This window comes from Lasioglossum baleicum, unplaced genomic scaffold (assembly GCF_051020765.1).
Source record: "Lasioglossum baleicum unplaced genomic scaffold, iyLasBale1 scaffold0057, whole genome shotgun sequence".
Lineage (NCBI taxonomy): Eukaryota > Metazoa > Arthropoda > Insecta > Hymenoptera > Halictidae > Lasioglossum > Lasioglossum baleicum.
In genome coordinates this window covers 423,168-493,704 of record NW_027469117.1, presented here as the reverse complement: position 1 = coordinate 493,704, position 70,537 = coordinate 423,168, and the positions used below count along the sequence as shown (strand labels likewise).

General features: G+C 49.5%; 5 protein-coding genes across 5 annotated transcripts in view; all 5 read left to right on the top strand.

Annotated features, from left to right (window-relative positions):
• Window positions 1–1,198, top strand: part of LOC143219644 (uncharacterized) — a 1,245-nt gene extending 47 nt beyond the window's left edge. The window contains exon 1 of the mRNA XM_076445547.1: window positions 1–1,198. This exon is cut by the window's left edge and continues 47 nt beyond it. Within this exon, the coding sequence (XP_076301662.1) occupies window positions 1–1,198 (1,198 nt within the window).
• A 2,789-nt stretch (window positions 1,199–3,987) lies between these two features.
• Window positions 3,988–9,362, top strand: LOC143219643 (uncharacterized). The gene is made up of 5 exons (XM_076445546.1): window positions 3,988–7,293; window positions 7,372–7,627; window positions 7,919–8,161; window positions 8,330–9,101; window positions 9,272–9,362. Exons 1-5 carry the CDS (start codon window positions 3,988–3,990, stop codon window positions 9,360–9,362), a joined length of 4,668 nt encoding a protein of 1,555 aa, XP_076301661.1.
• A 22,297-nt stretch (window positions 9,363–31,659) lies between these two features.
• On the top strand, window positions 31,660–36,335 carry LOC143219642 (uncharacterized). Its single transcript, XM_076445544.1, has 10 exons — window positions 31,660–32,293; window positions 32,506–32,935; window positions 33,013–33,185; window positions 33,276–33,425; window positions 33,507–33,685; window positions 33,744–34,106; window positions 34,149–35,364; window positions 35,475–35,585; window positions 35,688–36,182; window positions 36,295–36,335. The coding sequence occupies exons 1-10, from the start codon at window positions 31,660–31,662 to the stop codon at window positions 36,333–36,335; spliced, it is 3,792 nt and encodes a 1,263-aa protein (XP_076301659.1).
• A 12,230-nt stretch (window positions 36,336–48,565) lies between these two features.
• On the top strand, window positions 48,566–54,133 carry LOC143219640 (uncharacterized). Its single transcript, XM_076445543.1, has 6 exons — window positions 48,566–49,615; window positions 49,757–50,341; window positions 50,451–50,711; window positions 50,762–52,241; window positions 53,885–53,961; window positions 54,089–54,133. Exons 1-6 carry the CDS (start codon window positions 48,566–48,568, stop codon window positions 54,131–54,133), a joined length of 3,498 nt encoding a protein of 1,165 aa, XP_076301658.1.
• A 4,472-nt stretch (window positions 54,134–58,605) lies between these two features.
• On the top strand, window positions 58,606–59,620 carry LOC143219639 (uncharacterized). Its single transcript, XM_076445542.1, has 2 exons — window positions 58,606–59,037; window positions 59,246–59,620. The coding sequence occupies exons 1-2, from the start codon at window positions 58,606–58,608 to the stop codon at window positions 59,618–59,620; spliced, it is 807 nt and encodes a 268-aa protein (XP_076301657.1).
• Window positions 59,621–70,537: the final 10,917 nt, after the last annotated feature.

Here is a 70,537-nt window from a genome sequence, read left to right as displayed (position 1 = left end):
TCGAATAACGAAGATCGAGCTGCACACATACAATCCATATGCCAACACAACGTTTGAAAACAACGATGAGATACGCATACCAATTCAACAGCAAGACTTGTACACGCTCCCGTGCAGAAGCTTCCTATACGTCGAGGGAAAACTTAGTTTGCCTGGGAAACTTGAATTACCAGCGGGATCAACAATCGAATCGGCGGCTCTCGATAACAATGCCGTTGCGTTTATGTTCGAGGAAATACGCTACGAATTGAACGGCGTTGAAATCGATCGGTCCAGAAATCCTGGTACTACAACGACTCTGAAGAACTACGTGAGCCTGTCCACGACGAGAAGCAGCGCGTTATCCAACGCGGGCTGGACGCATAACACCGAGGCGCAGAGGAAAACCGCGACAACCACAGCGGCGATAAACTTCAACTTTTGCATACCTATGAGCATGTTATTGGGCTTCTGCGAAGACTACAAACGCGTTGTAATAAACGCCCGCCACGAATTGATTTTAATTCGCTCGCGTACCAACACAAACGCGTTGTACAGTTCTTCCGAAAATGCGAAACCCGTTCTGGATCTATACAAAATTCAATGGCGAATGCCACACGTCACGTTGGATGAAATAAATAAGCTGTCGATGTTACGTATTCTGGGCAACGACAAGCCGATCGATATGAGCTTTCGATCATGGGAACTGTACGAGTATCCTCTGCTCCAGGCGACTACGAAGCACACATGGGCCATAAAAACAGCTCCGCAAATGGAAAAACCGCGATACGTGATATTCGCTTTACAAACCGCGCGAAAGAATAATTTAACGAAAACAGCTACGCATTTCGATCATTGCGCATTAGCCAATATTCGGCTCTACTTGAATTCGGAAACCTATCCGTACGATGATCTAAATGTTGATTTCGAAAAAGACAAATACGCGCTGCTCTACGATATGTATACAAAATTCCAAGAATCATACTATGGAAACGCCGAGGCGCTACTCAACGTCATAGATTTCCTGAAATACGGTCCATTCATCGTTCTCGATTGTTCTCGGCAAAACGAAGCGCTGAAAAATGCCACGATCGACGTGCGAATCGAATTCGAATGTCGAGCCAACATTGCCCCCTCGACAACCGCATACTGCTTGATGATACACGACTGCATCGTGGAGTACAATCCATTGACGAACATTGTGCGAAAAATTATTTAAACTACCGTTAACAATATTTTAATCGAATAAATGTGAAAATGAATCTTTTAATAAATAAACAATGGAAAAACATCTTTTTATTAATCGAATAAACAAAAAATCTCCTCCATATTTATTTTCACACCGATAAGTATAGTGGTGGGGGTATTATATATACTATAGATGACTCTCTCCCACAGTCGTCGTTATTCAGCGAACGTGTGATCTTCGCTCCATTTCACGGTAAGTACAATTTTTATTTTATACAGAAATCAATCATTGGTTAGAAAACATTTTTTATTTAGATGGCTCAAATCACCCAAATCATTGACATGGATGGATTCATTGTCGAGAGAAAATTTTTATGCAAAGAATTAGCCATTATCAATGTTTACGACGGCTCGTTCGAACTCGCTGAATTTCGTTTGGGAATAAACTTTCATCGTTTATCAGATGCTGACAAAAAGTCGACACGGTACGTAAGCAATTTTGTACACGGGATTCCATTTATCGATTTCGGCTATGAAAAATATCAACAGAACGACGTGTTCGATGTTATACGCAATTTTGTGCGCGATCACGCGAATCCCGTCGTAGCGTACAAAGGTGGGTGTTTCGAGAGAGACATCCTTCGAAAATTAGAAATAAACTCGATAAATTTGGAAAATTTAGGATGTCCAAAATACGATGTATTAGTCCACGATCCCATGTACCGAACTGCTCACGTACCGTGTAAACTTCACTGTTGGACAAAACGCTCTTCAAAACCGTACCATTGCTGTCTGCGCGAAGTGCAAACATTTCGAGCATGGCTAAACAATTATATAAAAAAAACGTAACTCACTTCTTTCACCCAGCGTTTAAAAAAAAAATGATTGAGATACCGGACCCCACACCTGATTTGCGTCTCGAGCGCGACAGACTCCAAACTTTCCGTTCATGGCGTTATTCACACATCGTCAAACCTGAAGACCTCGCAGCCGCAGGATTTTTCTCCTTGTGCGACGAAGATCTCGTCAAATGCTTCGAATGTGGTATAATGCTGCATCGATGGAAAGATGGCGACGTTCCCATGAATGAGCACCGCATCTGGTCCAGATGCTGCGGATACGTTCACGGGGCGAACTGTGGTAACGTACCGATCGGAGCTAACCCTAGCGCAATAACGCCACAACCGAGAGGGATAGACGTGTGCGGATACCAGGTAAAAAAAAATTTTTTTTAAAAGAAAATTAATTAAGAAATGTTTTTATAAATTAAAAAAATATTTATTTAGGAAGACACCCAGAAACCACGTATGCACAGATTTTTGAGAGAAATGCAGCAGCAAACTAGCAGTCCGGACCACTGAAAGAAAAAAACATTATTTTTAATATTTAATCTTGTATTGTAAAAAAATAAATAATACTTGCCACTCAAATAACGTTGCAATTGATGTAACGAACTCCCCATCCCACTCCTCCACCTCCTCGCGACAGCGACGCATATTTAATCGCCAACCGCGAATAAACACGCACCGTTCGTAGTTTGTATCAAATGTCTGTAAGATAAACGTACAGTGTAAATTTTGTTTGAAAAATATATTTCACGATAACACAGTGATGAACACACGATACTTACCAGCACGCTCAACAGCTCGTTTAATGACAGATTTTTGTCAACGACCACGAAACGTGGCTCTCCTGGCACCATTATACTCAACATGATTGCAAACTGAAAATGCATTTGACCGTCGCCTCCTTTTAAACACCGGTAGAAAACGCGAGATTAAATGAGGAAGGAAATGCAAAACCATAAGAGAAAGATCGTTACAATAGGACCTTTCTCACTGTTTTATGAAACAGCGCGATAACTACGTCTTGCAGCTGCACAAAACAGCGGTTTAGATTTTAAGCATAATTAAAAACGCAAGATTAAATGCTGAAGTAAAACCATGAGAGAGATCGCTACAATAAAACCTCTCTCTGTTTTTTGATAAAACAGAGCTATAATTGCATCGAATCTCTCTCTTACAGTTTTTAACTTGGTAGAAAATAATCAGAGGATACCTCTTCTACAATCATATACTCCTAAGAGAAAAAAGTCTATACCAATTCTGGACCAGGGTGGTTCCCCCGGCTTTATTATTCTCACAATAGAAATACCTCTTCTACAATCATATGCTCCTAAGAGAAATAAAAGTCTCTCTCTCTTTCCCGTAAAGACATGATATAATCCTCACCGAACATGATAAGGAAATTGCTTCACATAATATTGCAACTAATTAGGTCCGGAAAAGATAAGGAAAACCACAAGGACGATGACCCCATCAATCGATCCTTGCAAGACACGATGTGTTCCCCCACCCAAAAGATTGACCTACATAATATTTACAGAATAATAAAACGCGGAAAAAGATAAGGAAACAAAGACGGCACGCGCCGACACCGGAAATGATAACGATAAGGAAAACCGCAAGGTAGCAAGCAAGGCGCGTCGGAAATCATAAGGAAATGATAATGATAAGGAAAACCGCAAGAAATCAAGATGGCGCCACGCGTCAGAGCCGAACGCTATTTCACGACAACGGAAATTCACTTCCTGAGTTAGAATCCCCATAGATACACTACTCCCTTCTATTCCTTTACATAAATTAGTGGTCCTTCGAGCCGGATTTTGGTGCTAAAAGTCTAAAAACGTGTCGTGGAAGTGCTACCTTTTGAATTTAACGGTCGCTAGTTCGGTTCGTGTTATTCGACCTCGTCCGAAAACAGTCGTGACTTTCAACGGTTTTCGCTAGACGTTTTCAAGTTGCTACCCGACAACTAAATATGGATGCCGTCCTAAAAAAGCAAGAAACGTTGGCGACACGAATCTCGCGTATGATCGAGAACCTGAAAAAAAAGGGAGCCGACAAAATTACTCGGGATACCGTCGAAGCAAGATTGGAACTCCTAGAGACATACTGGCTGGAGTTTACCTCTAACGATGATAAACTTCGCGCTAAAGAAGACGCTGCGCTTCTGAAATCCACCTATTTTGCTAATAACCTCTACGACGAGACGGAGGAAGCCTACATCAATGAGAAGGCTGGGTTAAAGCAGCTGCTGGGACCAGCTACAGTTCAACTTGGAACAGTTGCCGCCCCTCAGCAACCTAAAAGGCAATCTATGCCCAAAATTGCTCTCGTCCCTTTCGACGGCAATTTTACGCAATGGACCAGCTTCCGAGACCTCTTCCGATCGTTGGTGATCAATAACCCGATCTTTACCGATGTCGAACGGCTACACTACTTAAAGACGAACGTTACTGGGGAGCCTGCTGAACTACTAAACCACATTCCCGTCACCGATGAGGACTTCTCGCGGGCTTGGAAGTTGCTCGAGAAGGAATATGATAGCCTTGCAATTCTCGTAAATGCACAACTGGGCGTGCTTTTGTCGCTACCTTCGATGAAAACGGAGTCTGCTGCAGAGCTAAAAACGTTGCTGAACGGAACGAGAAACGCCGTTGAAGCGTTAGCTGCTCTCAAACGTCCTGTCGAGCATTGGAGCGATTGGCTCAATTTCATCACTGTCCAACGACTAGATGGAGAGACGAGATTGAGCTGGGAGACAACTCTGGAGGGAAAGGAGGAGATGCCGACCTTTTCCCAACTGTCCGAATTTCTGAGGGCACGCTTGCGGTCGTTGACTGTTTCTTCGCTGCCCTCTTGCAACTTGCTTGCTACCGCTGCTTCGTCACACCTCGCTGTTCCATCTACTTCTACGGCGAGAAGGCCCCCCACTCCATCTGCTGAGAGACGGGCCCCCACTCCATCTGCTACTCCTCGCGGGACAAACCGCCGACCGACGGTGCACGCCGTCACGGGAACACCCGGAGCTTCGCGATGTCGCCTTTGCCAAAAGGATCATTTTGTACTGTTTTGCCCTGCGTTTAAGAGTCTTACGCCCCCGGAGAGGAGAAAAGTGGTAATAGAAAACAATCTCTGTTTCAATTGTTTGTCAAACCACCATGTACGCGATTGCAAGTCAAGTAAGCGCTGTCAAACCTGCGTAGGCAAGCATCATACTGCCCTTCATATTCCTCACGAAAGTCCTCACTCGGGAGATAATTTCGATGCTTCATCCTCCGTATCTAAGCCTGTCACTAAAACAGTGAACTGCACGCGAATGAGCCAAACTCTAATTTTAGCTACTGCTATCGTGGGAATAGAGGTTTGTCCGGGCGAAAGAATTTTTGTCCGCGCTTTAATAGACCCGTGTTCCGAAGTCTCTTTGATTGGGGAAAGCATCGTGCAACGATTTAAACTACCGCGTAAACCGTTTAACATACCGTTGGAAGGGGTAGATTCGATGCGAAGTCGACCTCGAGGCAGGGTGAATTTGACCGTGTCATCGAGACTCGACCCCACTGTTTCATATGCTGTAGACGCTGTTATTCTTCCTCGACTTTCGTCTTACGAGCCACCTATAACCGCTGGTTCGAGCACGTGGCCGCATCTCAATGATCTAGAACTTGCTGATCCGGAAATCACTTCGCGACAACCCATCGAGCTTTTGCTTGGAGCCGATATTTACGCGCTGATTATTCGCGAAGGTCTGCGTCAGGGAGCGGCGGGTTCCCCCGTCGCCCAAGCTACCACACTTGGTTGGATTGTTACCGGATCGCCGGGAGAATCCAACATTTCTCCTTCAAACCCTCGTCGTATTATACTACATTGCTCGGTCGACGATGATATCAGCACTCTGCTGCAAAGATTTTGGTCATTAGAGGAAGTAGCTGCTCCTCCCCCCTCTGCTGAGCTTACCGCGGATGAAGACGAGTGCGAGAATCATTTTGTTCGTACTCACACGCGTGACCAGACGGGCCGATACATCGTCCGACTACCGTTCAAGAGAGCTTTCACGGTGCTAGGTGATTCTCGAAAAACAGCTGCTATAATGCTCTCAAAACTAGAGAGACGCTTCTTAAATTCCGGAGACTTTGCTGCAAGGTACCGCTCTTTTCTCGATGAATATCTCCATCTCAATCATATGGAACTTGCTACGGGTATTAGAGAAAATACAAAAAATTACTATCTGCCGCATCACGGCGTTTGGCGAGAGTCAAGCTCTACGACTAAACTACGCGTCGTTTTTAATGGCTCTAGTAAAACTACAACCGGCATTTCTCTAAACGATATTCTCCATTCTGGACCCAACTTGTTGCCTGAGATTCCTGATCTCCTGCTCCGTTGGCGTTGCCATGCTATAGTTTTTGCCGCCGATATGGAAAAGATGTATCGGCAAATCTGGCTTGCTGACGAGGATCGCCACGCCCAGAGCATCTTGTGGCGACGCGATTCTGACGGTGAGGTGGACGAGTATCGGCTACGTACGGTCACTTACGGTCTAGCTTGCACTCCCTATCTTGCTATGCGTACAATCCGACAGCTCAGTTCTGACGAGGAGAGTCGCTTCCCGCTGGCCGCCTCCTGTTTAAGGTCAGATGTTTACATGGACGATGTGCTTTCCGGAGCCTCGACTATTGATGAGGCTTTAGAAGTCCAAAAACAATTAATTGCCGCTCTCAAGGCGGGCGGTTTCACCCTGAGGAAGTGGACTTCCAATGAACCAAGGTTGCTTGACCATCTGTCAGCTGAACACATCGCTTCATCAGGTGACCGCCCAATTGAAAACCTCTTCACCTTACTGGGACTACGGTGGCAGTCCGCGGGGGACTTCTTCCTTTTCGATTTAAAACCTCGCGAGCCTCAGGTCACTATAACTAAACGACAGGTTTTGAAGGAGATGGCCTCTGTCTACGATCCTCTAGGTTTTTTGGCGCCGGTTACTGTTACTGCCAAAATATTCTTGCAGACGCTCTGGCTTTTAAAACTCGATTGGGACGATCCCCTGCCCCCCGCGCAGACGAAATACTGGTCTACTTACTCGCACAGTCTTGCTGGGATTTCGGCTGTCAGGATGCCTCGCTGGGTGGGGATCAGTGGTAAACACGTGCTCGAACTACATGGATTTGCGGATGCCTCGGAGAAAGCGTATGCCGGTGTTGTTTACGTCCGATCATTTCAAACCGACTCGAGACCTCTCATAAGATTAGTCATTGCAAAAACTAAGGTGGCCCCCCTTCAACAGGTATCCCTACCGCGGCTGGAATTGTGCGCCGCGGTACTTCTTTCGCGACTAGTTAAACGCGTACGAAATGTTTTGCAGTTGCACGACGCTCAAATATATCTCTGGTCAGATTCGACAATCGTTCTTAGTTGGCTGCAAGGTCGACCTTCCCAATGGAAAACTTTTGTCGCTAATAGAGTTGCGGAAATCCAAAACCTCTATTCTCCTGATGTTTGGCATCACATTCGCTCTAAAGACAACCCTGCCGATCCCGCTTCTCGGGGTTTAAGCGGGGATGCGCTTGCTACTAATTCACTCTGGTGGCAGGGGCCTTCCTTCCTCTCCACCTCTACTCGTGAGTTCAAGGAATATTATGCTACAGTCATGGACACGGAGGAGGAAAGGCGCTCTGAGAAAACTGTACTTAGTACTACTGTCGCTGCCGCCTCTTCCTCCTAAACGACAGAACTATTCTCTCGTTATTCGTCCTTCATGCGCCTCTTGCGGTCAGTTGCTTGGTGCTTGCGTTTCATCAACTGCGCTCGAAGAACTTCTACAGTGAAGGATACCTGCCTACGTACCGACGAACTTGATAACGCTCGACTTACGATAGTTCGGTGCGAGCAACGGCGTTTTTTCTCTACAGAGATTGCTTGCTTAGAAGGATCCCGTTCCCCTCTCCGGGGACCCCTCGTCCGTCTCAGTCCATTCCTGGATGATCGTGGACTATTACGCGTTGGCGGTCGATTGAAACACTCTCTCCTAGATTATGATGAGAAACACCCGATCATTATGCCGGAAAAAAGCAAAGTAACTTCGCTGATTATCTTCTACTTCCACGAGAGATTGTTGCATGGCGGAACACAGCTTACTTTGTCCAATTTACGCCGTATGTATTGGATCCCTCGCGGCCGCCGAGCGGTTCGAAAACACATTCACGGGTGTTTAAAATGTTGGCGATGGCGAGCTAAAACTTCCGAGCAACTAATGAGCGATCTCCCCTACTCGCGCGTTACACCTACGCGCCCCTTCTATCATACTGGAGTCGATTATGCAGGACCCTTCAACACGAAGTTTTCGCCTGGACGCGGTGCACGGACACGCAAGTCTTACGTCTCGGTTTTTGTATGCCTCGCTACCCGTGCTGTACACCTTGAGTTAGTCTGCGACTACTCTTCCGAAGCTTTCCTCGCTGCTTATCGTCGCTTTGTTTCTCGTCGCGGTCTCTGCGCCTCTATTCGAAGCGATTGCGGAACAACGTTTGTAGGTGCCGATAAAGAATTGCGGCGAATGCTTAACACTTCCAATGAGGAAATGCTGAAAACTCGCCAAGCTTTAGCTGTAGCCGGGACTGATTGGGTGTTCAACCCTCCTTCTGCACCTCATTTTGGAGGTATCTGGGAGGCTGCGGTCAAGTCGGTGAAGTACCACCTCCGGCGCGTTATCGGTGAGACTCTCCTCACCTTTGAGGAGATGTCTACATTGTTGACACAGATCGAGGCTTGCTTAAATTCTCGTCCAATTACTCCGCTAACCGACGAACCTACCGATCTCACCGCCTTGACCCCAGCCCACTTTCTGATAGGTTCTCCCCTAACTGCTATTCCCGAACCTTCCTTGTCGGATGTCCGCGCTTCCCGACTAACTCGTTGGCAAATGATCCAGCAGCAACGCGACCATTTCTGGGATCGCTGGTCCGTCGAATATTTGCAGACTTTGCAGCAAAGGGCCAAATGGACTAAGGAGAAGCCTAATCTAAAGCCTGGAGACTTGTGCCTCATCCTCAACGAAGCTACTCCACCCACACGATGGCCGTTGGGAAGAATCGAGCAAGTTCACGCTGGTTCTGACGGACTTGTTCGCGTTGTAACCGTTCGTACTGCTACTTCCGTCCTTACGCGGCCTATTGCTAAAATTTGCCTCTTCCCCCCCAGCGCCGCTACCGATAGTCAATAAAATTTTATGTAAATTTGTTGATTCGTTGTGCCGATCAACAAAGGCGGGCGGCATGTTGCGGATCGGGCGAGCTCAGCGGCGGCACGCGAGTTAGCATGGGACAGGGGAAAGAAGGCCGAGACGGGTTTGCCTAAATGACAACAATGTCTCGAGACAATACCGGCCCGCTTCACCTCTCCTCTCGACCGTCCTAGCTCGTAGTTCCCCGCTGATTACCGTTATTCAGTTGCTTTTCGAACTCCCGATTCGCTTGAGCGGTTAACACTTTCGCTACTGTAAAACAATCGCTTTGCTTGAGCTATTAATGTACTAAGGCCTTTGCGCTTCTCTGGTCTTCTAGTTTCCAGCCTACACTGGATTCTAGCTTCTCTTGTTTAAAGTTCTTTACGTTCTAGTTTAAGTTAGTTCTAAGTGGTGACGGTTCCTTTGATTTCAATTTAAATAAACTGGACAATGACTTGTGCTTTATACACTTAACCAACAGTGCTAGTGACATTGATTTTCATATCCTTCCACGACCCTTCTATTCCTTTACAGAGGGGAAAATGAATTACGCACGTCGTGAGGGACTCAGTTCTTATACCCCCTAAAAACCCCTCCCCCTCTAATCCTACTAGCTTAACCTGGAAAAAAAGGGGTCCATCATAACGCGGAAACCGCCTATAAGCATTACTGCACGCAGAGAGAGATACAATTCCGCCCTATAAAATTTTGACTATATATACATCCTCTGTCCTCTTCGGGCCTACCTATTTCAATATATACAATATAAATAAATAAATAAATAAATAGTTACATATGTATGTCGCGGCAGAAACATTTTGGCGCGACCCGTGCGCCCCGGCGTTAATACGTTTCATCGTCGCGTGTCGGCTGTCGAGTATTCTGACCGTTTGACTCTGCGGAGACACTGATCTCGATCGTTCGAGCGCTAAACAAAAATCTGCCGGCCGGTCTCGGGCCATCAAGGGCCTTGCCTCGCATTCTCCCCACTCCGCAGAGTCACTCCGTCCACGTGCACGCATTCTAAAAGGGAGCCGATTTTGTTTGTCGCAGGCGCTCAAACGTTTCGGCTGCGCGTAAGAGAAACCGATCCCGACTCTTGCGGCCGATCAAACGTCTCGGCCGCGCTACAATGTAAATGCACGCGCGAGCACTCAGCAGCCGACTCCTGCAACTTCCAACGGCCAATCCTTAACCAATGCTTATTCTAAAAACGCGCTTAAATCTACGACATGTACATAATAATCATCTCTGTCTCTAAAGACCAACCTATTTCAGAAGTTGCAATATATAAATAGATAAATAAATACATACATACATACATACATGAATAGATAGAAGTCTATCTTCTTCTTTGAGCTCTGTATTCTTGTCTACTTGTTCCTTGTTCACGTCTCCGGATGCGTTCTTCCTGTTGGATTTGACGTTCCTTTTCTTCTTTGGTTTTCATTATGTTATTTATATATGTCCTTATTAAGGGCATCTTTGTATTGTCTTTTAGGGCCCGAATCAGGTCCTTCCAATGTAGTGGGCCAATCGCGTTTATTAAGCTGGTCCTTGGGTTTTCCCACGCTGGACACTCTAGTAGTGTGTGTTCTGGGCTGTCCACCGCGTCGTTGCACGCGATGCATTTATCATCTTTCCGTTTCCCTATCCTGGCTAGATAATTTGAGAAACATCCATGTCCCGTAAGAAACTGGGTCAAATGAAAGTCCAGTATCTGTGGACCCTAGTCTGTCCATTCCAATATATTTGGGATGAGAGCATGTGTTTTACGCCCGTGGCAAGCACTATCCCACCGTATTTGCCAGAGTCTTATCGTTTCCTTTCTTTCCTCTTCTTTGATTTCCTTCAGTTTTATCTGGTAGTAGTCTTCGTGTGTTCTATCGATGTCCACGGTTCTCTGGAAGATTCGACGCCTCTCTTCTGCCATTAGGGTGAGCGGGGGGATACCCGATAAAACACATAGTGCGTCCAGTGAGGTGGTTCGGTACGCCCGTACCACTCTTGCTAATGATAGCTTTTGTAGCCTATTAATTATTTTTGCCTTGGTTATGCGATTAGCAACTATCGCCCATATCGGAGCTGCATAAAGCACCACCGATTCAACCACTCTATAATAAAGTATCCGCGAATAGTAGGAGGATCCGCCGATGTTGAGCATGACTCTGTTGAGCGCACCTGCTATCTTGGCTGCCTTGTTAACTACAGTGTTTAGGTGGTTGCTGTAGTATTGGTTGCCTTCCAGCAACAGTCCTAGATACCTTACCTCCTTTTGAGGTGCCAGAGTTAGGTCGTCGAGCTTGATGTTGATACCTCGAGGAGATTTCCGTCCTGCCAGTAGTAACAGCTCAGTCTTCTCGGGTGCCAGAGACAGCTGGTTCAGCTCGAACCACCGGCTAATTTTCGTCAGGGCCATGGTGGCTCTCGTGGACAAGTCTTCTGCCTCAGACGCTGTGATGATAAGAGCCACGTCATCAGAAAAACTGTAAAGGTAAGCGCCTCGAGGGAGGGCAGTTTTTAGTAGTTCGTCATACTGCAGATTCCAAAGTAGGGGTGCCAGAACCGAACCCTTACGAAGAGTTGTTCCGCTTTATTATACTCTTTCTTTCTCAAAGTCTAATTTTTAGCAATAATATTCGCGCTATACTAACAATCTTGCCTCTGTATCTCTCTCTCTCTCTAGCTTTGTATAGAATTACAGACGGTCTATCGCTCGCACCTGTCACCTATAATTTTTTACTAGCCTTTCTAACTCGCTTATAACAAAGGTCCGTTAATTGGGTATGTACACTATCTATTTTTTCACTTATTTGAGTTCTTCTAGTGTTGCGTTTTCAAACGAGACCCCGCTCGGGGGGTCTAGGTCGCGAAATAAATTTTTTAGTTATTAACCTCTATTTTTTTGAGCTTATCTTATTCCCCCGGCGATTTCCTCTCCTTCGAGTACCCACTCGAGGTATTTTCCGCGAACTAATAAACTTTTTGTAAATAACCTATATTTTTTTTCGATAGGAGTACTCGTATTTTTGCCCTCATTCATCTGACTACCCACATGGGGGGGGGGGGTCAGAGAAGAAATAAGAATTCCGAGCACGCTATATTGTTTGGAAACCTTTTTCAGATTTATAAAAAAAAAAAAAATTCGGAATAAAATAAAATTTGTCCACTGTCCGCTTAGCCCTCTCACTTTCACTCGCGGTTTTCGCTATCGCTCTGTCTCGCTCTCACTCACGGTTTTTGGAAAAATTCACTTTCCTTGAAACTTTTGTTAAACTAACCGAGCCCTTAATTGGGCAATTCTAGCCCGATTTCTTTAAAAAAATGCGGGGGTCGGCTCCTTAGAGCCCCCTCTTGCCCTTAGCCTGTCTACTTTTGCTATTTTACTAATCTTTTTTTTCTTTTTTCTGTTTCAGGTACTACTGTAGCCGCACTCTTCACTACGAACAACTTGGTCTTGCCACGTGCTTCGAAGACGGAAGACCACAAAATGGCGGACCGCTGTACACTAATTTTCGGAAATTACCGAACACTTCTCCGTAGCTATTCTAACCGACTTTACTAATGTTTCTTTTTTTTCTGTTTCAGATTCTACTGTAGTCGCACTCTTCACTCCGAACAAATTGGCCTTGCCACGTGCTCCGAAGGACGGAGAGCCGCGAAATGGCGGACCGCCGAACACGTGTATTCGGAAATTGCCGAACACTTTTCCGTATCTACTCTAACCTACACTCTAATAAACAACGCACGCACTTAATTAATAACCCGACACCATGCTTAAGATATTCTACTGCAAAAACTATAAAACTGTAACTAATTTTAGTAATAAAACTATTCTATTCTTCGAGATTAGTCAATTCTATTAACTCTCTCTGCATTCGTCAAGATGGCCGAATATCGAGGTATGTCGTTAATAAAACCCAACTGCTTCTGCGAAGATCACCTAGCCGACTGCCAGAACCGAACCCCGAGGTACTCCCGCGTAGATGTTGACTACCTGCTGTTGTCCCGAGCTGTCGGTATAGACTACTGCTCTGTCCTCTAGGTAGCTTTTAAGGATGTCAAATAGCTTGTTGGGTAGCTTTCTAGCTGCCAGTGCCTTTATCAGGTTGTGCCATTTCACGGTGTTGAACGCGTTACGCACGTCGAGTGCGACCATAGCACAGTGGTGGTTTTTCGCCTTGGCCGCATCCCACCGCTTTATCACCTCGGAGATAGCATGTATAGTGCTTCGTCCGCGGCAGAAGCCGTACTGGTTGTGTTCGAATTTAACTGTACACAACAGCCTTGCTTTAAGGCAGTGTTCAAGGACCTTAGCGACGTTAGACAGTATGGTGAGTGGTCTACACCCAACACTACCATCTGGTCCCGGCTTTTTTGGTATCAGGACCAATCTTCCTTTTTTCCAAGGTCTGGGGAAATAGCCCAGATTGTAACATACATTTATAACGTGTGTAAGGTGAGGTGCTGCAATCGTCCCCAGTAGCTTGACAACCTCCGTGGGTAGACCATCTAGCCCTGGAGCCTTCTTTTTTACGGCCTTGATAGCCTCCTGGACTTCATTTGATGTGAAAGGGCTGTCGTCGCAGAGTCCTTGGACGGTGCAATTTTTCGGGACAATTTTTCCCGGGTCTGGTATTGTTTGAAAAAGAGCGTCGATGACTTTCCTGGTTTCGTTGTCGGATAGTACCGTAGGTGGAGGTCTACCTGTCACCGTGCCCATCACCCATTTATAGGGCTTGCCCCAAATATCCGCATCTATTCCGTCTATGAGGTCAGTCCAAGCATTTTTCTTTGCCTTACTTATCGCGATTTTGAGTGCTTTCTTTTTTTCTCTATGTTTCTCGCAGCATGTTTCTATTGTTTCAGTGGGTTTGCCCTTAGCCCGTGCTCTCTGCAGTTCGCGCCGTGTTGGTATGTCTTCTTTCCTAAGTGCGGCTATGTCAGGGTTCCACCACCAAACCTCTTTTCTCTTCGCTGCTACCTGTGGGTGGTAGCAGGTGGCTTCAAGAATTTCCTCCAGGATTTGTATATACGAGTCGATGTCTTCGGTCGTGGCAATGGTGAGTGGGTCCGCTATTTTTGTTAGTTGTATATATAGATTGCTGAAGCCCTTGATGTTTAGCTTCTTACTTGTTTTTTGTGTTCTGTTCTTCATTGCTTCATTTAGATGGATTTCGTGAAGAAGATAGCGATGGTCGGAAGCTGTGTATTCGTCAAGAATGCGGCTGTTGACGATGTGTTCAGCTATAGTTCTTCCGCATAGCATAAAATCTATTAAAGATCTTCGGCCATTTTTCTCGAACGTAAATGTCCCCTGGCTGAGCGTGGGTGTCAGGTCGCAGCTGTTGGTAAGCTCCATAATTACTCCTCCGCGTTCATCCAGTACTGTGGAGCCCCACGCGGGGGATTTTGCGTTGAAATCGCCTGCAACAATACACTTGCTTGTGTCGACCGAGTTCAGAAAATTTTCCAGCTCAGCGATTCTGTCCTTATAAACCTCGATGGGTATATTCGGGGAGAAGTAGCAAGCCACGATGGTTAGCGGCTCCAGCTGTACTGCCACAATGCCCTTGCCATTGTATATACCCCGGATGCTATTAAGTGTACCAGCCTGTGGGATCCAGATTGAGGAGTCCTTGTGGCCGTCGTTATACCAGTAGGTGGGTGGAGACCATGGATCGGATATAATCACTATATCCGCCTCGTATTGGGCAGCGGCTTGAGTAATAAGCTCCTGGGCCACCTGACAATGATTCAGGTTAATCTGGAGAATCTTCATGTGTTTTCTTTCCCTCCTAGGACCCGGAGTAGCGGTTGGAGGTACCATTCTTATTTGTTTAGATAAATAAATAAATATATATAAATATAAATAAATAAATATATAAATATAAATAAATAAATATAAATAAATAAATATAAATAAATAAATATAAATAAATAAATATAAATAAATAAATATAAATAAATAAATATAAATAAATAAATATAAATAAATAAATATAAATAAATAAATATAAATAAATAAATATAAATAAATAAATATAAATAAATAAATATAAATAAATAAATATAAATAAATAAATATAAATAAATAAATAAATAGAGGTAAGTATGTACAATTAAATATGTACAAATAGAGGTAGGTATGTAGATAAGTGTGTAGTTTAAGTTTGGCTTATAGAAGGTCGCTTGTCTCCAGTTGGAGATTTAGTCAGAGTTTTCCGGTCTTTGTCTTTTTCTTTGGCGGTTTTTGCAGTCCTGGCGTCGTCCAATGCCTTACGATAGGCCGGGCATTTTAGATTGCCGTCCCTGTGTCCCTCTATCTGGCACAGCATGCATTTCTCAGGATTCTGACATTGGGCTGCTTGGTGGTCGTCACTTCCGCAGCGGCGGCACAATTTAGACCTGTCAGTCCCCTTGCATGTCTTTGAGGTATGGCCGAATTCCCTGCACTTGAAGCACTGCAGGATGTCCTCGCGTTCAATTATGCGGCATTGGCCCCACCCCACGCGGAGGGATTGACTGGCTAGCAGTTTGTCTGCAACAGCTGTCGGAGCGATGACTGTTGCATTTTGGCTGCCGGCGAAAGCGGGGCGTAGAGCCTTGATCGTAATGCTTTCTGCGGTCGTGCCCGGTAGGTGGTTTAAGATGGCCTTTCCTATGTCTTCCGTGGTGACATCGCCATCTAGCTGTTTAAGGTGGAGTACCTTTTTCTGGGTGGATATGCCTCCCACCGATGCCTTAGCCCCCGATAATCTATTATTTATCAGGGAGCTGAAACAGGATGCCTTGGCGGTGTCTCCTTTAATTTTAACTACGACTTCGCCTTTTCTACTTGACTTTATCCCAGCAATGGTAAAGCCTTCCTTATCAACGTTTATGTTGCTTTTTAGGGCTTTCAGAGTTTCTGCATAAGATCTCGCACCGTTGTTCATTAGGACCGTTTCCACTCCGCTATGGGGCTTTTTGGTCTCCTCCTTGAATGTATTGCCATGGATGTTAACATCTACGTTTGTGTTATAGAAGATGACTTCTACCATCTTCCTCATCGCAGTCGGATCTAGCTTATCGTGGCAGCTGATTGATAAGTTTTTCCTGTTATAGTCCGTGGAGATGTCCCGAAGTTCCTTCAGGGCTTGAAAAATGGCTTCCGGATCCACGTGGCTTTCTTCGTTGGCTCTGTCTACCAGGCAGTGAACGTACTTTTCTTTAAGGATGCCTGGGACGGGTCCTGGTTTCCTGGCTGGTAGGCAAGTGGCCACTACCAGGTATAGTACTGAGCCTGGCACAGGGTTCTGTGCCTTCAATTCTTCCAGTCCATAATGCCCATCCATTATAGCCTTGCTGGGGCCTTTGTCGACCTTGAAGTCGGCCGGGACGAAGCAGGCTATGTCTGAGTCTTTTGCACTTAGTATATTCGTGCTGGTTGTCGTGGTTCTTTGGTAGCATCTATCGTTCCATCTTCTGTCTTTTACGGTGAGGTAATTAGCATAATTTATTTCTTTTTCTTTCCAGGTTTCCATCTCTATAGAATCTAGTTCTTCCGGGTTTCCGGTTTGGGTGCCGATGCTACGGGTCTCTGGAATCCTTTTAGGTAGTACGGTGTTTTCTGTTTGCGTGTTTGCTTCTGTCGTATTTGTATTTTTCAGGGGCTGGGCGGGTTTCCTGCAGCTACTTAGCGAGCGATCTCTGACTCGTTGGATATTGGCACTCTTTACTGCCCGTTGCATATCGTTGAAGGATTTAATAGTCTTTGTGATCGCTGTTTTTATTTCCAGCCTCACATCGTCTCGGCCTTTGGTTAATTTAGACAGGTGTTTGATGGCTTCTGAGAGCAGCTTGACATTTTCATTAAGATCTATGTTTGAGGTGATCTCTGCTCTGGGAAGTCTCTTCCTCTTCCTTTGTTGTTCCGGAGAGTCCTCTTCAAAGTCAAAGAATAGGGTTTCCTGTTCTTCTACTTTTCCGGCGCCTGAGGCCGAATGGGATCGGGGTCTAACTTCGCTCTTCGTTGCAGCTAGCTTGTGCACGTTCCATTCCATCTCCATATTGGTGGACTTGGATTGGTTTGGGCTTCTGTTGAGCGTCTTTCGGGGTGTAAAAATAGACGCGAGATCTTCGCTCTTCAGCTTGTATGGCGTAGAGGTACTGGGAATTGCTATGTCCCTTGTTTGTGTGCCTATATCCATTTCCATTTCCTATTCTTCCATAGAGTCCGATGTCTCGTAGATGCTGCCTTCAACTTGGTCTACTGTATCCTTCTTCTTGTCTTCCTTCTCCTCCTTGTCATTACTTTTTTTTTTGTTTTTTGAGTTTTCTTTATTGTTATTGTTGTTTTTAATTTGAGAATCCATATAAATCCCACGAGCGTGGTCGGAACTAAAAGTCACCTTAGGCAGAGCCGCCTTGCCTAGGGAAGCCCAAGATACTCCGAGGGGCGGGCTGGTGCCCCGGAGGTAGCATGCTATTGGTCCGGTGCACCCACCAGACCCACTCCCGGCGCTCCGCGTTCCCGAGAGTGCTCCTTCGCCGCATGCCGAAAACTTGGAGTTAAGGACTTTTTATAGGGGTTTATCCTCCTCGCAGGGCCGGCCGGTAAAGGCAAGCCCCCCCGCTCCGGAACCTTCCGGTTTGCGGTCTACGGACCTGAGCCGACATCTTGCGACCCAGTTCCGACCACTCGCTCCGTTAGCACACACCGCAGTGTGCCCCAGGGTCCACCACGAGGAGGTGGAGTGAGAGGGTTTTAGGATAAGGACCACCGCCACTGCAGTCATATCCTTCAATGATTCCGAGTCATCATTGAAGAACCCCGTATCCCTCAGACCCCAACCTTTTTTTTTTTTTTATCTTGTGGAAATGCGTTACGCATACACCGACCCCCCTGGGGGGGAGCCGGGGTTATGTGGGGCTCCCTCGAGGAGGGGGTCGCCGAGCCAACAAGGCTCGCCGATCCCCTCCCCCAGAGTACCCACTAAAACCACACGCCCGCCCTAAGCTACATGGGAAGTGCCTGGATCACGCGAGTATTCAACAGGACACTTCCCAGCTCACATGCGTCCCGAGGGGAGGGGTTAGCTCCCCCCATGCCTGCTCTAACCGGACCCTGGGCGGAGGGACCCGCCCGGTGTCCCCATCCCTGGAGCCTTCGGATTGGGCTTCCCCAGCCCCAGCTCGGTCCACCCACAGCTCCCGGAGCCTTTCTGCCCTGCTCGAGCGATGGACCCGAGGGTCCTCGCCCGACCAAGGCAGGAAGGCGCCGACACCGGTAAGAAAGGGTCGTCGGAGGCGCATCCGGACGCCCCGACCCTCCCCACCCCACCCCCCACGAGCCCTCCCCCGGAACTAGCGTCCGGGGGGTGGCCGGCACCCCTCCACTATCGTCTCGGGGTGCCGGGCCACCTCGGGGGGAGATTTACTCCCCCCCGGGGACCGGGGTCAGCTCACGCCCCCGACCCCTCCATCCACCGCTCCCCAGCGCGGGGGCACACGACGGCGCGGGGCGCGAACACCCCGCACCGCTAACGCATAAGTTGACGAGGGGAGGGGAACACCCCCCGCGCCTTCCCCCCTGTCCCCGTCCCCCCACTCGGGGGACCCGCTGCGTCGCGGGGAGACGTCCCCCGCGCCGCTACAACTGACCCCGACGCCCTCCCACCTCTCCCTGAGGGGGCGGACGTCGCACGACGGCGCGGGGGACGTCCCCGCGCCATCCTCCTCCTCGCGGAGCCCGGATCTCTTTCCCGGGCCCGCTCGGCCTCCTCCTTCTGGGACATTACTGTCTCGCAGAAGGAGGCGACCCCTTTCCACGACCTCTGGCTCCCGGTCAAGTGGTCGAACAAGACCGGGAGCGTGAGGTCCCACCCTTCCACCACGGCTCTGAGGACACGGCGCGGTCCGGCCCAAGCCGGGCACTCCTCGAGTGTATGTTGCGCCGTGTCCACCTCCTCGCCGCAGTGGTGGCACTGCGCCGCTGGCTCCCGCCCCATCCTTTCCAGATACTCACCGAAACAGCCGTGTCCGGTGAGCACCTGCGTGAGGCGGAAGGTCAACCCCACTCGCCTCCCGCACCATGTATCGAACATGGGCAGGAGGGCCCGAACTGTCGGACGCGTCGAGGACGCAAGCAGGCGTCTCCATCGCTCGAACACGTCCGCACGGGCCTGGCGTCTCCGCACTTCGAACTGCTCCTCCTCCGCGGCCGTCAGCTCCTCCCCAGGGGGGCGGCGGGATTCGCAGGCGATCCGGTATACGATCGCCCGCTCCGCCGCCACCAGATGGAAGGGAGGAACCACGGCCAGGAGGCCCGCCACCTCTGTCGAGACGGTGCGGTATCCCCGTATGGCCCGCAGGGACAGCCGACGCCGCACTCTCTCCAAGTGCGCGACGCTGCGTCGGCTGGCCTCAAGCGAGCGGTGCCACACGGGTGCCCCATACAGGGCAATGCTCCGCACCACTCCTATGTAGAGGCGGCGTACACTCAACTGCGGCCCCCCGATATTGGGCAGCAACCGCGAAAGCGCGGTCGCTGTCTTTTCGAGTCGGGGGGCCAGGAGTTCGAAATGCTCTTCGAAACGCCAGCGACCGTCGATGGTCAGGCCCAGATACTTCATGGTGGGCCCGACCTCGACGAGGGTATCCACGACCCGTATCCGGTATCCTTGGGGCGGCCGCCGCGTCCGAGATGGTTGGTACAACCATATGGCCTCGGTCTTTGCGGCGGCCACGACAAGCCCCATCCCCCGGATCCGTCCAACCACGCAGTCCAGGGCGGACTCGATGAGGCGTCCCGCCTCCTCCCAGGTCCTCCCCTCGGCGTAGGGCAGAGTGTCGTCCGCATAGCATATGACACCCGTGCCGGGGGGGAGGGAGACCCGCAGAACCGCGTCGAATGCTAGGATCCACAGGAGCGGTCCGAGGATCGACCCCTGTGGAACCCCGCGGCATATCTCCCTCAGGTACGCCCCATACCGGCCGGCAATATACACCTCCCTCTCGCGGAGGTAGTCCCGGAGATAGAGGGGAACCCGGAAATGCTCTAGGGCGTCCTCTATCTCCTTCCAGGGCAGGGTGTTGAACGCATTGGAGATGTCCAATGACACGGCGATCAACACCCTGTCCCGAGCGACGGCACTTTCCCGGAGGAGACGCAGATGCTCCGACGCATCTATCGTTGAGCGCCCCCTCCGGAACCCAAACTGTCCGTCGCTCAACCCGCAATCACTCCGCGAAAGGTGCTCTCGGAGGCGGGCGGCAATTATTCTTTCGAACAGCTTGCCCGCCTCGTCGAGTAAACATATCGGCCGGTAAGCAGAGGGAGACTCTGCGGGCTTACCATCCTTGTGGAGGAGGACGAGGATCGCCTCCTTCCAACACTTGGGGAAGACTCCCCGACTCAGGCACGCATCCAAGATGCTCCTGTAAGCCGGGGCGAGGGCCTTTAGCGCCGAGGCCATTATACCGCCTGGAACGCCATCGGGGCCGGGGGCTTTCTTGCCCCTAGCCCGGCGCTCCTGGATGGCCTGGTCGAGCTCCCAATCGGAGACCCGGAGTTCGTCCGACCAATCATTGGCCGGCACCGGGGCGCGCTCACCACTCTCTTCACCACCATTATTATTGGGGGGGGAAGAGGGTGTCAACGACGCGCCCCAAGAACTCCGGTTCCATCGTCTCCGCGACAGGGGGCGCCCTGGGACGGAGCTTCCCAAGCACCATTCTATATGGGCGCCCCCACGGATCGTCGCGGAGCGTAAGCAAGAGCTCGCTCCAGGCCTTGGCCTTGGCCGCGGTAATCGCGTGCTTGAGGGCCTCGGCGGACGATCTGTACTCCCTGTACAGCCCGTCCACCGTCGACTCCGAGTCGCCGCCGAGGAAATGGCGGCGCCGAGCACGGACGTACCGGCGGCGGGCTTGATCGGCTAAGCTGCGAAGCTCGGCCAACTCGCCCGACCACCAGTACACGGACTTTCGCGGGGGGGGGGCCCATCTCTAACCTAACCTAACCTAACCTAACCTAACCTTTTTTTTTAACGAGGAGGGGAAAATACTTTGCGTACGTTGTGAGGGACTCCGTTGTTGTTTACCCCCTAAAAACCCCTCCTCCTCTATAATACTACTAGACTACAGACTAAAAATAAGGAAACCCCTCCCTCCGCGGATACCGCCTATTCGGCATTACTGCACGAAGTTACTGGTTACCTTATACCTGCTATTCGGACTTACTTAATTCACTGTATATACAATTGTACCGGTTCTCGAAATTTGTTAAATACATAAATACATATCTAAATAAATAAATAAATAGTTAAGTTAATAAATATATACAATTTAAGTGCATACTCCTTAAGGTATAACATCTTTCATCTAACTTGTCTTGTTCTTCTGTTGTTTCTTTCTTCTTGTTGAAGCCTGCGTTCATGTTCCTCTTTGCGGAGCATAATATCGTTTATGAAACTTCTTATTTTTAGTAGTTTTTTTGCATCCTTAAGATTACCCGTCAGGTCATTCCATTCTAACGGGCCGATCTCGTGTATAAGTGTGTTTCTGGATTCCTCCCAGGCTGGGCATTCCAGAAGGGTATGCCGGGGGCTGTTCGCAGTATTTGTGCACGCTATGCATATGTCGTCTTCCCTTTTTCCTATCCTCTTTAGATAGTCTGAAAAACAGCCATGGCCAGTGAGGATCTGGGTCAGGTGATAGTCCAGAGTTTGAGGTCCCCAGCCTATCCAGTCTGTTATTATAGGGATATGAGCGTATGTCTTTCGTCCGTGTTCTGTTTTATCCCAGCGTTCCTGCCAACGCCTCAAGGTTAGGATTCTCTCCTCCTTTTTTATCTCCTTTAATTTTATTTTGTAGAGGTCATCTGTTGTCCTAACTAACTTTGATTTAAGAAAGATACGTCGTCTTTCATCTGCCATTAATGTTAATGGAGGAATTCCAGTCAAGACACATAGGGCGTCTAAGGACGTGGTTCTATATGCCTTGATAACCCTTGCCAAAGACATTTTCTGTACTCTATTGATTATTTTCGCTTTAGTTATTTTGTTTGCGGCTATTGCCCAAATAGGAGCTGCATATAGAACCACAGATTCCACTACCCTATAGTAAAGTATACGGGAGTGATAGGAGCCACCTCCGATATTTGGCATGATCCAGTTTAGGGTTCCCGCTATTTTGGCTGCCTTGTTTGTTGCGTAGTTTAGGTGTCCTGTGTAGAATTGGTTGCCTTCCATTATCATTCCAAGGTATTTTGTCGTTTTCTGTGGAATAAGGGTTGTGTCTTTGATTCTGATGTTAATCCCGCGTGTTGACTTCCTGCCTGCGAGCAGGAGCAATTCAGTTTTTTCTTCCGCCACAGTTAGTTGGTTCTTTTGGAACCATTGGGAGATCTTTGTCAAGGCTTCAGTGGCTATCCTTGATAAGTCTTCTGCCTCCTTGGCGATTGCAATCAGTGCCACGTCGTCGGCAAAACCGTATAGATATGTGCCTTTGGGAAGGGTTAGCTTTAGGAGCTCGTCATAGTAGATGTTCCATAGAATGGGGGCTAGCACAGAGCCCTGTGGGACACCAGCGTATATCTTTATTTCTTTTTCTTTTCCTTGGTTGTCCATGTACACCACCGATCTATCTTTTAAGTAGTTTTTCAAGATGTAGAATAGTTTCTTTGGTAAGTTTCTAGCTGCCAGTGACTTGATCAAATTTTGCCATTTGATTGTGTTAAAGGCATTACGCACGTCAAGTGCGACCATGGCACAATGTCGGAGCTTGGATTTTGCCATGTCCCAGCGTTCGACCACCTCAGCGATCGCGTGTATTGTGCTCTTTCCCTTGCGGAATCCAAATTGATTCGGTTCAAATTCAATTTTGGCCGACAGTCTGTTCTTCAAGCAATATTCCAAAACTTTTGCCACATTTGAAAGTATGGTCAGGGGTCTCCACCCAACCTTTCCATCTGGTCCCGGTTTTTTTGGGGATCAACACTAATCTTCCCTTTTTCCAGGGCTTAGGAAAGTACCCCAGATTGTAGCACACATTAACCAGGTGGGTTAAATGTGGTGACGCAATTTCGCCCAGTAATTTTGTCACGTCAGATGTTACGTCGTCTAACCCTGGGGCCTTTTTCTTGATGGATTTAATTGCTTCTGTTATTTCCGTTATTGTGAACGGGTTGTCATCTGTGTGGCTTTCCTGTCTAATGTTAACCTCTCCCGGATTTGGTGTCGTTTGAAAAAGGGAGTCTATTGTTTTCGTCATTTCTTCATCTGAGAGCACCACTGGAGGAGGTCTACCCGCCAGTGTGCCCATTACCCACTTATATGGTTTTCCCCAGGTATCGGATTCTATGCCATCTATGAGAGTCGTCCAGGATTCTTTTTTAGAGTTAATGATCGCATGTTTTAGTATTTTTTGTCGTATTTGTGTTTATTGAGGCATTCTGTTATTATTTCCAATGGTTTGCATCTTGTTCTCGCTCTCTGTAGTGCTCGACGAGAGGCTATGGCTGCTTTCCTAAGTTTGGATATTTCGTTGTTCCACCACCATACCTCTTTCCTATTTCCCATGGCTGGCTTTGTTACGTAACTGGTGGATTCAAAAATTTCCTCTAGTATTTGAATATATGAGTCGATGTCCTCGATGGTGGAGATGGTAAGTGGATCAGCTATTTTTGACATATTGACATACATTTCAGTGAAAGCCTTGACATTTAGTATCTTTTTATTCCTAAATTATCTTTTCTTTTTGGGTTCGTTCATTATGAATTCGTGTATCAGATAGCGGTGATCAGAGGCAGTAAATTCTCCAAGGATATGACTGGACTTTATGGCTGCAGACATGTGGGCACCACATATCATGAAATCTATTAACGTTTGGTGTCCATTTCTTTCGTAGGTATGTGTGTGTTCCGGCCGATCTAGACCCGGCTGATCCGCTCCAACCGACATCGCGTAGTCGAGCGGATGACGTCACGTCAGCCGCTCGACCCCCCACTTCGCGATACGCCGAACGCGTGATTTTCGGTTGCGCACCTGCTGATCGAGATCACCAGATCACTGTTAACGGCCACCGCGGATCTACCTTCAGTACACCGCTCTCGCGTAACCGCTACTCGAGTCGAATTATTCAGTCGTGGCACCGCATTCTCACATCATTTAATGTATCTCATTGTTGTGATTTGTTGAGTACGCTCATTAAACGTGTGTGTTAAACAACGTGTACTAGCTGCAATTTATAACCCACTGAATCCCACTGATCCTCGTATCCGATCTCCAACAGTGTGCCTTGGCTGATGTTGGGAATCAGGTTGCAGTTATTGCACAACTCCATAATTATTCCTCCGTGATCGTCCAAAGTCGCAGAGCCCCATGCAGGAGATTTAGCGTTAAATCCCCTGCAATTATGCATCTGCTCGCGTCTATGGTACCTATGAAGCTCTGCAGTTCTGTGATTCTGTCTCTATATACCTCGATGGACACATTAGGGGAAAAGTAACAAGCCGTGATGATGTAAGTGTCTAGTTCAATGGCCATAATGCCCTTGCTACTGTATATGTTCCTGATTTTATTAAACTTTCCATTGGAGGCTTTGGGAATCCATATCGAGGCGTTTTTGTGGCCGTCATTGAACCAAGGAGTGGGAGGTGACTATGGTTCAGATATTATTACAATGTCGGCTTCAAATTGGCTAGCAGCTTGGGTAACCAGATTCTGTGCCAGCTTGCAGTGATTTAAGTTGATTTGGAGTATCTTGAATTTTTTCCTTTCGTTGGATAATGCTGTCATTCTTATTAAATTATAAATAGATAAATATATATAATAAATAGATATTTACATAAATATAAACAATATAGATATTTACATAAATATAAACAATATAGATATTTACATAAATATAAACAATATAGATATTTACAATTGTATAAATATATATAGGTATGTTGTGTAATTGGTATATAGAGCGCTATAAATGTAAAGGTGGTGTATGCAGGTATAAATATAGGGTAAGTATGTAAATAAATAGGTAAGTATAAATATAATTTGTAATTATGTATACAGGTAAAATATAAGTGTGTATATATTCAAAAGGTAAGTATAAATATATTTATTTAGAAGTAGCTTAAGTTCTTGGACTATTACTTTTTGGTGTACTGCTAGTCGTCGGGGCAATTTTCCTACCCGTTGTTTCTATTGATTTTTTGCTCGATCTGGCTGCCTCCAGAGCCTTGCGATATACTGGGCATTTCAGGCTGCCGTCTCTGTGTCCCTCAATTTGGCAGAGGACACATTTTTCTGTGTTGTTGCATTGCACACTGTGGTGGTCTTCACTTCCACATCGGCGGCAGAGCTTGGATCTATCGATCCCCTGGCATGTCCTTGCGGTGTGTCCAAACTCTCTACATTTAAAACACTATGTGACATCTTCTCTTTCAACAATCCGGCATAGTCCCCAGCCCACACGGAGGGTCCGGCTAGAAAGGAATTTATCCGCGGTTTCAACCGGTGCAATTACCGTTGCGTTTTGTCTTCCCGCATATGCAGGCCTTAGTGCCTTTATTGTTATGTCTTCGGCTAACGTTCCTGGCATGTGGTTGATAATGGCCTTATTTATATCATCAACTGTGGCGTCACCGTCCAGTTGTTTAAGGTGCAGTACCTTTTTTAAGGAGCCACATACCGATGACTTGGCACCCGTAACTTGGTTGTTTATAAGAGTGCTAAGACAGGAGGCCTTAGCGGTATCACCTTTGATGGACACCAGTACCTCACCTTTCCTATTGGCTTTGACGCCGGCGATGGAAAAGCCTTCTTTGTCTATGTTAATATTATTTTTTAGAGCCTTCAGCGTCTCAGCATAGGATCTAGTACCACTGCTGACCAGGACTGTTTCGATTCCGTTTTGGGGTTTTCTGGTCTCTCCTTTATGTAGGTTATTGTGTATAGTGACCTCTGTTTCCGTGTTTAAGAAGATGGCCTCCACCATCATCCTCAACATGTGTGGGTCTATCGAGTCATAGGTAATTGAAATTTTTTGTCTACCGTTTTCTTGAGTGATGTTCTTCAATTCTTTTAGAGCATTGAAAATGGTCTCCTGATTAGTGGTGTTTTCGTCCTTTTCTTTGTCTATTAGGTAGTAGATGAACTTTTCATTCAGAATTTTTGAGTTTGGTCTACCTTTTTTGCCGGGTAGGCAGGTGGCAACGACCAGATAAACTACCGATCCTACGGTAGGATCTTGCTCCTTCATCTCCGCTTGCCCTTGGTATTTGTCAAGTATAGCCTTACCTGTGCCTTTGTCTATTTTGAAGTCGGCGGGCACAAAGCAGGCTATGTCGGTGTCTTTTATATTTAGAATATTTGCATTGCTTATGGTTGTACGTTGGAAAATCGTATTACTCCACCTCCTTTCTTGAAGGGTTCTGAAATTCTCGTAGTTGATATCTTTTTTCTTCCAGGTCTCCATCTCAACTGTGTCGAGTTCATCGGGATTGCCGGTTTGGGTTTCGATTGTGCAAGTCTGCGGAGTCTTCTTACCCTGTTCTACTTCGTCTGTTTTTTTATGCATTCTTCTGGCAGGGGATACCTCCATTGGTCTTCGTCTGTCGGCAGATTGGTCTCTAGTATTCGCATTTTTGATCGAGCGCTGCATCTCCTTAAAGATCTTGATGGTTTTTGTTATTGCAGTTTTTACTTCCAGTCTAATTTCATCACGTCCTTTAACTAGGCCGGTAAGGTCTTTCAATGCGTTAGCTAGTGTTTTAACGTTGGCATATATACTATTGGACGTAAATTCCGTCGTATTGGTGGTCCTTTTCCTTTTCCTTTGCTGTTCAGGAGAAAGGTTTTCATTTTCAAAATCAAAATGTAGGATCTCCATTTCTTCCACTACCTCAATTGCGTCGGAGTCCGAGCTCGAGCGTTGTCTAGTTACATTCTGACCTTGCCTGTTTCTCTCGGTTTCCCTGTTAAGTGGTTTAACTGTCGTCGGTCCACTAACGATATGGGAGTTTGTTGGGCTTCTTGTTAGCACTCTACTAGGAGTGAATATACTTCCTTGCTCTACATCCTGGTCCTGTTTAAAGGGGGCAGAGGTGTAAATTTGAGAGAATACAGCTTTTTCTGTGTCCGTCGTACTGTGTTCACCATCGCGAGTAGTATCGGAGATCTCGAGCACAGTGCTCTCCAGTACTCCTTCTATGTCTATGTTTATATTTTTTTTTGGTATTTTTTGGTTTTTGTTTTTAGTTTTTTCTTTGTTAAGGTCATCCATAAGAGTCCCACGAGTGTGGTCGGAAATCACGGTCACACCTGGTAGAGCCGCCTTACCAGGTGAAGCCCACATTACTCCGAGGGGCGGGCTGGTACCCCGGAGGTGGCATGCTAGTGGTCCAGTGCACCTACCGGACCCACTCCGGGCGCTCCGCGTTCCCGGGAGTAGTGCTCCTTCGCCGCATGCCGAAGCTTGGAGTTAGGGACTTTTTTATAGAGGTTTCTCCACCTCACAGGGCCGGCCGGTAAAGGCAAGCCCCCCGCTCCGGAACCTTCCGGTTTGCGGTCTACGGAACTGGGCCGACATCTTGCGACCCAGTTCCGACCACTCGCTCCGTTAGCACACACCGCAGTGTGCCCCAGGGTCCACCACGAGGAGGTGAAGCGAGAGGGTTTTAGGATACGGACCACCGCCTCTGCAGTCATATCCTCCAACGATTCCGAGTCATCATTTGGAGAACCCCGTATCCCTCGGACACCAACCTAACCTTTTTTTTTTTTTTTTATCGTGTGGAAATGCGTTACGCATACCCCGACCCCCCTGGGGGGGAGCCGGGGTTATGTGGGGCTCCCTCGAGGAGGGGGTCGCCGAGCCAACACGGCTCGCCGATCCCCTCCCCCAGACTACCCACTAAAACCACACGCCCGCCCTAAGCTACATGGGAAGTGCCTGGATCACGCGAGTATTCAACAGGACACTTCCCAGCTCACATGCATCCCGAGGGGAGGGGTTAGCTCCCCCCATGCCTACTCTAACCGGACCCCGGGCGGAGGGACCCGCCCGGTGTCCCCATCCCTGGAGCCTTCGGATTGGGCTTCCCGAGCCCCAGCTCGGTCCACCCACAGCTCCCGGAGCCTTTCTGCCCTGCTCGAGCGGTGGACCCGAGGGTCCTCGCCCGGCCAAGGCAGGAAGGCGCCGACACCGGCAAGAGAGGGTCGTCGGAGGCGCATCCGGGCGCCCCGACCCTCCCCACCCCACCCCCCACGCGCCATCCCGCGGAACTAGCGTCCGCGGGGTGGCCGGCACCCCTCCACTAACGTCTCAGAGTGCCGGGCCAACTCGGGGGGAGTTTAACTCCCCCCCGGGGACCAGGGTCAGCTCACTCCCCCGGCCCCTCCATCCACCGCCCCCCTACGCGGGGGTGCACGACGGCGCGGGGCGCGAACACCCCGCACCGCCAACGGAACCCCAGCCCCCCCGGGAGGGGGTGGCATAAGTTGACGCGGGGAGGGGAACATTCCCCGCGCCCTCCCCGCAGTCCCCGTCCCCCCACTCGGGGGACCCGCTGCGTCGCGGGGAGACGTCCCCCGCGCCGCTACAACTGACCCCGACGCCCTCCCACCTCTCCCTGAGGGGGCGGACGTCGCACGACGGCGCGGGGGACGTCCCCGCGCCATCCTCCTCCTCGCGGAGCCCGGGTCTCTTTCCCGGGCCCGCTCGGCCTCCTCCTTCTGGGACATTACTGTCTCGCAGAAGGAGGCGATCCCTTTCCACGACCTCTGGCTCCCGGTCAAGTGGTCGAACAAGACCGGGAGCGAGAGGTCCCACCCTTCCACCGCGACTCTAAGGACACGGCGCGGACCGGCCCATGCCGGGCACTCCTCGAGTGTGTGTTGCGCCGTGTCCACCTCCTCGCCGCAGTGGTGGCACTGCGCCGCTGGCTCCCGCCCCATCCTTTCCAGATACTCACCGAAACAGCCGTGTCCGGTGAGCACCTGCGTGAGGCGGAAGGTCAACCCCACTCGCCTCCCGCACCATGTATCGAACATGGGCAGGAGGGCCCGAACTGTCGGACGCGTCGAGGACGCAAGCATGCTTCTCCATCGCTCGAACACGTCCGCACGGGCCTGGCGTCTCCGCACTTCGAACTGCTCCTCCTCCGCGGCCGTCAGCTCCTCCCCAGGGGGGCGGCGGGATTCGCAGGCGATCCGGTATGCGATCGCCCGCTCCGCCGCCACCAAATGGAAGGGGGGAACCACGGCCAGGAGGCCTGCCACCTCTGTCGAGACGGTGCGGTATCCCCGTATGGCCCGCAGGGACAGCCGACGCCGCACTCTCTCCAAGTGCGCGACGCTGCGTCGGCTGGCCTCAAGCGAGCGGTGCCACACGGGTGCCCCATACAGGGCAATGCTCCGCACCACTCCTATGTAGAGGCGGCGTATACTCAACTGCGGCCCCCCGATATTGGGCCGCAACCGCGAAAGCGCGGTCGCTGTCTTTTCGAGTCGGGAGGCCAGGAGTTCGAAATGCTCTTCGAAACGCCAGCGACCGTCGATGGTCAGGCCCAGATACTTCATGGTGGGCCCGACCTCGACGAGGGTATACACGACCCGGATCCGGAATCCTTGGGGCGGCCGCCGCGTCCGAGATGGTTGGTACAACCATATGGCCTCGGTCTTTGCGGCGGCCACGACAAGCCCCATCCCCCGGATCCGTCCAACCACGCAGTCCAGGGCGGACTCGATGAGGCGTCCCGCCTCCTCCCAGGTCCTCCTCTCGGCGTAGGGCAGAGTGTCGTCCGCATAGCATATGACACCCGTGCCGGGGGGGAGGGAGACCCGCAGAACCGCGTCGAATGCTAGGATCCACAGGAGCGGTCCGAGGATCGACCCCTGTGGAACCCCGCGGCATATCTCCCTCAGGTACGCCCCATACCGGCCGGCAATATACACCTCCCTCTCGCGGAGGTAGTCCCGGAGCACTTCCCGGAGATAGAGGGGAACCCGGAAATGCTCTAGGGCGTCCTCTATCTCCTTCCAGGGCAGGGTGTTGAACGCATTGGAGATGTCCAATGACACGGCGATCAACACCCTGTCCCGAGCGACGGCACTTTCCCGGAGGAGACGCAGATGCTCCAACGCATCTATCGTTGAGCGCCCCCTCCGGAACCCAAACTGTCCGTCGCTCAACCCGCAATCACTCCGCGAAAGGTGCTCTCGGAGGCGGGCGGCAATTATTCTTTCGAACAGCTTGCCCGCCTCGTCGAGTAAACATATCGGCCGGTAAGCAGAGGGAGACTCTGCGGGCTTACCATCCTTGTGGAGGAAGACGAGGATCGCCTCCTGCCAACACTTGGGGAAGACTCCCCGACTCAGGCACGCATCCAAGATGCTCCTGTAAGCCGGGGCGAGGGCCTTTAGCGCCGAGGCCATTATACCGCCAGGAACGCCATCGGGGCCGGGGGCTTTCTTGCCCCTAGACCGGCGCTCCTGGATGGCCTGGTCGAGCTCCCAATCGGAGACCCGGAGTTCGTCCGACCAATCATTGGCCGGCACCGGGGTGCGCTCACCACTCCCCTCACCACCATTATTATTGGGGGGGAAGAGGGTGTCAACGACGCGCCCCAAGAACTCCGGTTCCATCGTCTCCGCGACAGGGGGCGCCCTGGGACAGAGCTTCCCAATCACCATTCTATATGGGCGCCCCCATGGATCGTCGCGGATACCGCTCTTAACCTAACCTAACCTTTTCGAAAATGTTACCTCTATATTTAAAATTTCCAACAGTCAACACAAAAATAACAACCACTGCTCTCTCTCACGCTATATTTACATCAATAGGCTTAACCGCTAAACGCTAGGTACACACAACCTATTGTAAATCTAACCTAAAAAAGAAAAACGCACTCCTGTCCAGAAATTTCCTGCGCCAGGATTTTCCGTCCGAAAACTTACGGCCCGAGAATTTCCCGTCCAGGAATTTATGGCGCGAGAAGAAACCCAGCCTAAGTCTCACTGTCCGGAGATTTATAGAACGGGCCAATTTTTGTCCAGAGTCTATCGGTACGCACTGTAGCGTACCGATAGATTCTGGACAAAATTTGCCTGTACTATAAATTCCAGGACAGGGATACTTAGGCTAGGTTTTCGGTGCATAGCGTTTAGATTAGTTAGTATTTCATGTAAACGAGAGAGAGAGAAATATTGTGTATATTGTGCGAGTTTTTAATAATAAGAATTTCTTTGTAAGGGAACCGGCGCGTGCGGTATTTATTAGTTTTAGGAACTGTGTATAGTAGGAATAGTGGAATGTGTTAAGCCAGTGACCAAATATTAAAGAGGAAATTTGTTTAATACTGTTGTTTTAATTAAAATAATCCATAGAATAGATTTAAGGATAGCGGATAGTTTAAGTAATCCGGGGTTTCCCCCCGGTAATACTATGAGTATGCCGGTGGAACACTCCCCAAAAGAGAAGGGAAAGGTAAGAGGGAGATCAATGTCATGCGGTGAGATTCTCGCTTCGCAAGGTGGGAATACCCCGACAATAGAGACGAGCATGGGCTTTAAAAGGAAATTAGGAGATAAAGATGAGGATGATCTAGAGAATTTAGAGAAACAGAAAGAAATTGAGATTACAATCCCAGATGAAGATGAGGAGGAGCAGACGGATAGAGAGGGTATCAAGAGACAGAGAAGGAATTCTGATTACGCGGAAATCATGGGGCTGAAGATGAAGCTGAAAGAAATTAATGAGGTGCTATTGTACGCCAATCGCAAATCAGAAATTGTGAGGGTATACTGTAGGGACAATAGCAGTGTAAAAAGAACTACGGTAGATGATGCTCGAAGGGTATCAGCGAGTTTGGAAAAGGCAATTAGGCTAGTAGAGGAAGTAGGCGATTCAATAGGAAACAGTTTAGGTAAGGCTAAGTCTGAAAGCAAAGAGACCCAGGTGTCTCCTACACTTAAGGAAAGGTCGAGTTCGAATAAGGCCACACAGAGTACATCGGGTGAAGGGTCCTCGAAGGGTAAAAGCGGAGAGGGGGCAAAAGAGAAAGACGCACAGTTACAGGGTAACAGCCAGGGGTGGGTGGTGAAAAATGATAAGGAAGAAAAGAAGTAGCTAGGAGAGAAAAAGAGGAGAGAAAAAAGGCAGAAGAGGAAGAAAAGAGGAGGAAATTAGAGCTAGAGAAAAAGGCTAGGGAAGAGAGGAAAAAATTTAATCCACCTTCTCCGAGGCCGGAAGCAATTTTGGTTAAAGCTTCAGGAAACAAAACGTTCGCAGATTTATTTAAAGACTTGAAGACGAAAGCCGGGGATAAAATAGGGGGCATACAGACGATTCGGAAATCCAGGGCTGGGGATCTGCTAATAGAGCTCCGAAAGGACACGAATAGTACTGACTTCGAGAAAATGGTTAAAGACTCGTTAAGGCCTTCTCAGCAAACGAAAAGATTAGTTCATAAAATCACGTACGAGATAAGAGATATTGACCCTACATTAGAAAAAGAAGAACTAAGGGCTGAACTAGCTTCTAAACTACAAATCGAGGTAAACGAGGTGGAGATTAGGAGTAAAAGATACGGATATCTAGAAGGGCACTCAATTAACGAGTGCCAAAATGAAAGGAGATGTATTCTGTGCGCGAAAAAGTGCGTTAGCCCTGAGGAGTCGGCACATGTGACAGGGGCTGTCAACTGTCCTCAATTTAAAAAGTACGTGGCGCTATTGAGCGGGAGAAAAGAGCTAAATTCAATCTGAAAATATTACAGATAAATTTGAACCATGCCAGACTGGCACACGATCTTGTGTACCAGTCGGCTCTCGAACTAGGCGCGGACGTTGTTTTAATTTCGGAACCCCTTCGTAATCCGGGCCAATGGATTTTTACAAGGAATGCGAGCAATGCCGCGATATGGGTAACAGGTACAAGGGGCGTTAAGAGACAGGAAGACGGAGATTACTGTGAGGAAGATTTTGTTGCGATCAGAGTGGGACGATTTACAATTATTAGTGTGTATCTTTCTCCTAACATATCACCTGAACGTTATGCAGCGAAATTGGAAAAAATAGAGAATTTAATAATAAAGGAAAATAATGAGGGTAGACTAATCATAATAGGAGGGGACTTTAATGCCAAGTCCCCAGCTTGGGGTTCCAGTTTACAAAGCACAAAAGGTACTCAGGTACTTGAGATGTTACTGGGTCAGGAAATTTTTCCGGTTGCACCGATAGGGGGGCCGACGTTTGAAAGGAGAGGTTCGTCCTCAGTTATTGATTTCGTAGCCACATCCCCGGAACTACAGGAGGGAGGTAATCTCATATCCAGAGTACTCAGTAGAGAGACAGCTTCGGACCACAGATATATACTTACCGAAATACAGACAGGAGATTTGAGTAACATAGAAGAAGAAAGGCCCTATAAATGGAGGGTCACACCTGTAGGAGTACAGAAACTAGGAGCTGTACTAGACAGAAAGATTGAAGAGATTAATCTGATGGGGGCAGGGTGCATGACCGCAGTGCAGGTGGAAGAAATGGTTCACGCCCTCCCGGATATCTGCGAAGAGGCACTGGAAAAATCAACGAGAAGAAGAAACAAGAGAGAGAATATATGGTGGAATGATAATATTGAAAGGACTAGAAAAGAGGCTCAGAAACAAAGGAGACTGCCAAAGAGCAAAAAAAAGAGGGGAAACAGCAGAAGCGGACACACTTCAGACGATGTACAAAATAAAGAAAAAAGAACTGCAGGTCCTAATACTGAAGGCAAAAGAGAAGAGCTGGACTGATTTATGTGATAATATAAATGATGATGTGTGGGGCAAACCCTACAAGTCGATAATGAGAAGGGTGAAAGGACAAACCCCGCCTCCGTCACTTTCGGCAAGTATGGCAGAATCAATAATGGTTAATTTATTTCCGCAGGAAGAAACGAGTGCAGAGCTCACCGCTGGTAGCTCATCACAAGGACACAGCGGAGGCAGCGAGAGCAGTGTAGTCGTTGAGGAAAACGTCCAAATGGTGACACGCGAGGAAATCTTAAGGGCAAGCAATGCCGTAAAAACAGGCAAAGCAGCCGGACCGGATGGGATCCCCCCGGAAGCGATCAAGGCCATGATCACCCTAAGACCGGACTGTTTCGTGGCCATGTCCAATGGAATTCTGAAACATGGTATCCCGACACAATGGAAGAGGGCCAGAACAGTTCTGTTACGTAAACAAGGTAAGGACCCTGCTACTCCCTCCTCTTACCGTCCAATATGCATTATAGATGCGGCCGCCAAGCTCCTGGAGTACGTCCTGAAGGCTAGAATTCTGAATTTCCTAGGACCCAACCCTTTCAGACCGGAACAATATGGGTTCTGCAAGGGGAAGTCAACAACTCACGCGATGGAATTCCTACAGAGGAAAATGGAAGAGGCCACGAAGCATTTTAGATTCGCAGCGGTAGCTGCACTAGATGTGAAAAACGCATTTAACTCACTTAAATGGGAAAGGATAATCGATGAGATGCGTGAAAGAAAGATGCCAGAATATCTAGTGAGACTGACTAGGGACTACTTCAGGGGCAGGGAAGTAAATTACCTATCAGCAGAAGGACAGGTAGGATTGGTAATGCGGAAAGGGGTACCGCAGGGTTCTGTTTTAGGTCCGCTCCTATGGAACCTGGTCTACGATGGTCTTCTTAGAAAGAAACTGCCTCCGCTGTGTACAATAAGAGCCTTTGCGGATGATATTGTCATTTTGGTGCAGGCCTTCAACCTAAATAAAATGAAAACGAATCTGGAGAGAATCATCGAGGAGACGAGGATATGGATGGAAGGAGCAGGTTTGGAGCTTGCAGAACAAAAAACGGAATTAATGATGGCAAATAGGAAGAGGCTACCCGAGGGGTTCTGCATAAGGGTCGGCACTGCGGAAATAGCACCAGCAAAAACTCTAAAGTACCTGGGGATAACATTCGACAATCAAAAAATCTTTATCAAACATATAGAATGTGCTACCAATAAAACCATCAAAGCAATGACAGCTCTGAGCAATTTGATGAGGAACAACATGAAGACTTCTCAGAAAGCTAGGAAACTATTCTACCTCACTACAGAATGCATAGTACTATATGGAGCACCAATTTGGAGCGACTGTGCAAAGTATTCTCCACTAATGCTCTGAGGAGAACGCAAAGGTTAGGACTTGCAAGGGTGGCCTCGGCCTACAAAACCGAACCTGTTGGCACACTATGTGTCCTGACAGGTATCCCACCATGGGATCTGAAAGCAGAGGAGAGAAAAACCCTCTTCCAATGGGAAAATTTAATTCTTGGCTTCCAGCACGAGATGGGTTCTGGAAGATATGTTGACAACAGTATGGCTAATAAAGCAAACAGAGAAAGATAAAGAGAGGTTATAGAAGAGGAGGAAAACAGAATCCGTGAAGAACTAGGAAGCTATGATTTTGATTTTGAAGAAGAAGCGGCTACGAGTCAAGGAGAGGAAGGTAGAAGAAAGACCATAAAGAAGATGCTGAGACGAATAGTAAAAGAGAGAACCCATGACAAATGGCAAGCTAAATGGGATGTTTCGACAGTGGGCAGGAGAACACATCAACTGATACCTAATACAGAAGAATGGAACTCAAGGAAACACGGCCAGCTGGATTTCTATTTAACGCAAGCCCTAACCGGGCACGGTGTGTTTAATGTTTTCAGGCATAGAATTGGGAAAGCTGCCTTACCCGAGTGCTGGTATCATCAGGGAGTAGAAGATGACCCGGATCATACTTTCATCCAGTGTAATCATTGGGAGGAAGAGAGAGCGAGGCTGGCAGTGAAGCTGGATGTACAACCGGAAGACCTATCCATGAAACTGATAATAGCGAAAATGCTGAATTCTAAGTCCCACTGGAGAGCAGCTAAATACTTTTTCAAGGAGGTTCTTCAAAAAAAAGAAGAGGAAGAAAGAAGTAAAGAAAAGCGAACAGACCGTAATGATGTGTCACAAATCTAAGTTAAGTAATTAAGCCGTTATAATGGAATAATCATAAGAGTAGATAATCACCTGTCCTTCACTTACAGCCATCGGAGATGAAGGAGAGAGCCTAGGGGTCGAGGAGTAACATCGAAATCAACTGTACGGAGGGAAGAGCGTGGGCAGTGTGTCTCCCTGTGTGTAAGCTTCAGTAGCGGGTCCAGGATGACTGGTGCGGAACGCTGTCCCTCCAATGTGCGTGTAACGGTTCTGCTTCCGGCGGAGATGTCGTCGCGGCGTCGTACCCTCTTGTGCTGCGATAGCTCGTCGCGCCAGGTTCGTGAATCGGCGAGAGAATCGACGGAAGCTGAAATTGGACGAAGTGCGCGGGGTGTGAAATAACGACAACGTGTTTATGTATTTCCGGGCTCACTCGACGTACGTTCGCGGACTCATTGTGTGGATGAATCGTGTTACCGGCCCGTGCTTCTACTGGTGCTTCTGGTGCGACCGTTTATCGCGGCGCGACGCGATCGCGTGGACCTGGTGATGGATACCGGCGACTGGGTTCAGGAGGAACGGTTCAGGAAAACCCGGCCACGAGTTGGGAAGTTCCTCGTGGCGGTTCTACGGCAAATGTAGAGGATGCTGCCCCTACATTTAATCGTCTCCGGTAGCTGTCGGAGTTCTCGGGATGCTGCCCGAGAAGTGTGTTCGGGATGCTGCCCGAACGGCAGAGAAGGATGCTGCCCTCTCTGTTTGGCGTGTTTGCTGTCACGCCGGTGGGAAACGCCGGCGTCGAGGAGGCCGATGCTGCGGACAACTCGACGACGAGCGTGGGAAAGTAGGAAAGTATCAGTACCACTTACCAATACTTTGGGATGTGCCCAGGATGCTGCCCAGGCTGGAAAAGAGACCCGTGCCTCGTTTGCATCGCCTTTTATAGGCGAAGATTGGTGGTGGGGGAATGGTGTGAAGGGAACGGATGTGTGACGTCGAGTTTCCGCCTTCCTCAAGATGGCGGAACCTCGGCGTCCGTTTCCCGCCGAACATGGCTTGGAGCGCGGGATCGTGCATCGTAGCGCGTCGTATACGGACGGCGCGCTCGGTGAACTTCGGCGTCGCTCGGTTATGTTCGGTGCGTGTCTCATAGTGACAGGCCTGCATCGTACAGGTCTGTTACATGCGGAAGAACAAAAGAGGAGTTCCCCCCTTGCTGTCACCGGAATCTAAGATAGGCTGATGAAGGACAGGATCCAGGAAGAGGAATCCGAAATGACCACTTCACGGTCGGATTAAAATTTTGCGCCTATAGTATGTATTTTATTGTTAATTAGTTTGTAAGTTTTCCTCTCTCTCGAGCGTCTAGGAAATCGGTATATTTATGCGATTATAGTAATTAAGGCGGAGTAGTTCCAGTATTATAATTAAAATAGTAAGGTAGGAAGGGTTGGTTACCTTCCTGAGTGTATATGGGATACCCATCTCTTTACAAAGTCGGTAGGATTAGAAGTTAGTAAAGAGGGGAAATAGGAATAGTTTTGGGTTAGGCTAATGAATAGACAACGGCGGCTCAAAAATAATTTATTTCAACCTAGTATACATTGAACAGTGAATGTGACAATGAATTCAAAAATCAAATATAGGAAATACTGTATTGTATTTAATAGGTAATGTAGATTATAGTGTGGACGCAACCCCCTCACTGTACAACAATCGGGTCAAGATATGCAGCTTTATGGAAATAAACCTGTAAAAGAAAGAAAGAAAAATAACAATACTATCTAGGATATAAAAGATAAAAGAAATATACGTACGGCAGTCCAGGGTCGGCTAGGGTAATATAAAATTGTTATACAATAGAGGACATAAACCTGAAACAGAAAAAGAGAATTGTCTAGCTAGTTTTACGGGTAGAAATTAATAAAAGTGTACACACAAGACCAGTGAGCGCGCAGTTACCGACGCGCAGTTATCGGTAAAATAGAGCACACGGCCAGAGTACCGAGAGTAAACGGTTGCAACGAACAGGCGCAAACACGAGGCGCTAGCTAGGCATAAGATGGCGGATATGTACAGCAAGTACTAACAGAATTGTTAAATCCGCGAATACTAAGAAAAGCAAATAGGGATAACCTCTGCCAACCCGGCTAGCCTAGTTTATTGAGGAACCTCATGAACCGACGAGGAAATTTACGTATTTTGCGACCTAATACGTGCGTATAGACGCTTTTTGAAATCAGAGTATTTTCGAAAATGTTTAACACGTACAAAAAATCAAGAATTAAAAATAAACAAGATTCGGTCCTATGATAATTTCACGTATTTCTAATGGTTTAGGAATTATCAGCGATTTAGGGAAATTTGTAGAGAGAGAAAGAAGTATGAGAACTGCCGACCGAGATAAGGAAAGACATACACAAGCCAGCGATGCGTCTCTCAGTCGAGGCAAGCCAGGCAAGAGTAAAATCCTGCACGGCGGAACAGAGAGGCCTAGATTAATAGTTTTGACTAGAGTTTGTTTAATTGTTATGAGGACTCGAATGCACATACCCCTAAGGACTCGGACAAGGGACAGTGATTGTAGGGTACGTTAGGAACGTTGACGAATAACCTAAGCTGTAAACGGGGAGGATCCCATGGACGCGGGAGGCGAGAGAAGATACCCCGCGTCACGTGAGATCTTTACCCGTAAGATTATTCAGCTATTGATAAAGAACAGAAATTCCCCTCCGGGAATTAGGGAAGCGGAAGACCAATGTAGCGAACCGAATAATCTAAGATGTAAACGGGGAGGATCTCATGACTGCAGGGGGGCAGTACACCTGCTGAAAGTGAGATCGTCACCTGTAAGATTATTTTAAAAATCAGAAAAGAATTATCTCCTTGGAACCCCGTGTATGTATACACGAAGGGGAGAACCCCGCGGTCAAGTGCGAGTGAACTAAGAGAGGCGGAGAAAAACACGAAACAAGCGGCAGACCGGGTAGAGGAGTGCGAGTAAGGTCGCGACAAATAACGGTAAAGACTAAAGTTTGAAAATAGGTTGGGGAGGGGATCGAAAAGGCCTCGATACTCACGAGCAACCCCGCGACCCCCAGTGCGGTCTCAACGGTTTAGGAGTAGAGATAGCATAGCATAGGGAAAAATCTTCAGGGGTTTTTTCTTTCTTCTTTTTCGTACTTTTCTACAGATATTATTAATTATAGAATCAAAAGTCAAGTAGAACTCGGGCAGTGTTTCTCCTCCTCTCTTGGTGTCTAAATAGTGCAGCAGTGCGGTGCTATTGTAGGGATCCGTAGGAGGGAAGCTGGCTTACCAGGCAAGGACGTCTACGTATCGACAAGTATAACGAATATAACGGAGGCGCAAGACTCTTCCCTCTCCGGCCCGCGAATACCGCGAGATGGCCACCGCGAGCACGCGCGGATTCTGGCGAGAACCGCGGCGACGGCCGCGAGATGGCCACCGCGGACTCGCATTTTCTCGCGGGAGAAACCGAACCCGCGGGGATATAAATACGCGCCGCGGAACCGAAGCAGTCAGTCGGGTTCTCCGATCTAGTGGAACGATCGCTACTAGTGGCTACTCCACGAACGCTTTCTGACACAGCGACCGAGAATCAGGCTTCCTGTCCGCTTACCGCCGACTCCGTTCCGAAATCCCTTGTGGCCGACGCCTTTGGGAATCCGTCCGACCTGGCGAGAAGTATTCGTGGCCGACGCCCCTATACTCTTGCACTCCGATCCTCGTGGCCGACGCCCTTGGATATCCTCCGACCGAGTGAACCGTGTCTGTGGCCGACGCCTTTTCACGCTCACACCTCCAGTCCCCGTGGCTGACGCCCAGATACCTCCCTCACCGCTAGTACCCCTCTTGTGGCTGACGCCTTCGCAGGGTGTACTCTCCTCGTGGCCGACGCCCTTGGAGCGCATCTCCCGCTACCTCGACGCTTGTGGCTGACGCCTTTGACTAGAGGTAGATCCATCTCTCTCTCTCTCTCGATCTTTCGATCACCGTCACCAGCATCGTCGCTTTCTCTGCTCCGCGGAGCCGTATCTAGAATAGGGTCACCGGACCAACCGCCGCGATTAGCTTAGGGTCACCGCGACCACCGTCCGCGTTTCCGCCGCGTTAACTGTACGATAGCCCAGCGTGGGCCCGTTTGTGCACTAGAAGTAAGTTGCGAGCGTCGGACCTTCGGGTCATCCAAATCTCGCCGCGTTAACTGTACGATAGCCCAGCGTGGGCACCTTTGTTGTTAGAAGTAAGGAGGACGATAATAAACATTGTTTATTTGACCACACCTGGTGTATCTCATTCGTGGCCGAAGAACTCTCGACGACCGACTGAGCCGGCATTATCTCCCGATCTATATCCGTTACAAATGGCGCCCGAACAGTCTGGATAATAGGGAGAACCACGGATGAGTGCACAGGTAGGGTGGATATTCCGACTGAAGAAGGAGGAACTACGGGAAAAAGCCGAGGAGCTAGGAGTGGACACAGAGCGAACAGTCGACGAATTACGAGCACGACTAGCAGAAAAAATCCGCAGTATGCCGAAGGAAGATTCCGCAACGGCAGGGCCCTCACAAGAGCCCCAAAAAGCCGACATACTGAAAACAATCAGTCGGTGGGGCGCCCATTTCGAAGGGAAAAACCCCGAAGACTTCATTGACCGCCTGGACGACCTCCATGACAGTTACGAGGTCAAGCCGGAGCAAACATTACGATGCTTAGCGGAGATACTGAGGGGAAAAGCCCTCCTGTGGTATCGAAACGAAAAACACAAGTGGGGGAAATGGGAAGATTTCCTACGAGCATTCAAGAAAATGTTCATACCCCAGGATCGCCTATTCAACATGGAAGACGAAATAAGGAACAGGCTACAAAGACCAGGGGAACCAACATGGGAGTATGTGGTAGACATACAAACGCTCATGCGGCGGCACGGAGGTTTTTCAGAATCCGAGCAAATCGCCAGGGTACACCGTAACCTCCACCCCGACTATCGAAAGTTTATACGGCGGGAAGAAGGAACAACCATCCAAGATATCCTCGAACGGGCAGAGGAAATGGAACAAATAACGAAAGAAGAGAAAACCCGCTCTTCAACCAGGGCCGCCGCCGCTATAGGGCCAATAAAAACGGAGGCCACAGGTAAAGAACCAGACCCAGGGGTCGAAAAAGCAGATGTCATAAACGAGAAGTACAGCCGAGAAACGTGCTGCTGGAGCTGCGGACAGAGGGGCCATCAAAGAACAGAATGCCGCAGGCCCCAAAAACTATTCTGCTCGTACTGCGGTACAACGGGGCGATCAACCTTCCGTTGCCCGTGCAATAATGTGACGGGAAACGGGCCCAGAGCCGGTGGCAGAGGCACCGACCGGCTGAACAGCACAATGCCTCCGCAGACACAAGTCCGGACAACAGGATTTTTACGCAGGTAATTATCTACGGGCGAAAGTTTCAAGCGCTCGTAGACACAGGAGCAACACGGTCCTACATACGCCAGGACGTAGCCGAATGGAGCGCACGGAACGGAGCGAAATCCACCCCCACCGAACTGACCGTCCGAATAGCGGATAACTCAGCGGTCCCACTAGAAGGGGAAGTAGAGATCATAATGGATCTCTGCGGAAGCACGGTAGCAGTAACCTGCCCGGTACTACCAACGCTGTCACAGCCAATACTAATCGGCGTCGACATGCTCCGAGCACTAGGAGCCACAGTAACGATAGGCCCTCACCACTGGACATTCCAGAATAAAGCCGATACAATTAACGGACCGGAAGGCCTAAAGAAATGTACGAAGGAGCAAGAAAAACAGCTGCAGACACTGCTAGACGAAGAACTGCCGAAGTTCGCTCTTCTCCAGGGGACGACTCACCTGACCACCCACCGGATCCAACCAAAAACAGAGGTACCAATAAAACAGCGGTACACCCCTCGCAACCCGGCCACGCAGCAGATAATAAACGAAGAGGTCGATCGGATGCTAAAGGACGGAATAATCGAACCGTCGAAAAGCCCGTGGAGTTCACCGGTAGTAATAGTCAGGAAAACCAACGGCAAACCAAGATTCTGCATCGACTTTCGACGCGTGAACAGCGTGACAGAAAAAGATGCATACCCCCTGCCTCAGGTACAAGCCACACTAGAGAAACTAAGGGGCGCCATGTATATCTCAACAATAGACCTGGCGAATGGCTATTGGCAAGTACCGTTGGACCAAAAAAGTCGCCCGATCACGGCATTCACAGTACCGGGCCGAGGCCTATACCAATTCAAGGTAATGCCATTCGGACTACACTCCGCACCCGCAACCTTCCAACGGCTTCTAGACACGGTAATTGGGCCAGAATTAGAGCCCAAGGCCTTCGTATACCTGGACGACATCATCGTTTTGGGAAAAACATTCGGCGAACATCTACGAAATTTACGAGAGGTACTAAACCGACTGCAACAGGCGCGGCTAAAAATTAATCCGGAGAAATGCCAATTCGGCCGTACCGAACTCCGCTACCTGGGACATCTGGTAACAAGCCAGGGAGTACATACAGACCCGGAAAAAGTCATGGCAATACGCAGCATCACCGCACCGAAGAACCTAAAGGAGCTTCGACGTTTCCTGGGGATGGTATCATGGTACCGCAGATACATACCCCACTTCGCGGACACCGCCGAACCACTGCATAAGCTTCTGCAGAAGAAGAGAGGATGGACGTGGACCGACACGGAAGAAGAAGCGTTTCAAACACTCAGGGCACAATTGGCACAAGCCCCAGTACTAGCCTGCCCCGACTTCGAGAAACCGTTTTATTTGCAAACAGACGCAAGTAACCACGGACTCGGGGTAGTGCTATCACAGGAAATCGAAGGGGAAGAACGAGTAATAGCATACGCTAGCCGCACACTGAACGGAGCCGAGAGGAACTATTCCGTAACGGAGCAGGAATGCTTAGCAGTGGTATGGGCGATCCGAAAGATGCGTCCATACCTAGAAGGATACCACTTCTTCGTAATCACGGACCATCAAGCACTACAGTGGCTACAGAAGATCGAAAACCCATCAGGAAGGCTGGCCAGATGGAGCCTAGAGCTCCAACAGTACAACTTTACGGTAAAATACCGTCGGGGGGAACAGAACTTCGTAGCCGACGCACTGTCCCGGCAACCGGAGAACGCAGATCGGCTCGAACAGCCAAAGGATACCTGGTATGAAAACATACGGAATAAAATCAAGGCCAAGCCAGATCAAGCCCTAGGGTATAAAGAATACCAAGACCAGGTATACCGCTATATCGCGGACACAGCCGGTTTACAACCGGAAAGGGAGTGGAAAAAATGCGTCCCGGCCACGGAACGGCCAAAAATCCTACAGCTGATGCACGACGACCCAACGGCAGGTCACCTGGGCACAGCAAAAACGCTACACCGGCTCACCCAACGGTATTTTTGGCCACGGATGAGGCACGACGCCATAAAGTACGTCCGTAATTGGCGCAGTTGCCTCCAATACAAGGCAATACAGCAAGCCCCAGCCGGAGAAATGTTTACGACACCAGCAATGGGACCATGGGACGTCGTCACCGCCGATTTGGTCGGACCACTACCACGATCAAACCAGGGCTATACAACATTAGTGGTAATGCAGGACAAATTTACGAAATGGACAGAAGTCCGACCACTACGGCAGGCCACCGCGCCAGCAGTAACAAAAGCGTTCGAGGAGTTGGTCATCCTGCGACATGGATACCCTCGGATCACCATCACAGACAACGGGAAGCAATTTGAAAGCAGGGACTTTCACACACTTCTCGAGAAATACGAAATCCAACACCGGAAGACGCCTCCGTACACACCACAGTGCAACCCAGTGGAAAGAACAAACAGGGTAATAAAGACCATAATCGCACAGTCCACAGAGGAAAATCACCGGACATGGGATCAGACGGTCGCATCAGCCATCTTCGCGTACAACACCGCGAAACATAGTGCCACAGGGATGACACCGGCATACCTGACATATGGCAGAGAACTTGCAATGCGAGGCACAGACAGGCCACCTTCCGGACAGCCCGGGGAAGATCCAACCCGAAAGGATTACACACACCGAAAAACAGAGATAGGCCGACTGCAGGAAGGATTCCAACTTGCGCAAAACGCGCAAGCAAGGGCAACAGAAACCCAAAGGCGCCACTATAATCTTCGCCGAAGAAAGTGGCTACCAAAGGTAGGAGATGCAGTCATGAAAAGGGAACACCCATTATCCATGGCTGCAGACGGATTTTGCGCAAAGTTGGCACCAAAATTCTCCGGTCCATACACAGTACGGAAAATCCTCGGGCCAACAGTCATCATGGTTCAGGCCGGCAGAGGGAAACACCACCGGGTACACATTCAAGACATCAAACCGTGTACGGGAGAAGGGGAAGACCTCCCAGGCGAACCAGCCACAGGTATAAAAGGCAGCAAGAGGCGACTAATTGTCACTCAAGCTCAAGATGGGAAAAGCGAAGGAACCTCGCCCATCATCGGCAATCAGGAGAACGGCAGTACCGCTCAGAAGGCGACCAGAGGAAAGGCCGATAGAGGCCAGAATACGGCAAAGAATAAGGGAGGGATCGTCCCGGTGGCCGAATCCAACCCACCGGCAACGGACACCGGTACGCATGCCACCGAGAGGTCGGACCCATCAGGGTCAAATCGCTCCGACCAGTCGAGGACACCCACGAATACGCTCGGACAGAGTAATTCGGCTGCCAACGCAGCAACCCTCGACAAGCACACAGGCCGGCACCAGCGGTTACATCAATTCTGGCCACACCGCCGAAAGGATCCCAAGAGTGACGGCCAAAATTGTCGCGAGTGGTGGCGCCAAACCAGACAGCCTAGAGGAAGAGCTACGGGCAATCCAGGAAATGCTCCGGGCCATGGAGACACCACTACCGGTGTCTCCGATGTCGGCGTCCTCATCCGAGGAAACGAAGTCAGAGAAAATACCGAGTGCTGCAACAGTAGCAGCCCCGACGGCTGGAGCCCCAACAACACAGCCAACAGCAGGGACGTCAGCGGAGAGGACTTCAGCAGACGCCGCCCCGTCCACCCCAACCCCCCCCCAAACCCCCAACACCCACATCGAGCCGGACCGAAGAGCCCGCCCTCGACCCCGAACCCCCACGGGTAGTCCCGACCCCCAGGGAACGAGATCTGCCGGGGCCGATCGCCGCGGGAGAGGAGCCTTGGACATACTACCTAAGGACAGACCTCTTCCAACCCAGGAGGCAGGTAAGGATGCCCGTCCCAGGGGGACTGATAGTCTTCAAAATGAGCCGAAACGGCATTTTGTTCGCCCGGTACAAACCGGACTAAAATTGTACAGTAGGGTGGTGCGTCCGTGAACGGTACTTTGTTCCTCTTACCGATTAACATGTGATAATAAACAGTCATTTCAGTTTACCCCTGGTGCTTGTCCTAGCCGTAAGCCGCCGAGATAACGTACCCCGGCAGGGAAATGTCTCGCGCCCCAAAATAAGAGGGGGATGTAACGAATATAACGGAGGCGCAAGACTCTTCCCTCTCCGGCCCGCGAATACCGCGAGATGGCCGCCGCGAGCACACACGGTTTCTCGCAAGTACCGCAGCGCCGACCGGGGAGGCCGCAGCCGCGGCCGCGAGAGGGCCACCGCGAGCACGCGCGGATTCTGGCGAGAACCGCGGCGACGGCCGCGAGATGGCCACCGCGGACTCGCATTTTCTCGCGGGAGAAACCGAACCCGCGGGGATATAAATACGCGCCGCGGAACCGAAGCAGTCAGTCGGGTTCTCCGATCTAGTGGAACGATCGCTACTAGTGGCTACTCCACGAACGCTTTCTGACACAGCGACCGAGAATCAGGCTTCCTGTCCGCTTACCGCCGACTCCGTTCCGAAATCCCTTGTGGCCGACGCCTTTGGGAATCCGTCCGACCTGGCGAGAAGTATTCGTGGCCGACGCCCCTATACTCTTGCACTCCGATCCTCGTGGCCGACGCCCTTGGATATCCTCCGACCGAGTGAACCGTGTCTGTGGCCGACGCCTTTTCACGCTCACACCTCCAGTCCCCGTGGCTGACGCCCAGGGACCTCCCTCACCGCTAGTACCCCTCTTGTGGCTGACGCCTTCGCAGGGTGTACTCTCCTCGTGGCCGACGCCCTTGGAGCGCATCTCCCGCTACCTCGACGCTTGTGGCTGACGCCTTTGACTAGAGGTAGATCCATCTCTCTCTCTCTCTCGATCTTTCGATCACCGTCACCAGCATCGTCGCTTTCTCTGCTCCGCGGAGCCGTATCTAGAATAGGGTCACCGGACCAACCGCCGCGATTAGCTTAGGGTCACCGCGACCACCGTCCGCGTTTCCGCCGCGTTAACTGTACGATAGCCCAGCGTGGGCCCGTTTGTGCACTAGAAGTAAGTTGCGAGCGTCGGACCTTCGGGTCATCCGAATCTCGCCGCGTTAACTGTACGATAGCCCAGCGTGGGCCAGTTTGTTCACTAGAAGTAAGTTGCGAGCGTCGGACCTTCGGGTCATCCAAATCTCGCCGCGTTAACTGTACGATAGCCCAGCGTGGGCACCTTTGTTGTTAGAAGTAAGGAGGACGATAATAAACATTGTTTATTTGACCACACCTGGTGTATCTCATTCGTGGCCGAAGAACTCTCGACGACCGACTGAGCCGGCATTATCTCCCGATCTATATCCGTTACACAAGGAACCTTCTCCGTTCCTTGGCGGTACGCGGGGGTCCGGCCGCTCAACAGGTGGTAGGAGCGAGGTTAGAGCGGTGCAGTGAAGATCAGGTGCGAGCAAATAGGGTTCCACCGGCAAGCCCGCGAGCTACAAAGTTTCGTGAAAGTGCCAATAGTGGACGTGTAAGAGGTGATAGGGATTAGATTCTGGCTGAAAAGTCACGGACTTACAATCCGACTGGAAAAACCAGGTTCGGGCCGTTAATTCTCGGACTCGGCATCCGACGGCAAAATCTCGGGCCGTTAATTCTCGGACTCGGCAAGGAGTAACCTCGAGTGAGGAAGATTAGTGAAGTACAGGGAATAAATTGAAAAGTTCGATTTCAAAATTTGTGCTTTTTGAAAAAATGTCTAGGAACTAGAAGTACTCACTGTATAGTGCGTACCGATAGATTCTGGACAAAAATTTGCCTGTTCTATAAATTCCAGGACAGGGATACTTAGGCTAGGTTTTCGGTGCATAGCGTTTAGATTAGTTAGTATTTCATGTAAACGAGAGAGAGAGAGAAGTATTGTGTATATTGTGCGAGTTTTTAATAATAAGAATTTCTTTGTAAGGGAACCGGCGCGTGCGGTATTTATTAGTTTTAGGAACTGTGTATAGTAGGAATAGTGGAATGTGTTAAGCCAGTGACCAAATATTAAAGAGGAAATTTGTTTAAAAAAAAAAAAAGGTTAGGTTAGGTTAGGTTAGGTGGGGATCTAGACAGCGGTCTGTGGCCGAGTGGGTTGAGCGAATGTCTACCACGAGGTTGGTCGGGGTTCGCGTCCCTTGTCATGGGGACCTAGGGATATGGGGCTCTCCAATGGTGACTCTGATCTATTGGAGGGTATGACTACAGTGGTGGTGGTCCATATCCTAAATCCTCTTTCTCCACCTCCACGTGGTGGTCCCTGGGGCACACTGCGGCGTGTGCTAACGGAGCGAGGGGTTACACAGGCACTCCCCACTCTTTTTACTGCGTGCCTCTCACGCAGAAGGGCAGTGCCGGTGTACTGAGTGAATGTGTATGTACGCATGTGTGTGTGAATGTGGCTGCGGCCGGTGCACGGTGGATATTCCCCGTAGACTAACCAAGGGAGGAGTAGTAGCCTCCCGACCGGGGCTGGGAGATATGTTAGTACCTGACCTCTGTGAGTGGCAACACGCACATGTTTAACGTGGAAGAACCGCTACTTCCAGCTGACTGGAGCCTAGCCGGGGGTTGAAGCCGTGTTAACTGGGCGCAGAAATGGTGGATTACCTGGCCAGTATTTCCTCATACCCTGTGCGTTGGGGGGCAAACCAGCGCACCGTCTAGCCTGAAGTTGGAGCAATATCCGGTTCGGATCCGGTGCGCTCCTTCAATAGGGGTGACGTAAAACCTTTAGCATTTTATTTTAACCTTTTGTAGAGTCTTGTTTTCCCATGTCGATAGGCTTGGCCAGCTGACAAGTCGCTTCTCGGCTTCGACATGGTTTAATTAGGGTGCTTTATCGGCGGGGAAGTGCCCCTATGCGCTAGCGGTCCCATGATGGGCGAACCGTCGTTAGATTTAACGAAATTTTGCCATGGAAGGCCTTATTAAAAAAACAAATTGTGGGATGGAGGAGGGAGAGGAGGGGTCTCCCGGTAGGGGGAGACCAAGGACGCGTTCAAGTCCTCGCGTCTTGGTGGAGAGGTACTTGGGGCCTCTTGGCACTGAGGCGACGAAAAAGGACGCGCCGACGGCGAGGTCCATTCGGGGTACCTCGGCGTCGAGTATGGAAGGGTCGGTCCGATCCGTCCTGGTGGGGGAGGGAGACGAACCGGGGCCGTCTTTCGGCCCGATGGATGACGATAGGGCGTCGATGAAATCCCAGGCGTCATCGCGGACGTCAGGGAAGCGTCCCGCGTCGTCGATCGTGATGGGGGACTCCGATGAGGAGGGGACGAAGAGGCCCCGCGGCAAGGGCGCGCCCTCCATACAGGAGCGCCAGCTCGATCTGCGGGACCTTCTCCCCGGCGAAATTGCCGCTGAGGTGGTGGCCGCTGGCCGATTGGTCGAGGCCACCGCCCTCAAAAGCGGCAATCTAAAGGGCACCGCGGTCCGGGCACTTAAGGATGCGGCCCGGTTGGTCGAGGCGGGAATGAGGGAGCTGGTGAGTAGGGGGTGGCAGGGAGCCTCCTCCTCCACTTCCGGTGGTGGTGGCGCCCCCTCTGGAGAGGGTGCGGATAAGTTGCCTGTAGCCCTCTGGGCAAGCGTCCAGGCGGAAAACCGCGCCCTCAGAGGGGAAAACGCTGCGCTGAAGCGCGAGTTGGGGGGTGTTAGAGACACCCTGGCCGTCCTCAAGACGGAGCTGATGGCGGTGAAGCAGCGGCAGGCTGTGCCCATGCCCTTGCCTGGTGCATCTCCGCTGCCGCTCCACCCCGGAGCGGTTGACCCCCCGGATAAGGCGCCGCTGCCCTCTTCGTCGGGGCCGGCGCCGACCAGGGAGGCGGTCCTTCTGGCCCGTATCGGGGCCCTCATGGACGCCAAATTAATGGCGCTCCGCGAGGAGTTCCGTTCGGTGTCCGGGGACCGCTACCCCCCATCGACGGCGGGGACCCGCTCAAAGATCCCTGCCCCGTCTTCTTCTTCCGATGGTCCCCGGCCCCTCGACTTTGTCCCTCCTGTTGGGGGACCGGAGGCGGAGACGACGACGAAGAAGAAGAAGAAGAAGAAGCAGGGGAAGAAGAAGAAGGGGGGACAGGGGGATGCCAAGGCCTCCCCCACCCCCCTGAGCACTCGTGAAGGTGCACCGCTGCCCCCTAAGGAGGGAACTTGGTCAGAGGTGGTGGGGAGAAAGGAGAGGCGGAAGGCCAAGGCCACATCCGCCCAATCTGCGGCTCCCGCCCCTAAGGGCGGGACTGGGCATGCGACGAAGGCGCCTCCTCGAGTAGCGGCCCCTCCCCGTTCCGCAGCAGTGACGATCACCGTCCCGGTGGGGAGTAAGGCCACCTATGAGGAGGCCATACGCAGGGCTCGTCAGGGCGTCGATCTCGGCGCCCTGGGTATCGAGACCCTGCAGTGGAAGCGGGCAGTCACCGGGGGCCTGATCATTCAGGTATCCGGTGCCGATGGGGGCGCGAAGGCGGATGCCCTCGCCGCCGGGATGACTTCCGCTCTGAGGGGTATGGAGGTGAGGGTCGCCAGGCCTGTCAAAAAGGCGGAGTTCCGTCTGACCGGCCTGGACCTCTCGGTAACTCCTCAGGAGGTAGTCGGGGCGGTGGCGAGAGCCGGGGGCTGCACCCCCGAGTCCGTGAAGGTCGGGACCATCAAGATCCCGACCGGAGGACTCGGCACCATTTGGGTGCAGTGCCCGGCAGTGGCGGCCTTGGCCATTGAAAAGGCCAAAACCGTAAGGGTGGGATGGACCCTCGCGCGGGTGGTCGTCTTGGCCGCCCGCCCGTTGCAGTGTTTCCGCTGTCTCGACCTCGGGCATGTGAGGCAGCGGTGTACCGCGGAAGTGCTACCGGTGCGGGGATCCGTCCCACGGTGCAGCCGCTTGCCAGTCCGCCCCCCGCTGCGTAGTGTGCGCGGGGGCGGGCAGGCCCGCGAATCATAAAGCGGGGAGCAAGGCGTGCTCCCCGCCTTCGAAAAAGAAGGGGTCCAAGGGGGGCGGCTGTGTGGCGCGGTCCTCCAAGGACAAGGACATGGAGGTGGAGCCGACTCAGGGCGTAGGGGGGAACTCTGCTTCCCCTGCCGTCAATGAGTCGGCTGTGACGGGAGTATCCGCGTGCTCAACGTAATGGCTACTACGGCTCGCGGATGTTCCCAGGTGGTTCTCCAGGCCAACCTCAATAATTGCCGCCGGGCACAGGACCTGATGGTCCAACGCCTGGCGGAGCTCGAGGTTGGCCTGGCAGTTGCCGCGGAGCCCTACGAAGTCCCCGACCATCCACAATGGTTCGGGGATCTGGAGGCTTCCGTGGCGATTTGGGTTCGCCAGTCGGCGAGGTTGCCCCCTTTCTCCGGGGTCGAACGGAGTCGGGGGGCGGTGTTGGTTAAGTGGGGAAGACTGCTAGTCGCCGGGTGCTACTGTTCGCCGAATTGTGGCTCCGCCGAATTCGAGGCGTATTTGGACCGGTTGAGGGACATGGTGACCCCTCATTTAACCGGTCCGGTGTTGGTCCTGGGGGACCTCAACGCGCGTTCTACCAGTTGGGGCAACCCCAGGACGGAGCCTCGAGGCGGAATCCTAGAGGACTGGATGGAGGGGCTGGAGCTCCGGCTGCTAAACCGGAGCTCCGTGCCGACGTGCATGAGGTGGAATGGTTGGTCGGTAGTGGACGTTTCACTCGCGACCGCTTCCGCCTCGCGCCGAGTGTCAAATTGGCGGGTCTGGGAGGGGGAAACCCTCTCGGACCACAGCTACGTCATGATGGACGTGGCTGTGGATTCGGACCCGCCGGCGGACACGGCCCTCCTCCGGCGAAGTAGCGCCCTTTCGGCGTCCAGATGGGCGACGAAGCGGCTAGACGGGGACCTGCTGAGGGCCGTGATTATCGGCTCCGCCTGGCCTCCGGCCAGGGAGCGCGGACCAGAAGAGGGGGCGGCATGGTTCCGGGGCGCGTTGCAGATGATCTGCGACGCAGCGATGCCCCGGGTTAGAGCCTGCCCCCCGCGAAAGTCCGTGTACTGGTGGTCGGGCGAGTTGGCCGAGCTTCGCAGCTTAGCCGGTCAAGCCCGCCGCCGGTACGTCCGTGCTCGGCGCCGCCATTTCCTCGGCGGCGACTCGGAGTCGACGGTGGACGGGCTGTACAGGGAGTACAGATCGTCCGCCGAGGGCCTCAAGCACGCGATTACCGCGGCCAAGGCCAAGGCCTGGAGCGAGCTCTTGCTTACGCTCCGCGACGATCCGTGGGGGCGCCCATATAGAATGGTGCTTGGGAAGCTCCGTCCCAGGGCGCCCCCTGTCGCGGAGACGATGGAACCGGAGTTCTTGGGGCGCGTCGTTGACACCCTCTTCCCCCCCAATAATAATGGTGGTGAGGAGAGTGGTGAGCGCGCCCCGGTGCCGGCCAATGATTGGTCGGACGAACTCCGGGTCTCCGATTGGGAGCTCGACCAGGCCATCCAGGAGCGCCGGGCTAGGGGCAAGAAAGCCCCTGGCCCCGATGGCGTTCCAGGCGGTATAATGGCCTCGGCGCTAAAGGCCCTCGCCCCGGCTTACAGGAGCATCTTGGATGCGTGCCTGAGTCGGGGAGTCTTCCCCAAGTGTTGGAAGGAGGAGATCCTCGTCCTCCTCCACAAGGATGGTAAGCCCGCAGAGTCTCCCTCTGCTTACCGGCCGATATGTTTACTCGACGAGGCGGGCAAGCTGTTCGAAAGAATAATTGCCGCCCGCCTCCGAGAGCACCTTTCGCGGAGTGATAATCCTGACCTGACCTGAAAATCCTTGCGATGATGAGCCATAACGTGTATGTAACTAGAAAAGAAATAGGAATTAGTAATAGAGAATAGGCGAACAAGATATAAGAATAATAATTGGATGCATAATTGAATGGTCATAGGAGCTAGATATTCTTAGTTGGTTAAAAAAGAAAGGTTCTAACCAAGGCTAAGGGAAACGAAATCTTAGTGAAATGACAGTATGACTAAACGTGAATGAGATTCAAAATATGAATAAGTACGGTAAACACGGAAGGCGAGTAAAGACCGAACAAAACACTCGAAGCAAGCTTAGGATAGCGTGTACCATGCAAGATAAGTGAGCGCGCAGTTACCGACGGTAAACGGGTAAAACAGAGCACTCTGCCAAGTCGTAAGATGGCGGACGCATATAGCGAGGACTAACACAAGCAAGGGGAGTTAGTAATAGTAGGGTTCGATAGGGATGAAGTCTGATTAATTTAAACTGTAAACGGGGAGGATCTCATGGACGCGGGAGGTGAGAGGATTACCAATTATTTTGGTTTCTTAGAAGAGACCCCGCGTTAAGTGAGATCTTTACCCGTAAGATTATTCAGCTGTAGAATAAGAGCAGAAATCTACTTCGGGAAATAAATTTTGAGGAAGTCCAATCTAACGTTCGGAGAATATAAGATTCCAGTTAGGTGTACAAAGAATAATGTGTACAAATAAGGCGAAAACCATAGGTCAAGGGAGGGCAATCACAGGGAGGAGAAAAAGAGACAACATCAAGCCGGGTATACGTAGTAGGAGATAGGCACCGAAAAACTCCCAACGACCATTTTTGAAAATGGCTGGGGAGGGGATACGTACAGGTAACGATAGAACCGAACAACCCCACGACCTACATAGCGGTCTTAGCATTGTAGGCGTACAGTCAGCAAGGCTTATCATTCAATCGTTAGTGATTTTTCCTCAAGCAACTGTGCCAAGGTTAATTAGGATTAGGATCTATGTAGGGCAATAGGAGGGAGATAATTGAGTAATTAGTGTTCTAGTGCGTAAAAAGTGGTGAATACCGCCGAGTTTGCGATCCGCTAAGTCGAGGACATTTGTTAAGAGTGAATGGTGTGTGAAGTTAGAGAGTGGAGTTAGAGCCGTACCGAGCCGTAATCGTTTGCCGACGGGAAGAAATCGAGTCAGGCCATAAATTTCTGGACTCGACGTCCGACGGCGGGAATCGAGTTCGGGCCGTTAATTTCCGGACTCGGCGCCCGACGGCAAAAGCGCGCGCCGTTAATTTCCGGACTCGGGAGTTAGTGTGCGACGGCTAGTGGAAGTTTCGGGCCGAAAGTCTCTGGACTGTGTTCAGTGATTCCATAAGGGTAAAAGTCCGGGGAATTAGTGACAGTTTGGGGGCTATTAGTTTTCGGAACTTGGGTAGTTTAAAGAATTAAGGAGTACCCTTGAGTGAGGAAGTGTAGTCAGGGATAGGGAATAAAGTGATAAATTCGATTTTTTGATTTGTGCTTTTTGGAAAATTGTCCAGGGATTAAAAGTACTCACGGTAGGTGCGTACCGATAGTCTCTGGACAAAAAATTTTTCGTTCTATAAATTCCCGGACAGTGAGACTTAGGCTAGGTTTCTTCTCGCGCCATAAATTCCTGGACGGGAAATTCGCGGGCCGTAAGTTTTCGGACGGAAAATCCTGGTGCAGGAAATTTCTGGACAGGAGTGCGTTTTTCTTTTTAGGTTAGATTTAGAATAGGTTGCGTGTGCCTAGCGTTTAGCGGTTAAGCCTATTGATGTAAATATAGCGAGAGAGAGAGAGCAGTGGTTGTTATTTTTGTGTTGACTGTTGGAAATATTAAATATAGAGGTAACATTTTCGAAAGGAAACTGAATACGGGTCGTTATTCCAAAACCTTATAACCTTGAGTCAAGCTATCAGGAATACCCACCCACCCCGGGCGGGTATAATAAAATGGCCTCCCCAGCAGTATTTCTTTCTCCCCTACCAATAGAGCCCAGAGGGCAAAAAAGGGACAGAGATGGAGGGGACCCTAGCGAGTCGGAGACAGAAGTATCGGATGCCGGGTCTTTCAATTCGGAGCTAACGAAAAAGGCTAGACAGGGAGAAGAGGGTGAGATTGTAATTTTGGAAGAGGAGACGGAGGAAAGGGACCTTCTAGAATTAGTCGATAACTTGCTAGAGGAAATTACTAGGGGGCGGAGATCCGCGACGGAAACGATAAAGTTACTTAGAACCCAGCAGGTCCCGTGCGAGGATGTTAAAAAGGCGAAGGCACGCGCGGTACAAACCGACAGACACATCACTACGATGTGGATAGCAGCAAAGGCTATCGAGGGAATAGCTAAATTAAGGAAAATTAGGGAGGCTAGGCGCATACAGGAGACAGCTACGCAATGTTCACCCGGCTTTGTACAGAGGTACATCGCTGAGGAAACCAAAAAGCAGAGAGAGGAGGTGAAAATAGGAGGTAGAAGAGGAGAAAAGGCAGAGGGTAAATCAGAGAAGGGGAACAGGGACAAGCTAGAGGGAAAAAATAGTGGAAAGGGCAATAGTAAGGCTAAATCGGCAGGGAAAGGTATAGTTGAACAGGACAGCGAGACCGAAGAGGACTGGGAGATAGAAGAAAGAAAAAAGAAAAAACAGGAGAAATGGGAGGAAAAACAGAAAAGGAAAAAAGAACAGGGAGAGGAGGAAAAGAGAAAGGAAGAAGAAAGGAGGAATAAAGCTAGGAAAGGGCCTCCCCCTCCAAAACTGGAGGCTATTGTTGTAAAAGCTACCAAGGATAGGACGTTCGCGGACTTGTTCAAAACTCTGAAATCGGAGGCTTCAAGTAGTGTAACACGGGCCGGTTGGGAGAGAGCCGACTCAGTCGATCGTACAGGGTTCTTCGAGCCGCGAATGAATACTCCTGGTGGTAAAAACAAAGCAAAGGTTTATTAGAGAACACAGCCGATAACGGAGGTATAATACAGTATACGCGGACCCTCCTCGTTGACCGAACGTTGGTAGACTCGGAGGCGTGTCACGGCGGTAGACAGGATACGCGGTACGAGTCGTGACGGACGCGAACAACGGCGGACAGTGAACAACGGTGATCGCGAGGAGCGGACGGTGTATCGGCGGCGGACGTACCTTACTTCCTAACGCGGTACATGAACTACTAACGGGCGCGGCTTACTGACTAACGCGGTACATTACCTATTGACGGGCGCGGCTTACTGGCTAACGCGGTACCTTAACTATTGACGGGCGCGGCTTACTGGCTAACCCGAACATCTATTCTCGCGCGGACTCGCTGACGCTGGACGCTTATATGTTATCGCTCGTTCGCTCGCAGAACATTGTACGGTTCCTCTATTCACGCGGTAGCGGTGCGAAGGTGCAGGGGTGAGCGGGATGGTAGTTTGCTTGCCACTTTCGCAACTGAGCGTCGGAGATTCCCGATGTCTTTCGACTCTCGAGCGGGTCAGAGTCCCGGGTGCTTTCGCCTCCCGAGAAAGGATGTCCTGCGGCTTTCGCGACTAGACAAGGGCGACCACTTTCGTATGTCGCGGAAGGGTCTCCCGGTTTCTTTCGAAGTCCGGGCCTCGGAATCGTGGATCGTGGATAGGTGCAGGAGTGTTCTTTGCTGGTCGCTTGGTCAGGCGTGGTATTGCCACATCTGCTCATGCTTCGGCTCAGAACGATTTTTCCGGTATCGGCGTGCCGTATTTATACTGCTCCCGGTTCGTCTTGACTCGCGAGAAACCGCGAGCTCGCGGTGGCCGCCTCGCGGCCGCCGCGCGAATTGGCGTGTCGCGATCTCGCGTCGCGCCGCGGTTTTCGTTTGTTAGCCTACGTTCAGGGGCGACGTGTCTCGCGTCTAATGCGATCGTCACAGTAGGATGGAGGGCATTCATACTGTAAAGAAGTCGAGAGGGGGGGATCTAATTATCGAAATGAGGAAAGACACTAATTGTAACGCAATGGAGCAAACAGTGAGGGACACTCTAGGCAAGGATTTTCAGGTTAAGAAACTCACTCCCAAAATCACATTGGAAATCAAGGACCTCGATCCGACACTTGAGAAAGAGGAAGTTAGAAAAGAAATTGCGGATAGCCTTAAACTAGGAGAATGGGCTGAATCCGAAATAGAGGTAAGATCGCTTAGGAGCTCTTTCGAGGGCACGAAAACAGCGATCGTGTCGGTTCCCGTGGAGAGTATGAGAGAGCTAGGTGAAGGTAACAGAATACAAATAGGATTCACTATGTGTAGAGTCGCTAGGGCATTAAATATAATTAGATGCTTTAGATGCCATGAGTTCGGTCATACTTCATACGACTGTAAAACCAACATTGACGGCAGCGAGATCTGCAGAAGGTGTAGCACGGTGGGCCACAGTATAAACGGCTGTACGGCAACCCGCTGCTGTATCCTCTGCATTAGAAAGGGGGTCCCTGCGGCCAAAGCCGAACACGTCGCGGGGGCAATGAACTGCCCGCAATATAGGAAGTTCGTCGACGAGACAAACAGGAGAAAATTATAAAATTCGCGGTCAAAATACTACAAATCAATCTTAACCAATGCAGAAACGCACAACACCTCCTAGCACAGACGGCGGTGGAGCTGAAAGTGGACGCTGTCCTCATAGCGGATCCACTCCATAACCCGGGACCCTGGGTATTCGGGAGTGGAAACACGACAGCAATATGGGTCACGGGATGTAACGGCCTGGCAAGGTACGAGGACGAAGACACTCGAGAGGAGGACTTCACCGCCGTCCGGCTAGGGGAATACATGGTTGTGAGTATCTACCTCTCACCTAGCCTCTCTAACACGCAATTCACACTTAGGTTGGAGAAAATACTGAAATTTGTCCAGAGTAAAAAGACAGAAGGAAGGAGAATAATTCTGGGTGAAGATTTCAATGCCCATTCGACACTATGGGGCTCCACCAGAACAAACGATAGAGGCAGAACCGTAATGGAGGAGCTACTCAGCGAGGGACTACATCCTGTTAAGCCAGGGGGCGGCCCCACCTTCCTGCATGGAAATCGGTCCTCCAACATTGATTTTGTGGCCATCTCCAATCCTATTAATACTAAAATTCGCTCGCAGGTTCTGGACATTGAATCAGACTCGGACCACAGATACGTGCTCACCACGATCGATACTGAGATACAGATTCCGAGGAAATGCCCTTTTAGGCCGAAATGGAAACCCAGCCAAGAGTCGATGGGCCATTTAAGAGCGGCTTTTGGAAATACTATCGAGAAGGAACACTTAAATAATACAGCAGTCTTCGGTAAGAATGATGAAGATAAGTTCCTCAATATCATTATTTCTGTTTTAGATGAGAATCTCCCTAAGAATGAGACCAAATACAATAACGATCTGAAAGTAAATCTCTGGTGGGATAAAGAGCTAGGCACAATCAGAGATTCAGCTAGATATACCAAGAGGAGGATACAAAGGGAAAGAGCTAAGATAAGAGATAAGGGAAAAGGTCCAGAAGATCTGGAAATCTTGGAGATTCAGTATGAAGACACTATAAGGGAGCTGAGCAGGAAAATATCCATGGCCAAGGTCCGAAAATGGAAAGAATTCTGCGAGGAATTAAATAACGACGTGTGGGGCAAGCCCTACAAGACTATAATTAGTAGGGTCAAAATTACGACACCCCCCGCCACTCTATCTAGAGAATTCTCGGAAAAGGTACTCAGGGGATTGTTCCCGAAACTACCAACAGATGAAGAGGGAAGCGAAGAAAGTGTAGCGGCCGACGCAGTAGAGGAAGAAGAATACGAAGATTTAAATGTCCCTGAGATTTCCATTGGTGAAATAAGAGCCGCAGCAGCAAAAATTACGCCAAGGAAAGCGGCTGGTTTGGATGGCATGCCACCCGAAATCATTAAGGAATTGGCCACCTACAGGCCTGACCCCTTCGCGGCTTTGTTCACGGGCTTGCTCAGAAGAGGGAAAATGCCAAGGGATTGGAAAAGGGCCAGAACGGTTCTCCTTAGGAAACCAGGGAAAGACCCCTCGCTGATCGCCGCATACAGACCTATCTGTATTCTAAATGCTATTGCAAAATTATTTGAATATGTCCTAAAAGGTAGATTCACCGAATTCATGGGAGAACAACCATTTGATAAGGAACTATTCGGATTCACCAAGGGTAAATCGACAATACACGCAATGGACAAGGTGAAAGGAGATATTTAAAGATGTATTAAAAAACAGAGGTATTCAACAATGGTGGCACTTGATATCAAGAATGCTTTTAATTCATTAAGATGGAAAACCATCTCTACGGAACTAGAAAGGAGGAATACCCCAGAATACCTTGTCAGGATAACAAAGGATTATTTTAGGGACAGAGAGATCGCCTATAGCACGATATGCCATGAGATTACGCTGAAAGCTGAGATGGGGGTCCCACAGGGTTTTGTTCTGTACTACTTTCATCACTTAGACAAAACGGAAGAGAAAGTCAATAAAGTGCAAGGAGAACTCGCTCGACTAATGGCAAACGACGGAGGTCCAACCTACGCAGGACGTCGACTGTACTATAACATAACGGAATCAATAACTTGTTACGGCGGACCAATGTGGCCAGAGAAAGCACTTAAATTCAATAGAAACTGCAAAAAGATAGCAAGAATACAACGAGCAGGTCTGAACAGAGTAGCCTATGCGTACAGATCGGTCGGAAGATATCCGCTTTGTGCTATAACGGGATACCTCCCCCTCGAGTATACCCTAGCTAATCAAAAACCATTATACGAAGCATCAAAGAAATTCCAGTTAGAGGAAAATAGACCAGTTAGAGGATACCAAAAAAAACATTGATACACTTACCTGGAGGAAATGGCACGATCATTGGCAACAACAGAGCACAGGCGTATGGACCAAACGGTTGATCCCGGATCCAGTCATATGGAAAAATAGAAAATACGGGTCATTAAATTTCAGACTTACTCAATGTCTAACTGGACATGGAGTGTTCAAAGCATACCTGTTTAGGATCAAAAAAGCCAATAACGATAAATGTTGGTGGTGCGATGAGAGAGATGACGCAGAACACACAGTTTTCAGGTGCGAGAAATGGGAACCTCAAAGAATGCATCTCCAGATCGATCTAGACCAAGACCTCACAGTGGACACTTTCTCCGAGTGTATCCTAAAAAATAAAGATAACTGGAATAAGATTAACACCTTCATCAATAAAATTATCGATGAGAAAGAGAAGTACGAAAGGGAACTATAAAAAGAGAAAAAAGATAAATAAATACTGAAAGAACAAATATTAGTATTAGTATACAAACCTGAGAATACTAAGGAAACCTGAGAGAAACTAGAATTATGGAAGAACATAATTATTATTATTATTATACTTTGTCACGTCGCTTTCTTAACTTTTCGTATGGATGGTCGAACGATGAATAGCGACACCGAGAATTTACAGGCGAGACGCCGGGCCACGCTCGGCCGCGCGATGCGTGGTCCTCTCGGGACAAAATACGCTCACAGTCTCTTTATTTGAAAATCAAACTTGATGCAATTTCGGGCGCCAGACACCTGAAGGTGTCACACGAAAGAATCGTAATCTAAACACGAAAGCGTAACGCGGTTGGACTCTCGAGGCTGTGACGTAGCAAACAAATTCTGAATAGCTCTCGCGAGGGCGCAGGATTCTACGTCGGGAGAACACGAGACGTTCCCCGCGACGGGAAGGTTTTCACACAAGGAATAAACAACGTTTCGGCTAGCAAGATGTTTATTAAACGATTCGACTGGGCTGCCGACGACTCGGCAGCGAATACAAAGTAGCCGGCGCGTATTATCGCGACTGATGGAAATCGCACGCGCTGTTTCTCCCGTACTTTACAAACTCGCGAAGAATTCGGCAGCGATAGGAACTTCGCGACGCGGAAGGCCTCGAAGGCCGATTTCCGGCCGAACTCAGATGGAATTCGCGATTTCTCTCGGACTTGCGTCGATCGAACAGAATTTACGACCACGAATCGAACACGCGACGGCTTCACACCGTGGAACGAGCGCAGGTTAATTAGAATTAACGGCGGCGGCGATAGTACCCGAATCCGCGACTTCGCGTTTAGATCGGCGTCGTACAACCGCCATAAGGCGGCCACGCGGCCCCCCGCTATCCGACCGGATTCGTACCGCGACAACGATATCCTTCACAATACGAAGGATTCGTGATTCGACACCAATAGTGTCACCCAAATATCGTCCGCCTCGGTTGCCGTTAACTCTCGCGACACGAATACCTAACCTCGCCGCGCTACCCGAGCCAACACGAAATTCACGAATAATTAATATCGAAAGCCTGATCGGCGCTTACCACTGGTAATTCAGCGATAGCTGAACGGCAGCGAATCTCTAGGTCCCTTGGTCTCAGCAGGCGCAAAATACAAGAATTATAAGCAATCGTTCAAAGCGACAACTGTCCGTTAACGATTCCAAAGACGCAGTGATCGTTCACGCGGCAGCTCGGGTACGCGGAAGCAGGGCGTCCCCCACTTTTCGATTCTACTTCCTTCGCGCAACGTCTCGACCTATCGCTAATGCGGAATTTCGCGTTGACGAATCCCAGACGACGGCGTTCGGCTTCCGGCGTCTCACGGCATATCCGGCAGCGCTGTCTTCCGATTGGCCGCTTCCCGAGGAGACGATCGGCGTCAGCCAATCCGGTTGCTCTGCTGCTTCTTCCCGGACGAGGCGACGACAGGGCAGAGTAGTTGATCGTCTCAGCAGCGGATGCCCTCGTCGGCGCCTCCAGGTTGACAGTCCTGGGCCTTGACGATCTCTCGTTATTTCCTTTCGGGATCCTGCCTTTCGCCTGCCTCGAGGTGCTCATCCTCGAGGCTCGTTGCTTCTGCGATGAAAGTAGAATTTCCGGATCCCGCCTGGGACCCGGATATGGTCCTGTAAACTCCCGTCGCGCAATTTGGCGCGACATTCAAAACATTAGAATGCGCCTTTTTGGGTCTCACTCGTGCCCAGGGAGAGCGCTCGCAGCGGCCCTTATCGCGATGCTTGACCAAAGGGTGGCCCGGTCTTCCGTTATGGAAGTTCGAGTGACGTAGGCAATCTTGCCACGTCACAACTCCTCCCCCCCTCGGGGAGACCGGGCCATACCGGTGGCAGCCACCAATCAGGCTTTCGCGGGCTGGGTAGCGGACGTTCTCCCTTGACTCGTTCCATCCAATATCACACAACTACTTCACCTTACCCCAACATGTATTCGCTACCTTACCCCGTTACACGAAATACTTACTGATTATTGTACACCATTGCGGGCGAGGATCCTTCGACGACCGGTATTTCTTTTAACCAAATGGCTCGCAAAATCTTTCCGCTAACGACCGTTATTCGTAACTATTGGAATGGGTATTGGGTTCCTATAATAATTGGTACTCCGGTTTCGGCAACGATTCTTTAATCTAATCTCTTTGGTCGGTTGCTAATACAAAATTACGTGCTAACATAGGAACTTATTATCTTACCGCCCCTTTTTTTGGCAGCAAATGTTAATACAATAACAATACGTTGAGTGTAGGTCTGCCTTCTCGGCAGCGATACAAACAAAACAAAAAAAACTTTAATTCTCTTTCATTTTCTAATATAACTTATCTGGCTAATCCATGGACGGAGGAAATCACCTCGGCAGCGTACTAAGCTTGACTTTTTATGGATTGACTCAGTATTCCAAATAAATTAGTAACATTGTACTATCGGCAGCGCATTATCTTTATCGACTTTATTCTTTATACCCCCAAGGATGATGCGGGCCTCCTTCCTTCCATTCTGGGCCGCATTTTGGGCAAGTTTTGATTGTGTAGCCTCCTCGGCCACATCGGAAGCAGTATTCCGACGCTGGTGCGTTGCAATACCTGTGGCTATGTCCTCTTCTTCCGCATCTCCAGCAGCCTCTCTGTCTATCGATCAATTCGATTTCCCTTTCTTTTCTTGGCTGTTCCCTTGTCAATCGTGGTTCCCTCGTTAAGAGGGGTGGCTCTCCATATCTCGGCAGCGGGGTTAAATTAAATGGTCTTATCGGCGGCGAATGGTCTCTGTTGGCTGTCCTTTCCTTCCAATGTACTTGTTTATTTGGTATAGTTGCTTGCTTCGGTCTCCGTGGTATAATGGGGCTCACTATTTTTATACCTGTAAATGTTTGCCGGTTTTGCTCTACTAGCTGCTTCCTTTCTTTTTCTACTTCCTCCTCTTGTCTCAATCTTTCTATACCATGTCTGTGCACGTACTCAAAGTCGTTAGCTTCTTTTGCATTTTTCTCCCCGATCTCTAGCATCCGTCCGGGTGTCCATAATCCTATTAGCTGATTATTTATGTTTTCCTCTACGGCAGCTATAATTGTGACCTCCTCCTCTGTTGAGTCCAAATCTTCGGCAGTACCAATTGTGGCCTCCTCTTTGGTGGAGTCCAAATCTTCGGCAATAATAATTGTGGCCTCCTCCTTGGTGGAGTCCAAATCTTCGGCAATAACAATTGTGGCCTCCTCCTTGGTGGAGTCTACATCTTCGGCAATAATAATTGTGGCCTCCTCCTTGGTGGAGTCCCACTCTTCGGCAGCGATTACGATGGTATCTTCTTCTTTTGTTTGATGCTCTCCGGCAGCTGGTACAGTGGCTTCCTCTTCGGCTATATTCCGCTTTACGGCCGTACTTGCAATTGTTTCCTCCTGATCGTCTTGGATGGATTCGGCAGCGATCACGATTGTTTCTTTCGATTCACTTAGTATATCCTCAGGGATGTCATCGAGGGTATCGTCTAAACCTTTTTGTTCGGTCTCTAGTGGCTCTTCTAGTGAGAAAAACGAAGAGCTCGAGCTGTCTTCTTGTGATATGCACACCTCCTCTTCAGGTGGGCAATTGCGTGCTCTACCCGGGATTACTAAATAGTTTTGCCTGGTCTGAGTAGCCACCGATCTTGTGTTAGTTCCCTCGAGATGCTTCCTCAGGAACTGTTTGACCCCTTGTGTATCTTGGGTCTCCTCCAGTTGCTGTAGGGCTTCTTTTAGGATGTCCGGCAGCTCCATTTTCGTTCTCCTTCGGCAGCAACTTGACTTTGCCGCTCCTCGTTACGGCAGCGAATGCGATTTTAACTCTGTAGGGGAAAACTTGAGCACATTAGTCTTGTGTGCTTGTGGCGTGTGATGGAAGGTACGCTTTTATGTCACTTATGTGAACTTTCCCCAAGTCTCGGCCGTCTTCGGTAGCAAGGCAGTATACTACTGGGGATATCTTTTTCGTAATTATTACTGGTCCACTGAACTTGGGGGCCAGTTTTGCCGCAAAATGTTGAGCTGCTGACGAAAGTGCTCGCTGTCGTTTTACAACTTTATCTCCTACCTCAAATTCTTTATCCAAATGCCGCGAATTATAATATTTTGCCTGTGTATTATAGGCACTCTCTAAGTTTTCTATCACCCAATTTCGCAAGGTTTGTAGCTGAGCTACCCTACCCTTCCAATGATCGGTCGGTTCTACTAACATCTCTACTGGTGGTTCGTTGTCCGCACGCACGCATCTAAATGGTCGCGGATCTCGCCCGAAGTTTAAAAAGGCTGGGGACGTTTGCAATACGGAATGATAAGCCGTATTATACGCGAATCTGAATTTCGATAGATTAATATCCCACTCTCTATGATCCCTCTCTAAGAACGCAACTATCATTGTTTTTAGGATGCGATTTATTCTTTCCACCGGATTTGCCTGCGGATGGTACGGAGGGGTTGTCGTAATATGAATGCCATACTCTTCGGCGAGCTGATGTAGGCATTTGTTAGCAAACTCAGTGCCGTTATCTGTCAGGAGTACATCGGGTGTACCCCATCGCGCAAATATCAAATTTTCTAGAGCTTCTGCAATTTTTGGTCCTGTTGCACGTCGAAGCGGGGCGCACTCGATCCATTTTGTAAACAGATCTTGCATCACCAGGAGGTACGCATGACCGGATTTGCTTGACGGAAAAGGACCCATTATATCGGCAGCGACCACTGACCACGGCATGTTAATATGGCGCCGACCCATCAGCCCGGAAGGGAGTGTTTGCTCCACTTTCGTTAGCTGACAGGTTGTGCAGCGTCTCACATATTCCACGGTGGTCCGATACATGCCGGGCCAGTAATACCTAGTCGCTACTCTATGATACGTTTTCTCTATTCCCAAATGTCCTGCTTGTGGGCCGTCATGGGCCTCTTGCAAAATCTCGGTCCTGCGCTCCTCCGGGATCACCAATTTCCACTCATTGGTATCTTGACCCAACGTCTCCGCAATGAGTGGGTCTGTCCTCCGATAATATAATTCCCCGCTTCTAATGCACCAGTCTCTAAATTTGTCAGGGTTGCTCTCTATTTCCGCGAATTTCCCTTCGTACCATTTTGGTTTAATTACGGCAGCGACTTCTAATTCTCCTTCGACACCCTCGAAAGCACGTGATAGTGCATCCGGCACTCTATTTAGGGCACCTTGCCGATACACGACTTGAAAGTCGTACTCTAAAAGTTGCAAGGCCCATCTCGCTAAACGACCCGATGGGTTCTGTAATTTCCTCAACCAGCGCAGGCTATTATGATCTGTTATTACCGTAAATTTATAACCCTCTAGATAAGCTCTAAATTTCTCTACTGACCAGACTATTGCAAGGCACTCCAGCTCTGTAGCTGAGTATTTCCTTTCCGGCAGCGTAAGTGATCTACTTGCGAAGGCAATTACTTTCTCGATTCCCTCGATTTCTTGAGTCAAGACTGCACCTAATCCGACTGTACTTGCATCCGTTTGCAAGGTGAACGGCAACGAAAAATCCGGACAAGAAAGAGTTGGGGCGGCAGCGATCATATCCCTTAGGGTTTCGAAGGCGGATTGTTGTCCGTCCTTCCATACCCATTCCCGATTCTTTCGCAAAAGGTTGTTTAAAGGTTCTGCTAGTGTTGCGAATCCTGGAATAAACCGCCTGTACCAGGAGGCCATGCCCAAGAATCGCCGCACTTGTTTGATGTTTTTCGGTACTGGATATGTCAGAATAGGTTGGATCTTTTCCGAATCTACTTTCAACCCTTCCTTGCTTACTACGAACCCTAAGTAACGGACCTCGGTGCGGCAGAATTCACATTTGTCCGGGTTTATTATAAGGCCGGCAGCCTTTATACGATCTAGCACGAGTTTTAACCATTCCAAATGTTCGTCAAAAGTTTTCGTTACTATTATTATGTCATCTAAATACGCGAATACGTGGGGCTCCATCTCTGGCCCTATTAATCGATCCAGCAACCGTTGGAAGGTTGCTGGTGCTCCCGTGAGACCGTACGGCATGCGACGAAATTGAAACAGACCTTTCCCGGGTACTGTGAAAGCTGTGATTTCGCGACTATTCTGTTCGAGTGGAATTTGAAAATACGCTTGACTCAAATCTAGGGTTGAGATGTACCTTGCCGTTCGCAGTTTGTCTAAGATCTGGGTCATTAACGGCAGCGGATAAGCATCCTTCCTCGAGACTTCGTTGACTTTCCTAAAATCCAAGCAGAATCTGTATTTTCCGTTTGGTTTCTTGATCATGACTATGGAACTTGACCAGCCACTATTAGATGGTTCAATTATGCCGTATGCCAATAGGGTATCCACCTCCTTATAAATTGCCTCCTGAACTCTAAGAGAGACGGCATAATATCTCTGTTTAATTGGCGGGTGGTCCCCCACGTCTATTTTGTGGCTGATCAAATCGGTCAAGCCTTTCATTTTCTCGAATTCTGGCAACTCAGTCTGGAGGAAGGTTTCCAATTGTTGTTTTTCAGTAGCTACCAAAGTCTGTAAGCCGCAGCATACGGTGGTTGGGTTTGGGTCGTCGAAGGGGAATTTTTCCTCCGGATTAGACGCAAAATACCAAGTGGCATTGTGAAATTCCGCGACTATTCCAAATAATGCAATCGCATCCGTTCCTAATAAGAGAGGAGTCACGAGATTATCTAACACTCTGGCCGAGATTTTCTGTTCCTTGGTTCCTATCCTTACGCGAAATTGAGCTTTTTCTTGAGCCTTATCAATTGTCCCCGTGGCGAGGAGAAAGTAACACGGTTTTTCCGTGTTTTCCACCTTGACGGCAGCGCTATTAAGCTGTTCTATTACTTCTCGACTAATGAACGTAATAGACGAACCCGAGTCTATCAGGGCGTCTACCGGCAGCGAATCAATAGAAGCTTTAATGGTTAATAACGGCGGTTTCGATCTTTCCTCGTTTGTTTTCACGCGGGCCGATACTATTTCGGGGGTGGTCTCTCCGGCCTTGTTGAGCGACCCCTCCATCCATTTCCCGAATATCGATTACATCTTCGGCAGGTTTTTACCGTTACTTCCGGGGCCCCGCATTGATAACAGTGCACCCGGGGTTCCTCCCGCCAATCTCGTGATCTATGCCCTATTTTTCGACAATTCCAACATTCCATTTCGGGTTTCACCCTCACACGTTGTTTGTCGCGTGACGGTGATTTTGGCCCGTCTCCGGTAGCTGGAGTTGTCGTTTGGCGCGAAGGCGGGGGTTGCGACCACCTTCCCCTCGTTTCTACGCGGTAGGCATCGTTCCTATTTCGCCCGGCAGCTGAATAATTCGCGCGCGAAGCTGAAAAGTCCCGTTTTGCTATCCCAGCGTGAGTATTTTGGGGTGCGAGATTGCGGGTATCTTGCCCCTCCCCTTCACTTGTGGGCGCAATTGCATTCAAGAATTCGACGTCTCCGGTTTTCCCTCTCCCTTGCGGTTTCTGGGAACTATACCGATTCGGATCGTAGGCAAATGTCGGATGTGCCATTTCGGAGGGTTTCGGATTTCTTTTTAATTTTTCTACGTCGGATTCTTTCTCGGCCTCAATTAAAGCTTCCTCCAAATGATCGAATGACTATATCGTGCTAATAGCTATGGCTTGTCGCAAAATAGGTTTCGCGCCCCAATACGTTCTCCTAATCATTTTCTCCTCTCGCCACGGTGGATCTAATCGCTCGAACATTCCGCGCATGCTGATTATATAGTCCCTTAATGGCTCGTTTTCGCCCTGTGCGCGGTCTTTAATATTTCTTAACAGCGTGTCTGGGTATTCCGGGTCCCCGAAAAATTTTCGAAACGCGGAGGTAAAATCGTTCCAAGTTCGGAATTTGGTCTCCCTCACCTCGTACCAGTGGGCCGCGGTGCCTTCAAAACATTCTAACAGGCAGCGAAGCAAGTATTCGTCCGGTATGTTGCCATACTGGCGACGTCTTGAGAGTCGCTCCAGAAAGGCTTCCGAGTCCTCTCCGGGCGCTCCTTTGAACTTTATTTGCCATCTTCTAATTATTTCCGAAATCGGTGTGCCCCGACAGTACATTTCCTGGTATGTCCGAGTTTGAGGGGGACCCTGAGAACCCCTGGAGGTGCCCTGCAGCGAAGAATTCCGTTTTGTATTAGGCGGGGGTGGCGCGAGTTTCCCGTTCTTCAACATGGGCACCGTGAGTTTAACGTTACGCGGACGTGATCGGTCACTCGCGGCCCCCTCTTCTTCCGAATCCGGCGTATTCAAATTAACGGCATTTTCCTCGGTATCATCATCAAAAAGGGAATGGTAGTCCCACTGATCTTCGCTGTCTGGTTTTAACGTAGTATCCATAGCTTCCCAAATACGACTCAGTTCTTTTCGTTATTAAGATTGTAAACGCGAACTGTTTATGTTAGCCCTTATGGCCCTGACCGGGTGTCTCGACCATATGGCCCCGCTAAACCTCTCTCACGAACAAAGGAACTCCTATCTCGGCCGGGTGACTCTCGAATGACCTGGCTTTCCCGGCAGCGAAACGTTATTGGGAATTTAGCCGTCCCCAGCTTTTGTACAGTCATAAATTTTTGACCCTCGCAAAACAATAACAACGAAATCTTTCGAACTTTTACCGTTATTGCCTACCCTATTTCCCGTATCGCCCTTAAGCGACTCTCGGTATGCTAAATCACTCCTTCGTCAAGGCAGCGACTTATTCTTCGCGAAAATACAACAATAAATCAGGGCAGCAAATACTTTTTCGTAACTAGCGACAATAAGCCAGGGCAGCGAATAATATTTTCGCAATCGGCTTCGATAATTCAAGGCAGCGAATAATTTGGGGAGGTAGTTTCAACAACACGACAGGGTACGACAGCACCAGGACTCAAAGGGTACCTTCCATCACCATTGACAACAAAACAATAAATAATATGGTTCCTGGGACCACCCTCCACGCGTAAACGCAGGGCTGGTACCGCAGTCACCGAACACAATTTAAATGATCAGAAATCAGTAATGAAACCAAAGTTAGTATTCGGCAGCAAAAAAAAATTTATGACGAGCAATTGTTGCACAACTTAAAAATGTAGCATCGAAATTGAAAAGAAAAGGAAAAGACGAGTCTTAGGAAAAGAAGTAATAGAGAGTAGCAAGGAGAAATTTCAAAATCGATCCGAGAAAAAAAATTATGTACAATTCAAAATCAACAAAGTAAATAAACAATAACAAATAATAAGACTAATTTGTACAATTGAATTTAAACTCGACACAATGAGACTACAAAACAAAAGGACTAGAAGAATTAAATTAACAAAAGGACGGCAAAAACAAGAAATTGCAATAAATTAGAGAATAAATAGAAGTAACAACGAGAATAAAACAGACAGAATAAATAGAACAGAGAGAAGAACAACAGAAAAACATAAAATCAATAACAATTCATAAATATCAAAGGGCAATAATTAATAACCAGAGTAAAAATATCACAAGTGCAACAATTAAAAAAAAATTATAAGCCACTGTTCAAAATTTTATATTAGGGGGTTCTCGGTTAAAAATGTTACCAGAGCCATTCAATTCTATCAATTGTTGAGAACCACAGAAAGAAAAAAAAATTTTCCAATAATACTTCGGTAAGGTTTGAAGGCAGCAATGAAAATGTTTTCAATAATAATTTATTAAAGTAAGAATACTTCCTCGGGATCACTGATCGGCACGACAATTCAATCAATGTCTTTGGAAATACCCTTGAATGGCTCGTATGAAATATAATAGAATCATAACTTTTCAAAATCAACAATCTTTCTTCGAATTCAGTGATCGGAACGACATTCAATCTCGGTTGTCGGAAAGATTGTTCAGTGGCCTACCATAATTAGAACAATCGAAATGGCGATAATACACAATAATCAAAACAATAGTAATGGCAAGAGTACACAATAATCAATTCAATGCTCGTTGGCTCGTAATAGCTAGTGGCTGTCGTAAACAAGTTTTTCAACGCGTGTTCGCCGTCTCGGTACCGATCGCGTCCGAAATCTGCTCGAACGGCAGCGATTGAGAAAATAAACTTTCCTTGTGCGAGCCTCGCGTCTTCGACGTATCCCTAACACAAAAGTATCCCAAAATCCCTCACACAGGTTAAATTTACTGTGAGAGGTCCCTGTTCGGGCGCCAAATTTGTCACGTCGCTTTCTTAACTTTTCGTATGGATGGTCGAACGATGAATAGCGACACCGAGAATTTACAGGCGAGACGCCGGGCCACGCTCGGCCGCGCGATGCGTGGTCCTCTCGGGACAAAATACGCTCACAGTCTCTTTATTTGAAAATCAAACTTGATGCAATTTCGGGCGCCAGACACCTGAAGGTGTCACACGAAAGAATCGTAATCTAAACACGAAAGCGTAACGCGGTTGGACTCTCGAGGCTGTGACGTAGCAAACAAATTCTGAATAGCTCTCGCGAGGGCGCAGGATTCTACGTCGGGAGAACACGAGACGTTCCCCGCGACGGGAAGGTTTTCACACAAGGAATAAACAACGTTTCGGCTAGCAAGATGTTTATTAAACGATTCGACTGGGCTGCCGACGACTCGGCAGCGAATACAAAGTAGCCGGCGCGTATTATCGCGACTGATGGAAATCGCACGCGCTGTTTCTCCCGTACTTTACAAACTCGCGAAGAATTCGGCAGCGATAGGAACTTCGCGACGCGGAAGGCCTCGAAGGCCGATTTCCGGCCGAACTCAGATGGAATTCGCGATTTCTCTCGGACTTGCGTCGATCGAACAGAATTTACGACCACGAATCGAACACGCGACGGCTTCACACCGTGGAACGAGCGCAGGTTAATTAGAATTAAC

Bases quoted from the DNA above. Each gene is read 5' to 3' on its own strand.
- LOC143219643 (XM_076445546.1), top strand. From the start codon at position 3,988: ATGGATGCCGTCCTAAAAAAGCAAGAAACGTTGGCGACACGAATCTCG. The intron at 7,628-7,918 runs GTGAGTTCAAGG...TTTTCTCTACAG, and splicing joins CTTCCTCTCCACCTCTACTC to AGATTGCTTGCTTAGAAGGA. The intron at 8,162-8,329 runs GTATGTATTGGA...TCGATTATGCAG, and splicing joins TACTTTGTCCAATTTACGCC to GACCCTTCAACACGAAGTTT.
- LOC143219642 (XM_076445544.1), top strand. From the start codon at position 31,660: ATGAGTATGCCGGTGGAACACTCCCCAAAAGAGAAGGGAAAGGTAAGA. The intron at 33,426-33,506 runs GTCAGGAAATTT...TTGATTTCGTAG, and splicing joins GGTACTTGAGATGTTACTGG to CCACATCCCCGGAACTACAG. The intron at 35,586-35,687 runs GTATGGCTAATA...TTGATTTTGAAG, and splicing joins TGGAAGATATGTTGACAACA to AAGAAGCGGCTACGAGTCAA.
- LOC143219640 (XM_076445543.1), top strand. From the start codon at position 48,566: ATGGAGGAGGGAGAGGAGGGGTCTCCCGGTAGGGGGAGACCAAGGACG. The intron at 49,616-49,756 runs GTTGGGGGACCG...CTGCCCCCTAAG, and splicing joins CCCTCGACTTTGTCCCTCCT to GAGGGAACTTGGTCAGAGGT. The intron at 53,962-54,088 runs GTGAGACTTAGG...TTTTCTTTTTAG, and splicing joins GTTCTATAAATTCCCGGACA to GTTAGATTTAGAATAGGTTG.
- LOC143219639 (XM_076445542.1), top strand. From the start codon at position 58,606: ATGGTGGCACTTGATATCAAGAATGCTTTTAATTCATTAAGATGGAAA. The intron at 59,038-59,245 runs GTAGCCTATGCG...TGGCAACAACAG, and splicing joins AACGAGCAGGTCTGAACAGA to AGCACAGGCGTATGGACCAA.